This window comes from Dipodomys spectabilis, unplaced genomic scaffold (genome assembly GCF_019054845.1).
Source record: "Dipodomys spectabilis isolate Male_0828 unplaced genomic scaffold, ASM1905484v1 ptg000003l, whole genome shotgun sequence".
Taxonomy (NCBI): Eukaryota; Metazoa; Chordata; class Mammalia; order Rodentia; family Heteromyidae; genus Dipodomys; species Dipodomys spectabilis.
This window is the reverse complement of record NW_024870680.1, coordinates 17,557,808-17,629,896: the sequence shown is the minus strand read 5'-3', so window position 1 is coordinate 17,629,896 and position 72,089 is coordinate 17,557,808. Positions and strand designations below refer to the sequence as shown.

General features: G+C 36.4%; 7 protein-coding genes across 7 annotated transcripts in view; 3 read left to right on the top strand and 4 right to left on the bottom strand.

The window, feature by feature from the left end:
- Window positions 1-4,683: 4,683 nt before the first annotated feature.
- On the top strand, window positions 4,684-5,634 carry LOC122113900 (olfactory receptor 51G2-like). The gene has a single exon (XM_042687062.1). The coding sequence runs from the start codon at window positions 4,684-4,686 to the stop codon at window positions 5,632-5,634; it is 951 nt and encodes a 316-aa protein (XP_042542996.1).
- Window positions 5,635-20,995: 15,361 nt separating this feature from the next.
- Window positions 20,996-21,928, top strand: LOC122113892 (olfactory receptor 51I2-like). Its single transcript, XM_042687051.1, has one exon. The coding sequence runs from the start codon at window positions 20,996-20,998 to the stop codon at window positions 21,926-21,928; it is 933 nt and encodes a 310-aa protein (XP_042542985.1).
- Window positions 21,929-27,841: 5,913 nt separating this feature from the next.
- Window positions 27,842-28,831, top strand: LOC122113885 (olfactory receptor 52Z1-like). Its single transcript, XM_042687040.1, has one exon. It carries the CDS (start codon window positions 27,842-27,844, stop codon window positions 28,829-28,831), a length of 990 nt encoding a protein of 329 aa, XP_042542974.1.
- A 4,269-nt stretch (window positions 28,832-33,100) lies between these two features.
- Window positions 33,101-34,060, bottom strand: LOC122113882 (olfactory receptor 51G2-like). Its single transcript, XM_042687026.1, has one exon. The coding sequence runs from the start codon at window positions 34,058-34,060 to the stop codon at window positions 33,101-33,103; it is 960 nt and encodes a 319-aa protein (XP_042542960.1).
- A 6,254-nt stretch (window positions 34,061-40,314) lies between these two features.
- Window positions 40,315-41,265, bottom strand: LOC122113875 (olfactory receptor 52A1-like). Its single transcript, XM_042687011.1, has one exon. The coding sequence runs from the start codon at window positions 41,263-41,265 to the stop codon at window positions 40,315-40,317; it is 951 nt and encodes a 316-aa protein (XP_042542945.1).
- A 19,485-nt stretch (window positions 41,266-60,750) lies between these two features.
- LOC122113867 (olfactory receptor 52A5-like) lies at window positions 60,751-61,701 on the bottom strand. The gene has a single exon (XM_042686999.1). It carries the CDS (start codon window positions 61,693-61,695, stop codon window positions 60,751-60,753), a length of 945 nt encoding a protein of 314 aa, XP_042542933.1. The 5' UTR covers window positions 61,696-61,701.
- A 9,625-nt stretch (window positions 61,702-71,326) lies between these two features.
- Window positions 71,327-72,089, bottom strand: part of LOC122115697 (olfactory receptor 52E4-like) — a 940-nt gene continuing 177 nt past the window's right edge. Inside the window, 2 exon segments of the mRNA XM_042689119.1 lie at window positions 71,327-71,497; window positions 71,499-72,089. The exon segment at window positions 71,499-72,089 is cut by the window's right edge and continues 177 nt beyond it. Of these exon segments, the coding sequence (XP_042545053.1) occupies window positions 71,327-71,497; window positions 71,499-72,089 (762 nt within the window).

Here is a 72,089-nt window from a genome sequence, read left to right as displayed (position 1 = left end):
CATTCATTTTTTAATTATTCTGCAGAAACTGTGAAAGGAATAAGAAAATATTCAGAAGCAAAACAAGGTAATCAAATACTCAAGAAATATTTCATGATATAGTTGAGATTCAGTCACACAGATAATTACAGGGCCATTCTTTGGTATGTTTTTTACTGTAAAAATACTGTACAGAGGGGTTACAGTTACATGAGCAAGGTAATGAGTATATTTCCTATTGAGCATTGTTGCCTCCTCCTTTGTTTTTCCCCTACCATCCCTTCCCTCCCACCTCCCCAACTCCTCCCGCCCCTGCCAAAGTTGTAAAGTTCGTTTTCAGCGTAGTGTCTTGTACATCTCATTGTTACAATGGGTCAACCTGTATCCCTATTTAAGCATTTTGTTTTTTCCCTTCCCCTCCCAGAATTACAAAAGTTTATATACAAGATGCAGGGCACTGACAAATAATACAGTGAAAATAGGGGTTATACCATAGGGGAGGAACATACAAAGAAACAAGAAAATCACATGGTACATTATAAATCCCTTAGAAAACAATAGCAAGAAAGAAAAAAATTGTGTCCCTATCTTGGGATTCATTCTGTTTAACATCATCTTATATGGTCATATGTACAGAGCTTTTGACCTTTTGTGCTTATCTTACACATGTACAAGTTATTGCAAATAAGGGGAAACCATGGGACCTATGTTTCTTTGGGCCTGGCTTACTTCACTTAATGTAATTTTTTTCCAAGTCTTTCAATTTCCTAACAAATGGGGTGATGTCATTCTTTCTGATGGAGGCATAGAATTCCATTGTTTGTGGATAGATAGATAGATAGATAGATAGATTTTCTTGATCCATTCATCTACTGAGGGGCATCTGGGTTGGTTCTATATCTTAGCTATGGTAAATAATGCTGTGATAAACATAGTTGTGCTGGTAGCCTTAGTATGGCCTTGTTTGTGATCATTTGGGTAAATGCCCAAAAGTGGGATTGCTGGGTCATAGGGAGCTCTATGTGGAGTCTTTTGAGGAACCTCCATACTGCTTTCCAAAGTGGCTGAACAAGTTTACACTCCCATCAACAATGCAGTAGGGCTCCCTTCTGTCCACATCCCCTCCAGCATCTGTTGTTATTAGAGTTCTTGATTATAGCCATTCTAACTGGGGTAACATAGAATCTCAACATTGTCTTGATTTGCATTTCTTTTATGGCTAGGGAGGTTGAGCATTTCATGTGTCTATTGGCCATTCTTATTTCTTCTTCAGAGAAGTTTCTCTTTAAGTCCTTAGCCCACTTATTAATTGGGCAGTTGTTTCTTTGAGGATTTGTTGTTGGGGGACTTAATTTTTTGAGTTCCAAGTATATTTTAGATATGAGACCCTTGTCTGTTGTATGGCTAGTGAAGATCTTCTCCCAATCCGTGGGCTTTCTATTGATCTTGCTAGCTATGTCCTTTACCATGCAGAAGCTCTGCAGCTTCATGCAATCCCATATGTCCAACATTTCTTTGATTTGTTGTGTTTCTGGGTCTCTAGCAAGAAAATTTTGGCCTGTGCCAGATCATTCTTTTAACCATATGTCTATTACCACGCAGTCTGTATTACTGTATTTTAAAGACATGAAAAGAAGCTTAGAGAATTTGAGCAACTTAAATATTTGAAAGCACTGGATATTATCATGCAAGTCTTGAAGACAGGAAGCTTAAACTATCTAACAGGCTAATTGTTTTAAAATCACACTGAGAAGGGGGAAATCGGCAGCTGGAAATCTCAGACTTGTGTACTGCCAAAGGATTTCTAATTATAATTGAATCCCTTTAGAAATTATATAGTTTGTTTAGCAGAGGCATGGTTAAAGTCAGTTGTGACCAAGACTATGGTCCCTGTGGTATTCATCACAGAATGAGATTTAGACATTGGCTAATTTGCCATAAAACCTCTCTGCATTGAAAACTCAATGCTACCAGACATCTGAGGAGTCAGAGGAACTTCCTTACTCTTATCATCGTGTGAGTGAGTCAATAATATGAGGCTGGGAGAAGAAAGACTTAAAGACACCTTCAGGATTAATAGCAATATTAAAATGTTTTGAACTAAAGCCATTAAAAGGAAAGTATATTGCACTATTAGAGGAAGGGAAGGAGTCATTGTCTTCAAGTAATATATTGGAGCTGTTGAATAAGGTATCTACAGAATACTATTTTTGCTACTATAGGAAAATAAAACGGCAATTAATTATACACTTAGGAGACACTAGTTATTCACCAGCAAAATTTTCCTTGTCTTAAACCTATGTGAATTGTGTAGATACTGGGGAAATAGATTCTATGTTTCTTCCTTGAGATAAGCTAAACAGAAAAAAAGATAGATGAATAGAATTCCTAATCAGTGAAATGGTTCAATATTTTTTCTTCTCATAAGATGGAAGTTGAAGAATAAATTATCTAAACCTCAAATACATGTAGATCAAGATTCACTGCAATTCGTTCTAAACCTCTAATTTTTAAAAAATCTTTAGATTATCATCTTTGAAAAAATCTTTGAATCTTACATGGTAAGTACACCTAGAAAAATTGCAAGACAAATGTAATTAATTACTATTTACTTTCTAAATTACTATGGTTTCTCTCAGAGCAAAGTTTTATCTCACAACCGTGCCAGGTTTTAGAACTGCTCTGTATCAAGATCACCTCAAGAGATTTTCTGAAACACCAAGTAATCCTTTGACCCTGGATATTCTCATCAGTGAAAGTATAAATAGGCCCTAAAAATTACATTTTGTGCAAGTTCCCATGGTTAATATGTCACTAATCCTGGGCCAATCAGAGCCAATAGATATATTCAATACAGTAAAGGAGTTGGCACCACAGTACAACACAAAGTGAAGGTTTCCTATGTACAGATTTTCCAGGTGACTGGTGGTCTGCAGTCTCTTGTGTCAGATTTCCTCTCTTCACTAAGCTATTTCCTGAACTTTAACCTCCATCTCTTTAGAAATTATTCTATTTCTCTCAACACATTTAAAACAAAATGACTCTGATTCTTCCTTTATTACTAGGACTTTACTGCTTACTATCTCTGGAATTCCTGTACCAAAACAGCATCTAGAAGAATTTAATTACTGAATTAAATTGTAAGCCTCTAATTTCAAGGTAGTAAAATAGATCACAAAAGGAAAAACAGAAATGCTCATCATTTGGGGAATGAAGAAAATTAAGTTACAGGAGAGTGTTCAGTTGACTTAAGAATAAATTTGGTAAACATCTGGTCATTAGCAGCTGGTGTTTATCTTTAGACTATAATATTTGGAAAGCAAAACTAAGAGGTCAGCCTCAACCTCTCCTCCATCCTCCTTTGATGATGTAGGTGACAAAGTTACCTACTTGATTACTTATCATTAATTTGTCTAGATCTAGAAAAGTGACCTGTCAAGAGCTGAGGGTAGACTTCTTCTAAACCCACACCTAAAACGATTTAATAACGTAAGTGAAATGATACTATAATAGATTACCCTTGTAATCAACATTCTAATCAACAAAAGAAAAAGTGACAGAGTTCATTATGCGACTTAACTTTTCAAGTGGGATGATACTTGACTGAATATCCTAAGACACAGTAGAGAAATGGTGATAGGACTAAGGGAAAGTCAATGTTATCTGAGAACTACATCCAAAGACCTGCTAGCTCTAAACATTTAATAGGTTGTCTTTAAATCTAAGTTGTCTTTGTTTGATTTTCAGTAATGACTTGCACCTCTGAAAAACTCCTCAACGTTACATCCTTCATTTGTGATTAGAAGGAAGGGGAAAAAGGCTCCAAATGGCATTCTCTTTCACTGTATTCTCAAAATATGAAATTCACTATGGATTAAATGTAAGACACTAAAAAAAAATGAAACAAAGTTCAGAAGAGAAGGCAAGAAAGACATAGTCATATACATAGGATATACGTTAGCGCTAGAAATCTTATTAAACATGCTTCTAGTCACTTTTTCCTCAATCACTGTTTTACTTGCTATTTTGTGACTGCTTATGTGTAATATTAAATCATGTCAGATAAGCTTTAAGGTATTGGCCAATATTCTGTGAGTTAAATATTTTTCTGCTAAAGTAGTGATCCACATGAATGTAACCATTTAAGGAACAAATGTATTTGGAGAAAATCTAAAATTGTTGCCAAAATTTGGCATAATATTGAATATGTAATTAGCTTATGTTTATGTACCCATATAAATGTACTGACTGGGTAATGAGAATGAATTTGTTTTCCACCGTTTCAGTTATAAAGAAGTTGTCTTTAAGAAATACATTCACCAAATTTGAGAAGTATGTATTGAAAAGACAGATGAAGAACTTAATAGGGAGGGAAGATGCCAATATTTTTATCCCATATCTAACACAGTAACTCTGATGCAAATTGAATTCATTTCCCAATGTGCATAATCAAGAGTTGGAAACAACACTGCTGAAGGCTGTTACTAGAGTCATATTCCAAATTTTGATTGTGAAATAAATGTAACATGTAACTATTGCAACAATTCATCTTTATTAAATGGCCTTAATTAAAGCCATCCTGTCGAAGGAAAATAGAGGTGATTCATTATAAGATCTCGGTTTACAAATGTTCTGAACCAGCAGCCTATTTGTATCTAAGGCCTGTGGTTATACTCCCTCCAGAACTTCTGCCTCTAGCAGATTATGTCAAACTCCAACCACACCTTTCTGTTCCTGACAGGCCTTCCGGGCCTTGAGGCCGCGCACATATGGCTCTCCATACCTCTGTGTGCCATGTACATCGCCTCTCTGGCTGGGAACAGCCTCATTTTGTGGGTGGTAAAGTCAGAGCCCTCCCTACACCAGCCCATGTACTACTTCCTGTCCATGCTGGCAGTTACTGACCTGGGCCTGTCTGCCTCCACCCTGCCCACCATGTTCACCATCTACATGCTGGGGCTCAGGGAGGTGGCACTGGACATGTGCCTGCTCCAGCTCTTCTTCATCCACACCTTCTCCATCATGGAGTCCTCTGTACTGCTGACCATGGCTTTTGACCGTTTCGTGGCCATCAGCAACCCCCTGCGCTATAGCACCATCCTCACAAATCCTCGGATTGCCAGCTTGGGCCTGGCTATCATTGTGCGCAGTGTTGGTCTCCACATTCCATGCCCCATCATGCTGAAGAATCTACCTTACTGCCAGAAGCGCCTGCTGTCTCATTCCTACTGCCTGCACCCGGATGTCATGAAGCTGGCCTGTGCGGACACTCACATCAACAGTGCCTATGGCCTCTTCATAGTTCTCTCCACTTTGGGTTTGGACTCCGTGCTAATTGTTCTCTCTTATGGGCTAATTTTCCAGACAGTGGTATCCATTGCGTCCAAGGCTGAGCGTCTGAAAGCCCTCAACACCTGTGTGTCCCATATCTGTTCTGTGCTACTCTTTTATACGCCTATGATTGGCTTGTCCATGATCCACCGATTTGGAAAGTTGGCTTCCCCGTGCGGCTGTGTCTTGCTGTCCTACCTGCACTTTCTTACACCGCCGGTGCTCAACCCCGTGGTTTATACCATCAAGACCAAGCAGATTCGTCTGAGGATGTTGCGCATATTCTGGTCAGGTAGAACTAGGGTTGCTGGAGGTCATTCGTAGAGCAATAAAAGGGAAGAGTCAACTTAATTGTAGTGCTTGTTCAGTGAGCTACTAAAAAACTAGTGAGATAGTTTAAAGAAGAATAGAAGGAGATATTTACGTGTCTTTCACATGCATTCTCATGACTGGAGAAAGTAATCCACCTTCCACATAATATAGCTTTTCACAAAACAAGTATGAGTGAGCACTGGTCATCTTAAATATACCGTCATAGTAATTAGTAATAAAATTACAAATCAAAATATAGCCTATATTTTGGAAAAATAGTATCTATTTATTAAGGCCCAGGAAGGGAATTCCTATGGTAAATGGAAAAGTGGCTAAAGAAAATTTTAATTCCACTGATGTGTTAATAATATATACGTAGTGCTTAAGGAAAACATTATCTTCAAAAATAGGATAATGAGCATGTTTCTTATTCAGTGACATTAGAAGAGTTTTGAAAATCTCCTATCAGGATAGTCATGGCTTCCCTCTTATTCACCATTGCATTGCTTTCTATATTTTGCACATAGCGTTGGTATTACTACATGAATGAGAGGACGAATTGCTTCCTTGCTGGAGTAACAGCTCTTAGAAGAAGAAAATGTGTGTGTGTGAGACCGTGGATTCTGTGCCATGTGTCAGAGTCATATCTAAGAATTTCTTTATTCCAACTTTAGAGCCCTACAGAATTTTACTGTTTTCTTCTCCTGTCCAGTAGAATTTTCAATTCTTGAACTGCTTGTTTCTTTATCCTAGTTAGTATTTATTTCTAAACCACAGCAATAAAACATCTTCAAGCATGTTTTCTTTTCCTTCCTTCCTTCCGTCCTTCCTTCCTTCCTTCCTTCCTTCCTTCCTTCCTTCCTTCCTTCCTTCCTTTCCTTCCTTCCTTCCTTGCTTCCTTCCTTCCTTCCTTCCTTCCTTCCTTCCTTCCTTTCTTTCTTTCTTTCTTTCTTTCTTTCTTTCTTTCTTTCTTTCTTTCTTTCTTTCTTTCTTTCTTTCTTTCTTTCTTTCTTTCTTTTTTCCTTCCTTCCTTCCTTGCTTCCTTCCTTCCTTCCTTTCTTTCCTCTTTCTTTCTTCCTTTCTTTCCTCTGTCTTTCTTTCTTTTTTTCTTTCTTTCTTTCCTTTTCCTTCGACTGTCATAGGGCTTGAACTCTGGGCTTGGGCACTGTCCCTCAGCTCTTCAGCTCAAGGAGAGTGCTCTACCACTTAAGCCACAGTGCCACTTCCAGTCTTCTGAGTGGTTTATTGGAGATAAGAGTCTCACGGAGTTTCTTGCCTGTGCTGCTTTGAACCACGATCCTCAGATTTCATCCTCCTGAATAGCTAGGATTACAGGCATGAGCCACCAGCTCCCAGCTTCAAGCATGTTTTCTTACAAGTGAACTTCTGTTTAAATTCTTTCATCAATTTTGAGCATAATAAGGTACTCAATCGATGACTTAAAAATAAACTGCAGGACTGGGAAGGTGGCTGAGTGGTAGAGTGCTTGCCTTGCATGCATGAGGTCCTGGGTTCGATTCCTTAGCACCACATAAGCAGAAAAAGCTGGAAATGGCACTTTGGCTCAAGTGGTAGAGTGTGAACCTTGAGCTGAAGAGCCTGAGGGACAGTGCCCAGGCTCAGAGGTCAGGCTCCATGACCAGCAATAAATAAATAAATAAATAAAAATAAACTGTAAGAACCTGTACCCTTCTTCATACTGGGCAATAAGCTACATAATTTATACGCTTTATTAAATATTCAGATTTTATATGGGCATCTTCAGTGGAGTTACCAAGTAGGGTATAAACAGCAAAGAGAATGATGACCCTCATCACATGAAGCAAAATCATAATGCTGAACGTCTAGTTGAACTAAAGGAAAAAATGATATTAAGTGAAGTAAGCCAGGCCCAAAGAAACATAAGGCCCATGGTTTCCCTTATTTGCAATGTCTAAGACAGCAGAAAAGGTCAAAAGCTCTGAACATATGATCATATAAAATGATACTAAGCAAAATGAACACCAAGATAGGGACACAAGAGGTTTTATCTTTGTTGCTGTTGTTTTTAGTGTACTTATAATGTACTGTGATTTTTTTTGTTTCTTTTGTAAGTTCTTCCTCCATGGTAGAACCCCTGTTTTTACTGTATTTGATTCCAGTGCCCTGCATCTTGTATATACATTTTTCTAATTTGGGGAGGGGAAGGGAAATACCAAAATACTGAAACTAGGATACAGGTTGACTCATTGTAACAATGAGATGTACAAGACACTATGTTGAAAATGAACTTCACAACTTTGGGGGAGGGGAGGGAGAAGTTGAAGGAGGCTGGGAGGAAAGGGAGGGTAGGGGAAAACGAAGGAGGAGGTAACAATGCTCAATAAGAAATACATTCATTTCCTTACTCATGTAACTGTAACCCCTCTGCACAGTATCTTTACAATAAAAAGGAAATCATAAAAAGAAAGAATAAGCAAAACCATAGTCATTTCTTCTTTGTTCATTCCCTGTTAGTAGGCACACCAAAATAAGTATTATAACTGGAGTTGATGATAACAAATCGAATCTTAATGGGGCATAATATGTTCCTTGAGGTCATATTCTAGAAATACATATTAATGTGGCTTTTCTGAAAATAGATTTGTTATTTAAGTATATCCATCCAATTCCTCACATTAATAATCATCAGTAGACTGATAGTGTTTAGTCACTTCTGGGACTACTAGTTATTCATTCACTGTACACATTGCCTCAATTGATTTCAATAGTAAAATTTACTGATACATAATTATACGTATTTAGCAGATATAACTTGAAATCTTAATTTATATATACAATATAATTTTTAAATTTGATAATAACAAAATAATAAAAATGCTAATTAACACATTCTCCTTAAACAAGTAATTTATTTTCATGGTGAGAACATTCCAAATATCCTCTTGTAGGTATTTTGAAACATTATTAAATTATAGTGATATTAATATTATTGTTAATATTAATTGAGAAATAGAATTCCTGAGCTCTTTCTTCTTGACTAAGTTTTACTTTGTGCTCATTGACACATTTGTCTTACCTTTTTCTCTCACTCTCTGAATCTCTAATAACTACTGTTCTCCTCTTACTTGCTTGCTATGAGATCAGCTTCTATGATCTTTTCCTGATTTTAATACATGGGTGTATGGTTGATTGTGGCGTATATTACTGACACTGTTAATAACGATGTTTGAGATGATGGACAAAATTCTAGCTATTTTTATTATAAGATTTCTTTGAACACCTAAATGCTTCAGCACAACTTTCCTAATATATTCTGATGAATATATTAGAAAAAACAGTAAAGTATCAAATACGGACTTACCAATTGTTAGTACATAGATGTTGACTAAAACAATGATATAAATCTTAGTATCCAAAAATTTAAAAACAGGAAAAAATGAGCAGTAGCGTCCCAAAATAAAACTCAGGCTACTCAAGCTTAAGATGTAAAGAGAAATCATTTGGCTTCATACAGTCTCAGAGAGACATTGTACAGTAACTTATTTTTCTTTCAGAAGACTTGATTTTAAATGTTTTAGATATGTTTAATTATTTCAAACATGGATTTTCGTAAAAGTTGTGATGACCTCAACTCTAAATTATAGAATCTCCTTCATAGAATTCCTACTTGTTGCCTTTAGACCATCCTCATTGTTTCCCAATGTATATGTTGTCCCGATATGCAGAAACTCAGAAACTAATTGTCTATTATCAAAAGGCTAAACGATGTCAAGACTATGAAAATAATATTAATGATTGATATTATTAGTAATTTGACAGCACAGCAACTCACCTAAGGGAAAGAACTGAACTTCCATGTTTAAGACTATGTGTTCTGATGGGAAGGGGAAACAAAGGAGAAGACAACAATGCTTGATAAGAAATGTACTCATTACCTTGCCCATGTAATTGTAACCCCTCTGTACAGTATTTTCACAATAAAAAAAGAAAAAGACTATGTGTTCTGAATAATTCATCATTGTTGAAGAAAAAAGAAGCAGATTGGTGAGACCCAGTTAAGAAATGGAATGATTTTAGTATCCTGATAGATGTTCTGTAAAGGAAATCAGAGAATGTCAAAGGCGTAATTCTACTCCAGACCATCAATGGTAAAAAAGAAAAAAAACACTTATATTTTCTTCAGAAATTCTTCTGAAAAAGTTTTTTAATCAATGTTTTATAATCGAAATTAAATTTATTTTGACTGGTGCATAAAAACATAATATAAAAATTTATTTCTCTTCAAGGAGTGCCATATGATGTTTGGTCCTTGTCAAATGTAAGTTAGGTTAAAGTAGTTTCAAGGAGTTAACATTTTTTTCATGATGAAAATATTCAAAATGCTTTCTTCGAATTTTTTGAAATATAGTTATTGTTACATTTTGTCATTTTTCTGTTTACCACTATGTCAGAAACTCTTCTTTGCAATTTTAATTTACTATCAGTTGATCAATCAATTCTATCCAGGACAACTAAGAATGAGCATATACCTTATAAGTTTGAACTTCAGGACAAAAATAGTCAATGAGAAACCAAGAAACATTGAATAGAAATATTGAAAAAATTGCAAAAGTGTATCACAGATCCCTATGTGCAAGAAAGACAGTAGTTGAGAGCATTAAAGAATTATATTATTACAGTATTATTTTTCAAGATGATGAACAACTTTTACTGAACAACTAAAACATGGAGATGGCTAATTATTGATCACACAGTAAGTGCTAGGAAATTACACACTTTAATGACAATAAAACCTTGGTAAACAAGAGCTTAGGGCTAGGTGCTGTGGCTCACTCCTGTTATTCAAGCTGCACAAGAAATGGAAGAAAATCACCTTTCAAGGATAATGTTTGTAAGACCCCCATCTCAACCAATAAACTTGGGCTTGGAGGCATTGATCTGCCATTCCAGCCACACAGGAAGTGTATTCTGGTGTTCGTAACTATTTAAAACTAATTGTGTCCTATTTGTTCATTACATTAATTCTTATATTAATGTCCAGTTTGATCTTGGCCATGAATTGAAGGCTTTCTTCTTTGATTTTTTTTTCATTTAGACATAATAAGGACCTCTCAGAGCATTTCACTTCTCTAAGACAAGCAATCATTTCAAAGTGATTATTGCACTTTTCAACAAAATAGTACACAAGCATTTGAAAATTTGGATTTTATTTATCTATATGGACTAAATGCTGTACTGTTTTATTTTCAATTCCTTTTAAGGAAAGATCTCTTTTACTTTTCACTTCTGTCAGTGTGTATAGTCATGTATCATGCTGTACCAATCTACCTTTTGATGTTCCTAACGTTTAACATCACTGTCATGTGTGCATTGCTGTTCTAATGCCTATCCTTATTGCTTATTTATTTAACAGTGGAAAACTTGGCGGGGTGCACCTGTGAGGCAATTTCCTGATCAACAAATTGATATCTAATTAATTTCTAAAACATTTATTCTCTATATCTTACCTCAATGTTTTTTTAAAATAATTTTTATTGTAAAGATACTGTAGAGAGGGGTTACATTTACGTGAGTAAGGTGATGAGTACATTTCCTATCGAGCATTGTTACCTCCTTTTTTGTTTTGCCCCTACGATCCCTTACCTCCCCATCTCTCTAATTCCTCCCTCCCCCTCCCCAAAGTTGTAAAGTGCATTTTCAACATAGTGTCTTGTACATCTCATTGCTACAATGGGTCAACATGTATCCTTATTTCAGCATTTTGTTATTTCCCTTCCCCTCCACAAATTAGAAAAAAAAATATACATATATACAAAATACAGGGCACTGGAATCAAATACAGTGAAAAACATACCATGGGTGTAGAACATACAAAAAAACCAAGAAAATCACATAGTACATTATAAGTGCATTGAAAGCAACAGCAAGAAAGATACCTCAATGGTTTTTATTAGTACTTTTTTTAGTTCTAATAGACAACATCCTTCATCCAATGAGCATGCATCTCATTTTGGTGCATGCATCTCATTTGTAATAGAGATATGGAAAGAAGGATATGTAAACTTCTCAAAATTTCTCCAACCTACTTAACTATAAATAACACTACCAGCACCATCATCATCATCAACAACAGCATTATGACCCCTACCACCAGATATGAGTGAAACAAAAACTAGTATCTGTAGCAGTCAGCACCATTTTCATCTAAGTGAATATTGTAAACACTGTGTTTCACAGAGACTATAAAAATGTACTTAAGTCTGGATTAATAAACTTTCTTAATAACCACTGATATGTATGACTCAGAAGAGCTGTATTTTTTTAAATGAGCTCATTCTATTACCCATGATGATCTCTAATTCCTGGGCTCACATAATCATCCTGCCTTAGCCTCCTGAGGAACGAGGACTACATGCAGATAGTATCTTGCCAGTGTAAAGGACCTACTTCAGAATGATGAATGATTTTCCAAATTAGGAGGTATGCTTCATGCTACTGTGACTCCACAGAACAACAAATGCCCATCGTCACTGGTTCATTATAGGCTAATCTACAATCTTGCAGAAACTGAGTTTAAGAAAAGCGTTGCTATTCGAAGAGAAATGAACAATGAATTTCATTAGTAGATTAAAGTGAAAGTTAAACTTCATGTGTGCTCAACTTTTTTTAATTTTATGGATTCATGCATTCAATAAATTCAATAAACCTAAACAATGATATAATGGGCAAATACAAACATTATAAGGATTTTAGATATTTTAGAGTATAAAGGAGGAGGCTGCAATGCTTGATAAGAAATGTCTCATTATCTTGCCCATGTAATTGTAACCCCTCTGTACAGTATGTTCACAATAAAAAATAAAAATAATAAAAATAAAAATTATATATATTATATTCCCAAAATGTAGAGCTGAATTTCAACAAAGCTTGATGAAATAAAGTATAATGTTTTATAAGGCAAAATTCACATAGAAGATTAGTTAATACAAGATTACAATGTTTTGATGTCTTAGAGGGAGTAGTAGGTATTCAGGTAGTTTACATATTCTTTTTAAAGAATTTACTATCATAAAGTAACATTTAAATTTTTTCTTGTCTTATGGTTTTGAAATTCTCTTGAAGGTAATTGTTTAGAAGTGTGTGTTTTGGAAGGGCACTGTGTGTATTGATGTATTAATTAATTAGTCAATGGCTCATCATAGCACATTTTTTGTTATAAAGGCAGTTCTCTGATGCACTTGCTCTGCTTTTCCAGTGGTGCCCTCAACCGTCTGACATTGTAGGAAGAAGGGCTTCACCAAATGACTATCATTTGCCAGCCCGGTGTTCTCATTCTCTCTTGCCTCTTTCTCCTGTCCTTATAAATCACCATGTCCTCAGTGGTCAGAGGTAGCAACAGAAAATAGATTAGGACAATGAGAGAGAGGATGGTTTCATAAAAAGAAGTATTTCCCATTGCTTTTTCAGCATTGAGCAAAAGGTCAAGAAGTTCTGAGTTCCTTCCATAGTTTTGTAATTCAGAAATCAAGACTTCCCTTTGTGATTCCAGATCCCATCTTTAACTTGAATTTGTCTTCTGAGAACTCCATTTCCCTCTGTGTTGTGTCAGCATGAAGTTTTTCCCAGCCCTTATTAATTTATGAGGTATTATCTATTTCCTTAGTTTTTGAAAATTCTATGATTTTCATATAATCTCTAACTAGTGTGATTTGTAGTTGCAGAAAAAATCCTATAAAGAGAGTGTACATAGTTGTAAGATAACAGACAAAACCATTGGTGTGAAGCCATATAAGGTAATACACATATCATAAATATATACATACATATGTATACATATATGTATACATTATGGTTTATGGAATTATAAAATAAAAACTAAATATGATGAACGAACTATGTTAAAGTCTTCTAATCAACAGATAAGTGAGCTGAATTGATGGATAATAGATTTGTCAATTCTCTCTAGATTTTTATAGAATAATGATGACACTAATAACTATAAGGTTTGCATAAGAAACCTGATATGTTAATTACATTATTTTTTGACAAAATTATGCTTTAGAAGATAGATACTATTGGAAAAACTTGGAAAAAATTATATTAAGTGAAGTAAGCCAGGCCCAAAGAAACATAGGTCCCATGGTTTCCCTTATTTGCAATATCTAGTATATGTATGAGTCAAGCGGAAAAGGTCAGATAATGTGATGTTAGGAAAATGAATCCTTAGATATGTATTTTAATGTTTTTTTCCTTTCATGCATTTGTTTCTAACGCATTTATAAGATTATCTCTTTGTAGCTTTGTATGTCCCTCCCCCACAGTATAACCCCTGCTTTCACTATATTTGATGTCAGTATAACTTGTAGAGGAGACGGGGAAAAACAAGTCATTTAAGGATACAGGTGGACCTGTTGCAACAATGAGAAGTACAAATTGTCATGTCAAAAACGAGCTTTACAATGTTGGTGGGGCGGGGGAGGCGGGGAGGGTTGGGTGGGGGGGTGGGGAGGAGGCTGGGAAGGGATGTGAAGGGTAAACAAAGGAGGAGGCTGCAATGCTTGATAAGAAATGTACGCATTATCCTGCCCATGTAATTGTAACCCCTCTGTACAGTGTGTTCACAAAAAATAAAAATTAAAAAAAAAGAAAAAAAAAAAGAAGATAGATACCATTAGCCTATCTCAATCTTTAGCATTTCACTCCATGTATATTTTATATGGTATCTTTGAAAATATGATATCTTCTCAAAATTTACAAGAATAATGTTATGCTTGCTTACTATATCAATTAATATTTAAATGTTTGCTCGTATTCATAATGATTAACATTTGGAATCATTCAATCTATCTCAATTAGCATAAATATATTTGGAAAATATCAATGTTATCTTACATTACTATTCATAATGTTAATAGCTTAAAACTCTTATTTTCTATGGACGTTAAAATATATTTTATTATTTTAAGTAGTTGTACAAAGGAGTTGCCATTTAACAAAACTCTTTATTTCTTTCCTATTGGTTTTTAATGAGAGGTGTAAAAACAACCTCTTTCTACTATGAGCACATATAAATGTAAGGAGAGAAAAAAGGCCAAAAACCTTGAAACATAAGCAAAACATTTGCTCCCACATAATCAGTAGTTAACAAAATAGTATAATAAACACAAGACTACATATTTAACAGGATATTATCTGTAGCATTAGGAATTAGTTACATAAAGTTTTTTTTACAGGGGATGTAGATTAAGATCTTAGAGATGAATCCATGGATGGTAGTACAAAGCTAAGATGTATCTAATGTCTTTTAATAGGTAGAAATACACTTGCAAGTGTTTTAAGCACTCTGGGGAAACTTTCATGGTAACACTGAGGGAGCAGATATTATTCTCATGAGGCAGCTTTAAAGGAAATCAGATCTAGGATGATATACACACATGCACACAAACACATACATAAATACCTGCTCCTAAACATCATTTTAGAATCATATGCTGTACCTTTATGCTTCTAATTTTCATCTACTTTCTATACTTGGAAAAAAGGTATCTCTTTTGTTTCTCACTGAAATGCCAAATTCAGGTTAAGTTTTAGGTGTTATTTTGAAAGCTAAAGGATTGTTTTAAATGACACATGAAACAAAAATTTCCATATTTATGGAGTTATGATATTTCTGTACATATATATAGTGCAATGTTTAGTTAGGTTAAATGTGTTAGTCGCCTCCTCTGTTATACCCTTTCTTTCAAACATTTAAAAACAGTCTGATATTTGTAAATATTTGCTCAACTGTTAAATATATTAAAATAGAATTCTAAGGTCTGCATAGAATCTACTAGAAATTCTTTCTCCTATCTGTCTATAAACTAGTACCTACTGATCAACCTTTCTTCCTTCTGCCTGTCCACTCTGAAAACATTACAAACACTCTATTCATAGATTCTGTAAGATCTTTTTTGTTTTTGTTTTTGTTTTTGGATTCCATGTATTTCTGGGATTATATGGTACTTGTCTTTCTGTGTGAGACTAATTTGACTTAATAGTTTCCAGTTGTACTGATGTGTTTACAGATGTGGTTACAGATGACAGAATTTCATTTTTTATTCTTAAACCAATTTTATTAAGTCACAAATTAGTATATGGAAATTTTAAAAGTTCATTATCAACACTCAATAATGCATTGAACATCTTTCATTAGAAGGTCCAATGAGTTGTTTGATAGTCACTGAAGAGGTTAAACACTCTATTATGAATCTTTAAAAAAAATTATTGTATGGTAAGAATGCTGTATAGAGAGGTTACAGTTACATGAGTAAGGTAATGACTACATTTCTTGTCGAGCATTGTTATCCCCTCCTGTGTGGTTTTCCCACTATCCCTTCCCTCTCCCACCTCCCTCACTCCTCCTCTAAGTTGTAAAGTTCATTTCCAATATAGTGTCTTGTGAGTATCATTGCTGCAATGGGTCATCCTGGTCCTTGTTTAAGCGTTTTGTTATTCTTCTTCCCCTCCCCAAATTAGACAAATGTATATACAAGATGCAGGGTACCAAAATCAAGTACAATAACAACAGAGGATATATCATAAGGGGAAGAACATACAAAGAAAACAAAAAACCCACATAGTACATTAAAAACAACAACAAAGAAAGACCTCTTGTGTCCATATCGGGATTGATTTTGCTTAGCATCATCTTATATGGTCATATGTACATAGCTTTTGAGCTTTTCGGCTCATCTGTTAAAATTTATCCTAGATGTGTACTAATGACTGCAAATGAGGAAACCATGGGATCTGTATTTCTTTGGGTCTGGCCTTTTTCATCTAATATGACTTTTTCCAAGTCTTTCCATTTCCTAACAAATGGGGTGGTATCATTCTTTCTGATGGAAGCGTAGAATTTCATTAGGGAGGAATAGGAGAAACTCTAGGGGTTCTTTTATTTTTAAGATGATTTCATTAGCATCAACTAGTTGGACAAGGGGATTTTATTTTCATATGTCCATATGAACATGCAACATACTTTGAACAAACTCATCCTCTTGGTTACTTTCCCTCATCCCCTCTCCCCACTTTTCAAACCAACGTCAGTAATCTTCATTGTTCTATTTTCACACATTAATGTTCTACCCATATTCTCCCTCTCTACCCCCTCTCTGTTCCTCCTCATTCTTCTCACTAGTCCTTACAAATGACATGAAATTTTATTCCTTTTTATGACTGAAAGCTATTCCATTGTCTATAGCCCCAAAATCAATCATTCTCATTCATAAAATCTGTTTACATAATTACACTAAACCTATAGAGGTATGCATCTTTCTTTGACTAGTAAGATTTCTAAATGAGCATTGAAGATAATAAAATGAGAGATATGTAATAAATGGTGTTAAATTTTGAATATTATTTTGCAATAATTATTTATAAAATGTATGCCTTTAAATTTTCTCCTAAATTTTTATTAATCCAGGGCTGGAATGTAGCTCAGTGGAAAAAAAAATGCTTGCCTAGAAAGTGAAATATCATGGATTTGATCCCCAGTACCAAAAAAAGAGAGGTGATACTATTCAAAAAGAAATACACTCATTACCTGGCTCATATAACTGTCTATCACCTTTACAGGAAAAAAAGGACATGAAAGCTCTTAGAAAATAAAGAGAGAAAGAAAAGATGAAAAAAGCTAAAAATGTTATTCACCCAGCAATAATGGTTTTAGGCAATCTGGTTTTTAAGTAAAGCAAAGAAATATTACCTCCTGATAAGTGTTATTAATAGCTGATATTGCATAGGATATGTTATTTTTACTGTCCATAATGTATATGTATACATGTATATATAACAAACAGTAATTATGAGATTTAAATAAATTGCAAGAATCACAGAGCAGCTGAGTCCAAGATGACTCACAACTGTCATTTTTAATGCAATGATATGAACTATTAAGGGAATCAGTATCTAGCGTGCCAACATTTCCATTGAATTACAAACCGTTTTGCTGTCTTAGATGGGTTATTGAGGAAAGACATTATTTCTTAGATATGGTATATTGCCTGTACAAGGGTAGATTACATTTAAGAAATTTAAAGATTTCATACATTTCGTGGAGATGATCATATAAAATGTTGTAATTCCAAACATGGTGCTGCTTTGCCTCTTTTAGTAGAAGTTATTTGTAAGTATAAAGTACAGCTTTCCTGGACAAAGAAATGATCTTACTTTTTGCAGCAAAGTGTTGCTTTCTTTCAGTCAATTCACCAAGTGCAACTAGAAAATGTTTACTTTTATTATTTGAGAACTAAATAGATGCTTGTTAAAATTGCTTAAATTCCCATGATTGGAGATGTATCAGCTCCCCAACATCAACACATGGAATAGGTTCTGCAAATTACTAGAGCTCCCAACACTTTCCAGACTCTCTTTGCCTTATAGCTTTTACATCAGCTCTTCTCCTTTCCTGGCACTCACTGCACAGCTCTGTGGCTACATTTACTTGCCCTAGTATCTCAGCTTAATTACCATCTCCCTGTGAACTTTCATTGGAATATAATGTCACAACTGATCCATAGTGTTAATCAGCAATTTGTTCTGGCTTATATTTTAACCACAAAAGACATTAGAATGTGAAAAATCCTTGGCACAGGACATTTTAAATATATATGTACTTCTATGTATGCATATGTTTACATATATTGGGTTAAAATGAACAGTTTAACCTCTTATTTCTGCATGGCAATAAGCTTTAAAAGATCATTTAATTCAGTCCAGCATTTTTAAAATATGCTATTTTAATTATATGTTCTCCTCTTTAAAACTGTAAAGGAGATGTACAGAGGGATTATAGTTATATAAGTCAGGTAATGAGTACATTTCTTTTTAATCTATCACCTCTCCCTCCTTTTCTTCCAGGTTTCTCCATACAGGCACCCCTCTATCCCAAGTTGCAAAGTTCATTTCCAACATAGTGTCTAGTGAGTTTCATTCATTGCTGAATTGGTTCACCCTTTGTCACACTATTTCTGTGCTAAACAACTTGACTCTAGTGTTTAAAATAATAAATGCTATTTAAGCCAGGTGCTGGTAGCTCATTCCTGTAATCCTACCTACTCAAGAGACTGAGAGCTGAGGATCACAGTTTGAAGCCATCCCAGGCAGGAAAGTTCACAAGACTCTTATCCATAATTAATCACAGAAAAAGCTGGAAGTGGTGCTGTGGCACAAGTGTTAGGGTGCTAGCCGTGAGAAAAAGGAGCTCGGGGACAGTGCTCAGGCCAAGTTCAAACCCCAGGACATAAGGAGGAGGGAAACTATTTTAAATAACTTAATTGACTCTAGTATTTAAAGACTATCCTGATCTTGAGCCAGGATAGGATAAGGACACCTGCACATCTATGTTCATTGCCTCACTATTCACAGTAGCCAAGATAGGGAAATAGTCCAGATGCCCCACAATAGATGAGTGGATCCTATATACAGTGGAATTTTACATGGCCATTAGAAAGAATAAGATAATGTCATTTGCAGGGAAATGAATGGAACTAAAACAAATCAAATTAAATGAGGTAAGCCAAGCTCAGGGAGACAAATGGCACATGTTCTCCCTGATATACAGAAATTAGATATAAAATACACTAGGATATGATAAATTATACAGGATTCTCCATGCTCACACACAGTGAGGTCAAAGAGGATAGATACTCAGGAAAGAAACACAAAGGAGCAATGCCTAAATGCCACTTCATATTTATATAATATTTATGTGCATGTATACTGAAATGAACAAGAGACCTCTTTTTTTCCTCTTTTTAATTTCAGTTTTTGATGATTCTGTCTTCTTTAACTTATGTAGGGTATATTCAAGTGTATCTCTTCTGAAGGTTTAGGGGTAGGGTACAAAATTTAAGGGAACAGGGCAAAAAAGTGCAACAGTGGGTCTCACTGGACACTGAAGAAAGTGAACTACCAACTCGTGAGTGGAGATAGGAAGGAGAGACTGGGAGAGAGGGAATAGAAGACACTACATGAAAGGAAATGTACTCATTACCTGGCTCATGTAATTGTAATTCCTCTGGACATTACCTCTATAATAATAATAAAGTAAATTAATAGTAAACAAAAATCTGGCCTTTGGTATAACCAATAAATATGTAGTAGAGGCTGATATGTGCATATATATGCAAGCTAATATATATACATATATGTGTTCTATTTATACAGTTTAACTCAGAAGAGTAGCAGTATATCAGTCAGCACCATATATAAGTGAATGTAAAGATTTGAGAATGTACTCCATCAAATGTTGGTTATATATTGGCCTGGGAAGGTGGCTCAGTGGTAGAGCGCTTGCCTTGCATGCATGAGGCCCTGGGTTTGATTCCTCAGCACCACATAAACAGAAAAAGTCAGAAGTAGCACTGTGGCTCAAGTGGTAGAGCGCTTGCCTTGAGCTGAAGAGCTGAGAGACAGTGCCCAGGCCCAGAGTTCAAGCCCCACACCTGTCAAAAAAATGTTGGTTGTATAGTCTACATTTTTAAGGCAAGTATAGGAGCTAGACAAAATAGCTGTAATCCTAGCTATCTAGGAGGCTGTGATATCTAGAGGCTCTTGGTGCACTGCCATCCCAGGCAGAAAAAAATCTGTGCAACTCCATCTCTAGTTAACCAACCAAAAGCCTGGATGGAGATGTAGCTTGAGTGGGAAAGGAGTATCATAATCAAACAACTGAGGGAACTCATAGCTCTGAATTTAAACTCTGACTTAAAAAAAGGTAAGTAGAGGAAATCAAAATTAAAAGAAGTAGTCATGCTTTATCTTATATGAACCTGGAATTTTATTGTTAGGAAAATTCTAATTTAATCAGTGCCATGGGGTTGTTCTATGTTCAGCAAGATCTGAACCTGGTTGATAGAAGACATCCATATTTCCCTATGTTTCTATCAATTCCATGAGAGAGAGAGAGAGAGAGAGAGAGAGAGAGAGAGAGAGAGAGAGAGAGAGAGAGAGAGAAAAGACAGGTTCTCTGCTAGCTAGCTATTTCTGTAGCTTAACAAGTCAAAATCTCCCTGTGATGACAACCATAATCCCATTTTATATTGAAAAACGTGAGTGAAGTTTAGAGGTATTAGTGTATTTCATGATTCAGTTTAAAACACCTTCTAATGAGAAAATAAATTATAGACCTGATTCTAGGTAATTCGAGGTAGATACGTAAATATGCTAAGTAGCTAGCACCTCCAAGCTTCTCCTCTATAGCTTTAAAACATGGTGCTGAGTAATCAAAGCACAGCCAAGAGCATACCGTACACATAGTGAAAGGTCAGTGGAGATGATTCCTACTAAACTAGTCTCTTTTACTCTAGGAAGAAAACACTAGTGATCCCAGAAACACAAATTATACAAGATGGACTTTTTCAACACCAGTACCTACCAATACTTTCTTCTGTCTGGCTTTTCAGGTTTGGAAAGCTCACACAAAGTGATCTCCATTTTGTTCTGTGCCCTATACATTATTGCCCTGGTGGGTAACAGCATCATCATAGTGGTTATCAGGGTAGAGCCATCCCTTCATACTCCCATGTACTTTTTTCTCTCCATGCTGGCTGCCAGTGACCTGGGTCTCTGTGCTACCACTCTGCCCACTTTGCTTGGGCTCTTTTGGTTCAATGTGCGTGAAATCAACTTTGATGGCTGCCTTGTCCAGATGTTCTTCATCCATGTTTTCTCACTAATGGAATCAGGCATCCTGCTCAGCATGGCTTTTGATCGTTACATGGCCATCTCCAATCCACTCAGGTATAGTGCTATTTTGACGAATACAGCTATTGCCAAGATCGGGGTTGGGCTGTTGCTAAGGGCCGTGGCTGTTATATTGCCAGGCCCCTTTCTCATTAAGAGACTGAAGTTTTGTGAGGCCAATGTGCTCTCCCACTCCTACTGCCTACATCCAGACATCATCAAGCTCTCCTGTTCTGACCATCGCATCAATAGCATTTACGGCCTCATCATCATTCTCATCACCTTTGGTGTGGATTCTGCCCTTATCCTGCTGTCTTATTTGAAGATCTTGATCACTGTACTAGGCATTGCCTCCCGTGTTGAACAGCACAAGGCGCTCAACACTTGTGTCTCCCACATCTGTGCTGTGCTGTTGGTCTATGTCCCTATGCTGGGGGTGTCTATTATCCATCGCTTTGGGAAACATGTTCCCTCGGTAGTGCACATTATCATGGGCTATGTATACCTGTTGGTCCCTCCTGTCCTCAACCCTGTAGTATACTGCATTAAAACCCAGGAAATACGTACCCGCATTCTGGGCAATCTAATGAAATCATAGCAGAGAGGACTTTGGGGCCTTGTGCAGATTTTTGGAATAATCCTTGTAAAATCAAATTCTTATGCATGAATGAAAAGTTTAATCGACCATTTTTTTAATATATTCAAATCCTGCATGGCATGGACTTTTCTTCTAGTTTTTAAAGGTTTTTGGGGGCAGTAGTAAGGCTTTGAACTCAGGACCTCACACTTCCTAAGCTGATGTGATACCACTGAGCTACGCCACCTGCCTTGCTTTTCTCTGGCTATTTTTGGATAGGGTCTTGCTTGGTGACTAGAAAAGTAAGCTACTTTTAGGCTTCCCATGACTATTGATTTCCCAAACCCTCAGCACCAAGTCCAGCTTCCTTTCTGTGGAGATCAGGTCAAGATTTTTCCATCTTACAACACCATCTTCCCTCTTAGGTAGTTTGGATGATAGACAAGGCATGGGCCACTATGTGTATATGCATAGTGAGGTGGAGCTATCTAATATATATATAGTATATATTACAAAGTACATTTATGCCTCCCCTAATAAAATGTTTTAACTTATGATAATATGCAAGCCAAATAAAATATAGGCTTAAAACATTTCTAACTAGAAGGGTGATATAGATCAAAATGCATTTTACTCATGACTTGATTTATGAAATTTTAACCTCTTTGTAAAACTACCTAATAAAAGTTTTGACTAGTTTTATCTTCCAAAATTAAGTTTATTAACAAATTTAAACATTTAACTTGATAATTTTCTCAATAAGATTAAATAATTCTCACATCTATCAGTTATATTTATGAATACGTCCATAAACAATAAATTCTTTTTTAGGTCAAGGCACATTAATATGAAAATTAGTGTGAAATATCTAAATGTAATCATAATTAATATATTAGAATATGTCCATGTTGTTAAAAAGAGAATGATTGTATGTGTGAAGTGACAGAATAGAATTTAATTATATTTTTTATTTGTGAATTTCCAACTACATTTGTCTGTTTTTTCCATGTCACTTCTCCTTATTGTTTGCTTGATTTTCTGTAAATATAGAACTGTTCAATAATGTAAAAAAATCTATTAATTTAAAAATAAAAACTACATTTCAAAAAAAAATGTGAGAAGTTTGTAAGAACTCTATTATACTGTTCCCTCTTCAAAACCTCCAAATGTTGCACTAAATATCAGCTTTTGATTTATTTAAATAAATTTAAGTAGTCTCAACAGTTGTCATAGGAAATGTTGTCTCAGAAAAGACAAGCCATATAAAATCTCCCTATTTTTATGCTCTGTAAGTAATGAATATTGAGTTTCAGATATGTGCAGATACATTACTTAGAGACTCTTGCTTCAGAAGGAACTGAAGAAAATATCATTTGAGCTTTATGTGGAGTCTTTTGAGGAACCTCCATACTGCTTTCCAAAGTGGTTGAACAAGTTTACACTAGAGCTCCCCTATGACCCAGCAATCCCACTTTTGGGCATTTACCCAAATGATCACAAACAAGGCCATACTAAGGCTACCAGCACAGTTATGTTTATCACAGCATTATTTACCATAGCTAAGATATGGAACCAACCCAGATGCCCCTCAGTAGATGAATGGATCAAGAAATGTGAGATAGATAGATAGATAGATAGATAGACAGACAGACAGACAATGGAATTCTATGCCTCCATCAGAAAGAATGACATTGCCTCATTTGTTAAAGAAATGGAAAGACTTGGAAAAAATTATATTAAGTGAAGTAAGCCAGGCCCAAAGAAACATAGGCCCCATGGTTTCCCTTATTTGAAATACCTAGTACATGTGTAGGACAGGCAGAAAAGGCCAAAAGCTATGTACATATGACCATATGTACAGATGATGTTAAGTGAAGTGAACCCCAAGATAGGGACACAAGAGGTTTCTTCTTTCTTGCTACTGTTTCTAATGTATTTATAAGGTACCATGTGATTTTCTTGTTTCTTTGTATGTTCCTCCCCCATGATATAACCCCTGTTTTCACTGTATTTGATGTCAGTGCCCTGCATCTTATATATACACTTCTCTAATTCAAGGAGAGGAAGGGAAAAAACAAAATGCTTAAATAAAGGTTGACACATTGTAACAATGAGATGTACAAAACACTATGTTGAAAAGGAACTTTACAACTTCGGCAGAGTGGGGGTTAGTTGTGGAGTTAATTGGGAGAGGAGGGATAGTAGGGGGAAAACAAAGGAGGAGGCAACAATGCTCAATAGGAAATGTACTCATTACCTTGCTCATGTAACAGTAATCCCTCTGTACAGCATTTTTACAATAAAATATACAAAAACAATGAAAAAAAAGAAAATATCATTTGAAAGTTTGAAAGCCATTTGAATCAGCTAATCCAAGTCATGCTGTAGGACCACTTGCTGTGAAAAGAGTCACTAAGCACATAAAATTCTCAAAAGACCTACCTCCTTAGGGTAATTCCCTGGCTTGTTGTTATAAATATCAATGTACAATACAGATGGGTCTATAGATCTGTCTCCTCTGAGCTCTGGAGCAAGGAATGATTCTCTCAATTAAGTGTTATGAATATCACAGTAGACGGCGCTAAGGAAAAATTTAAAATCTACCTTTTTATGTTAATTTTGATTTAGAAAGGCCATGCATCCACCAGGTAAATCAGAACTTTTAAGTAATTGAAACCGTGGGCATTGTAGTTCACATTTCTGGACTAAAAAGTGATTTATCTTACATCCTGGAAGAACAGTAAATGTGCCAATGTTCTTCATGCTGTAGCTGCCATCCTTTCATTGTGTTAAACATGTGAAGTTCTAAAAGCAGTATGTTGTTGCTACTGTTGTTGTTGTTGTTGTTGTTAGTTGTGGGGCCTGAACTCTGGGCCTGGGCACTGTCCCTCAGCTCTTCAGCTCAAGGCTAGCGCTCTACCACTTGAGCCACAGCACCACTTCCAGCTTTTTCTGCTTATGTGGTGCTGAGGAATCAAACCCAGGGCCTCATGCATGTAAGGCAACCACTCTACCACTGAGCTACCTTCATAGCCCCTTAAAAGAAGTTTGAAAGAGTAAATTTGCTACATTGTAAACAACTTGATAAGTATTTGCAGTTATTATTATTGATATTTTGATTGTATTGTCAGTTTCTGTACTGATATTTGATTGTTCTATTTAAAAATGCTGTTAATTATCTGACATTGCTCTACAGCAAAGCCAGGCACTGCCAAGGAGATAAATGAACAAGGCAAATTTTTAGTCAAGGGGCTAATACAATTGTGATTATACCTCTTTCTTGCACTGTTTCAAATATTTCATTTTTTAATTATTTTTATTATCCTTAAGTAGTTATCAAAGAGTTTCAATTCTAGCATCAGGTTTTGAGCACAATGCATCTTCATAAGTAATCACAACTTTTATCATTCTCCCTCATCTCTCCCAAACTCACCTCTCCCCTCAGTTAACTGGGTCCATTTTCACTTGTGTACATTGAATATTATGATTGCTTTTGCCACCCTCTTTTCTCCATTCATCTACATCCCTTCCTTGACCTTCTCTCCCCAACCTGACATGTTCCATCTACTAGCGTTCATTTTTTAACTGTAGATTTGTTGTTTGAAGGAGTTATACCATCGCAATACTCTAGTGCATACTTTAGTTAATATGTTTGTTCATATATGCATATGACACTATGTATTTACATATATATTTATAATTAGATCTCCTTTATATATTTTTATGCATGCTATCTCTGCTCTTGGACCAGAAATTTTACACCTTCTTCCTCATCTGAACATAGAAAGGGAGAAAAAAAGTGGTAGAGGAGAATGAATACAGTGTGAGGGTAATAGGATAAATAGAATATGTGCTGCTGATGTGATCGTGTGCCTCACTTCTTGGTTAAAAGTTTATACTATCTGAAAATAATTTCACTTAATGCAGGGGCTGAGCGATATCTTTACTTGTGATTGTGCATCCACATGGTGGTGGTAGTATGACAGCCCCATAGCCAGATGGTAGAACCTGTGCAGATCTGATTTTGGCAACGATTTCTGCATTGAATAACATTTGTTATCCATGATTAATACTCCTGGGTTACAACCAAAACATATGAGTAAACATATACATCATTTTGCTAACATTGCTGTTTTTAATTACCAACATGACAAACTGAAATAATGATTTATAGAATGGAAAAAGAATAATTTGTACTTGAAACATTTTACAGAAAATCCATATTTACTTTTAAATAATTATTGATGTCCTAAAAATAAGAACTATTCCTATAAAAAAACAATTGGTAAAATTTGATCTTATTCTCTTGCTAGATCTGAAGATGCCCATCATGCTATGCCATAAAAAGCTCATTCATATTGGATAGGCATTGGATGGATAGTAATATGGATAGACTATTTACTGTGTATAGGTATTAGTGTGAGTGGTTATATATCTTCCTTTGAATGTTTGTCTGCTTGGCTGTTCAATGAGTTACAAGACAGAGGTGAGATAGTTGTTAGGCAATGGATTTTTATTTAACTAAAGGTTAAGTAATACAACTTTTGCAGCACTTTAAATTTCATGTAAATTCATCTATTCAAGTATTGTCTTCAAAGGCTTACATGTGACACAAATGAAAAGATATTTTCTCTTGTGGTAGAAAATTTAGGCTAACAGCTATACTGGAAGTGGCCCTGGTTCAGAGGTAAAAGAATATAAATTATACTCATACTGCTGCTAACAAGCTAGGTGACCTTTTGATTTATTTGCATCAATATATTTCTAACCAAATAAAAAATGGATTATTTAATTGTAATGATTTCTCTTATCTCTTTACACTTTTGAATTTCTCAGGGTTAGGAAAGAAAAGTTTTAATGCATACTGTAAGCATGTTCTTTATGTTTGTTGTATTTTAATGAACTTATTAATTAAAAACTCTTTTAACATTTTGAAAAAAAAAAAGAAAATTTAGGCCAACAGAGAAAAGCTTACAAATTTAGAGAAGGACACAAGAATAGACATCTTCATGCTGTTTCCACCTACATTGTTACCCCATAACACTTCTTTCATCCATTTGTCTACAGAAAAATGGAATTTTCCCTTCTGTCTTCTAATGCTTACATATGGACAAAATAAAGGGGAAAAAGTGCCTTTGTCATTCATTATTTATTACTCAGTCATCAAATGCAAAGTCTATATTATAGTTCAAAAAACATACACATAATATCTTTTTTAAATACATAGCATCACATAAAATAAAGAATCTGACCTAGTTTTCTTTTTTTAAATATATATTTTATTGTAAAGATACTGTATAGATTGGTTATACCACTATATGAGTTAAGTCATGAGTGCATTTCCTATTGAGCATTGTTACCCCTCTGAGAAAGACTTTACTACTATGTATGTACTGCAATAAGGACTAATATCTTCCATTAGATCTTCCATTCAAAAACTGAACTGGAATAAGTAAGTCATTTGTACTATAAGGCATGGACCACACATACAGAGGGAGACTTAAGGAAGCAGTAGAAAAATGGTTGTTCTCGCCGGGCGCCGGTGGCTCACGCCAGTAATCCTAGCTATTGAGGAGGCTGAGAGCTGAGGATGGCCGTTCAAAGCCAGCCTGGGTAGGAAAGACAGTGAAACTCACGGACTGACCTAGTTTTCTGATGTACACATTTTCAAACAAAAACCAAATGCCCTACAGGACTTAAGGGATGTGCCACAAATCACTCAGTCATTTGAAAACTTAGAACAATGTCACTGATCAAGATTCACTGCACTCATAAACTGACATGAAGAAATGAAACTTCTCTGTAGAACTACTTAAAGAGAACAGTAAAATATACAAATAAATACTTATCTCTACATTATTCATGACTCAATCCTACTTCATCCTACCCTAAGTAATAATTGAGACATGATTAATTTGGAGGAAATTTCTACTAATGTGTATTCGGTATTTTTTTCCTGCAGTACATTCTAATCACTTGTCTGTTGCAGTACTCAACTATACAGCTACTCAGCTCACTTCCTTTCTCCTAACCGGTGTTCCAGGATTAGAAGATGTCCAAGTTTGGATCTCCATCCCTTTCAGCTTCATGTACCTCTTGGCTGTAATTGGCAATGGCCTTGTTACAGCTGTGGTAGCCTGTGACAGACATCTCCATCAACCCATGTATCTCTTCTTGGCCATGCTGGCACTCAATGATGTCCTCCTGTGTACCGTCACAGTGCCCCAAATGCTTCTTATCTTCTGGAAGGGGCCTTCCCTGACTCCGTTTGCTGCCTGCCTCACACAGATGTTTCTCGTTCATGCTCTGTTCCTCTCCGAATCTGCTGTCCTGCTGGCCATGGCTTTTGATCGCTATGTGGCTATCTGTACACCACTGCACTATGCAACCCTGCTCACAGGCTCTCTCATTGGTAAAGTGGGCCTCATTCTGGTAGCTCGGAGTATAATTGTTGTCATCCCTGGTGTCCTTCTCATTCTTCGGCTACACTTCTGCCGAAGCAACATCATCCACCACACCTACTGTGAGAACATGGGCATTGCCAAGTTGGCCTGCAATAGCATTGCCCTTAATAGTATTTATGGACTCAGTGCCGCTCTCCTCACCACAGGGCTGGACTTTGTTCTCATCTCTCTTTCCTACTGGTTGATCTTGAGAACAGTCCTGCAATTGCCGTCAAGGGAGGCACGGACAAAGGCCTTTGGAACCTGTGGAGCTCACATATGTGTCATCTTGGTATTCTACACTCTGGCTTTCTTTTCTTTTTTTACTCATCGTTTCGGGCATCGTGTGCCCAGGCATACCCTTATCCTCCTGGCAAACCTCTATTTACTGGTGCCACCTACTCTGAACCCGATTGTTTATGGAATAAAGACCAAAGAGATAAGGGCGAGGGTACTAGGACTCTATTGTCAAACCAGATGATCTAAATGCGGATGCCTTTTAAATGGCCTTAAAAATGGAATGAACAAGGCAAGCAACTCCCTTCCCCCCCCTCCTCCAAAGTTGTAAAGTTCGTTTTTCGACATATAGTCTTGTACATCTCATTGTTGCAATGGGTCCACCAGTATCCCTATTTAAACAATTTGTTTTTTCCCTTCCCCTCCACAAATTATACCAACATCAAATACAGTGAAAACAGGGTTTTTCCGTGGGAGAGGGACATAAAGATCAACAAAGAAATCACATGGTACCTTATAAATATGTTAGAAACATATATACAGAATGGAATTCTATGCATCCATCAGAAAGAATGACATTGCCCCATTTGTTAGGAAATGGAAAGACTTGGAAAAAAATTATATTAAGTGAAGTAAGCCAGGCCCAAAGAAACATAGGCCCCATGGTTTCCCTTATTTGCAAAAACTAATATATGTCTGAGACAAGCAGAAATGGTCAGATAAGTTGGTGTTAGGCAAAATGAAACCCAACATAAGTACTCAAATGTTTTTTTCTTGCTTTTTATGGTTTAAAAAAATTTTTTTAAAGAAATGAAATGAACAGGAAGTCAACAGAAAATTTAGGTTACCAAGAAGGATTGTGCTAACATTTATCCATGTAAATCAGCAAGGACAGGAGAAAAATGAAATTTCTCTGAAGTCAGGGATTACTTCTAAGTTCAAGTTCACTATTACATCAACAAGATCCCAGAATATAAAGAATTTCATAAATAATTGTTGAATAAATGAACTCCTAATTAATCAAATAACTACTAATCATTTTTCTTGAAATAGCCCTTATGTTATAATTTGAATATCCCTTATGATATATCTGTATGATTCTTTTCTTTCCTCTCATAAAGTTTCCCCTAATTTCCAGAAATCATCTTATGTTTTTCAATACCTTGTATAATAAAGATTCTTTTTCATTCCCTCTGCTGTAATTAACTTTCCTTACTTTAAATAAATTAACAAAACACAAGCTATTTCATGGAGCTAATCTGAATTACAACATGACCTTGAAGGGTAAAGATAACTAAAATTCCAAATAGGAAAATACACAAGCTGCCAACTACAGGAGAACATTGCTGAATTGGTGACACTGTTGTATCTTAAAGGCAGTAATGTCAGGAAAATAGCATAATTCCCTTGAATTAGACAATATCACAATTATAGATCAGTTCATGATCTATAGACTCCCTTAAAATTCTGAATTATTATGGGTGCAATTACTTTGGTATTATTTTGAATAATAGGAAATGTTGATCTGGAAATGTTCACTGGAAATATGAGATTATACACTAGATTCATTTGGTTTATGGACTGATTGATTGGCAGATCTTAGTAGCTAACCCAGGATGGCCTTGATTTCATAATCCTCTCTCCTCAATATCTCAAGTGCTAGGATCTTGAGATGAACACCAACACATCAGTTTGGGGGTAGCTCTTTTTTTAGATTTTGTTTTGTATATAGTTTCCTAGTTTTCCTCTTCCCACATTCAGCAGTTTTTCGGATTGCATCGTACCTGGCATATAATCTATCATCTGAAAAGCTATCTGCATTAATTTCTGAAATATAATTCATTTTCCTTACTATAAAACATTCATTTCCAGATTAATAAAAAAGCTAAAGTGTTTCCCTTCTACAAAGACTACAAATATATAACATAAACATAATAATTTAGAAAAAACCCTACCCACAATCCAGTAACTGAATTAGTTGGATTAAGTGTCTTGAATGAAATCTATTGGCATCATTTTGCTTATAAAAGCATAGGCTGTTTCTGGATTCTGTGTATAATTAGGCGATCATCCATACTGTGTTTAAAAATGTTCTTATTGTTTAATTAGATTGAATAATTAAATGATGAAATGGAATAATAAGATGCTTTGCCACAACTATGTGAATAAAAGAAAATCATAACCACTTAGAGATGATAAAAATAAATTACTATTCAGTCACATAATTGCTCATCTCTTCAGCAAATATACCTTTCTGGAAAGAAGTATCCTAATTTGGAGAAAAAAAATCATTCTTTCTCTTGTAAAATTTTTAATTGTTCTTGTAAAGGTGATGTACAGAGTTTACAGTTGTATAAGATGGGTAATTAGTACATTTCTTTTTGGACAATGCCACCCCTTCTCTCCCAATTGTTCCCTCAGGTCCTCACCCAGAAGTTATATAGTTCATTTTCAACAAAGTATCTAATGAGAACCACTGCTATAGTTGTTAACCCCTTATCCCTCAATGTCTATGGAGACTAAGTGTTTCTAAGTGTCTTTGTTGAGATATATTTTATGAATATAAAGTAATTATAGCTATGCTTTACTGATAATAGCTCATAAGTTTAATAATCAAAGTGTATATGATCATTTGAAGTGCTTTTACTGGCAAATAAAAATTTTAAATCTAGAATCTCATAGTTTCAGTGTGCTTTTATTAACAGCCACTAAAATATGTTAAAAATCTATGGCTTTAAAATATATTCTGGATCTAAAAGTCATATTTGAAAGATACTCATATATAATTAAGTGATACTTATGCAACATATAATTGATGGCAAAGTTCATATTCTCAAGGTGCTGTTTTATATTCAAAGTTATTCTAATTATGAATTATATGAAGAGTGATGTCTTATTTTGATGTTCATATTTCTCCCCTTACTTTCATCTCCACTGCCTGAAATTTATAATCCTACTTATGTGTTTGTGTGGTTTATTTTATTGTGTCAAGTGTGACTTGATGATCACAGGATTTTTACAAAGTATATCTAAACTTGTCATTCTTTATTTTATGAATGGATTTGTATAATCAGTAATTATATATTTGTATAATCAGTAATTATAAAGAGCTGCTTTTAGAGTAAATAAATTACAATTCTTTTATAGCCTGCAAAATAGTAATTAGTAACATATGAGAAAACAGATTACCTGTTGTTAAGTCCTATACAATAACAAGGACCATAAAGCATTCCTAAACATTTTTCTTTCTTGATGTACTTTTCAATTACACACAGTGTCAAAGTATGAATTTAGAACAATCATACATTAGAAAATTTGAAAACAGGGGCTGGGAATGTGGCTTAGTGGTAGAGTGCTTACTTAGCATGAATGGAACCCTGGGTTTGATTCCTCAGTACCACATACACAGAAAAAGCCAGAAGTGGTGCTGTGGCTCATGTCGTAGAACACTAGCCTTGAGCACAGAGAGGCTCAGAGACAGAGCCCAGGTCCTGAGTTCAAGCCTCAGGACTGGCAAAGAAAAAAGAAAAAAATTGAAGACATGTTTATATCTGTATATTGATAAAAGTTGTAACACAAATTATCTATAATTTCATATTTCCAACTACTATTAACTTGTAAGTACTTGCACCTCAGTTACATCACAGTTTGCCCTAAGTTATTATTAAAAAAAGTTAATATAATATCTGAAAGTTTCCAAAATTTTCAGACTCAAGTTTCTATAAAGTTAAAAATATTTCCAAAACTTATGTATGGCTGGGTGCCGGTCGCTCACACCTGTTATCCTAGCTACTCAGGAGGCTGAGACCTGAGGATTGTGGTTCAAAGCCAGCCAGAGCAGGAAACTGTGAGACTCTTATCTCCAATAAACCACTCAGAAATCTGGAAGTAGCTCTGTGGCCCAAGTGGTAGAGTGCTAGCCTTGAGCTGAAGAGCTGAGGGACAGTCACAGGTCCAGAGTTCAAGCCCCATGACCAACTGACAAAACAAAACAAATCAAAAAACTTATGTATGAAGGTTGCTGCTGTCTATTCTTGAAGAAGCTAAGCTTCTCCAGAGGAGAGGGGAACATGGTATATAAAAGTTGAAAAGCTTGTTCTCATGCAGCATGACAGTTTATAAATTTATGAACCATATGATTTTCTATCAAGATAAGATATTAGCATTTATAAGATAGAGTATGCATATATTAAAACCCAGTCATAATACAATAAAAGAGAGTATATGTTCCTATGACAATTATTACAGAATATCAAAGATTGAAGTTGTAATTTCCAAACTTGATGGAGAGTACTGTGAATAAAGGTTAAAACACTCCTCTGAATTTATGAAGCCTATATTGGGTCAAGCTCTCTTATCTCAATAGGCACCAACACTATTAATTACAGCCTCTTTTTGATGCTTGGTGGGCTCTATTTCTACTTTTAGACTAGTCTTTTGTTGATGACTCTGTAGAATAGTTAGAGCAGACAGAATTACCACTGGTGCCATCCATTGCTTTCTTGAGATGTGATTACCACAAAGTGGAACCCATTTTCCGGGATGAAATCAGATGAAGGACTCCTTGACGGATCTGCTTGTTCTTCACACTGTAAATAATTGGGTTGAGCACTGGTGAAACCATTAAGTAGCTATGAGCCATAAAGATGTGAACAAAGGGAGATGAGTGTTTGGCAAAGCGATGGACAATAGATAACCCAATCATGGGCACATACAGAATGAGCACAGCACAGATGTGGGATGCACATGTGTTAAGTGCCTTAAGCCTCCCCTCTCGGGATGTGATTCTTAACACAGAGTGGAGAATGAAAATGTAAGATACTAAAATGCCCAGAGCGTCCATACCCCACAGCATAGTAATCACGATCATCCCATAAATGACATTAAATCTGATGTCAGCACAGGCCAGGCGGATTATGTCCTGATGCAGACAGTAGGAATGAGAAAGGACATGGGAGTGACAGAAGGGAAAGAAAGCCAGACGAACAAGAAGTGGAATTAGTGGAATAGCACTCCTGAGCAGGGCTGCAATTCCAATCTTGGCAATCAGTTTTGGGGTGAGAATGGTAGCATATCGCAGGGGGTGGCAGATAGCCACATACCTGTCAAGGGCCATGGCCAGGAGCACAGATGATTCAGTGAAGGACAAAGTGTGAATCACAAACATTTGGACCACACAGACACTGAAGGGGATCTCCCTAGAAATGGACCACAGCACCCTAAAAAGGGATATCATTGGAGTCAGAGACATGGCCATGTCTGTGAGGGAGAGCATAGCAAGGAAGTAGTACATGGGTTCGTGGAGCCTGGAGTCTGTCCGGACAATATGTAGGATGGAGCAATTGCCTGTTATCCCAACCAGGTAGAGGAAGCAGAATGGGATGGAAATCCAGGGGTGATATTCTTCATAGCCAGGGATTCCGGTGAGATAGAAGGTGGAGGACAGTGCACGGCTAGAGTTTAAGGCTGCCATAGAGTGGATGGTTTGACCACAGTCCAGCTCCACAGACATACTCTAGTGAGACACTGTCTGCTTCATGGTGGGGAAGGGGTAAGAGAAAAAAAGGAAACAACAATTTCATTGGCTTAGCTCAAATCACTCCTTAATCTACCCCCCTCATTCCTGCTTCATCTTCTCCTTTTCATTGCTGGTGTTTGTCAATTTGGTAACCAGGATCAGATTTTTATATTTTTTATTATAAAGATACTGTAGAGAAGGGTTACAGTTACATGAGTAAGGTAATGAGTACATTTGCACGATGTGATTTTTTTTTTTTGTTTTTCTTGTTTGTTCTTCCCCCATGGTATAACCCCTGTTTTCACTCTATTTGATCAGTGCCCTGCATTTTGCATATACATTTTTCTAATTTGGGGAGGGGAAGGGAAATAACAAAAATCAGGATCATAACTTTTCACTCCCAATTCAAATTCATTCCTCTTTGGTCAAGAGAAATGTCCTGTATTAAGAAAGATGAGCTGCTCTTCACCATACCACTTATACATCATTTGCTAAGGAACTGCTAACGTAAGAATTAGCAACCTATGGAATGGATTATTTCCCACAATAAGAAAATACATTAGCATCTTCTTGTAAGATTTTCATTGTTGGAGAATGTCAATTCCCTTTTAATCTCCTTAAGCCTCGAGTGAATAAACTCTAGGTATTTGTTTCATAGTTATAATTTTCCAGGAAATTAAACCAGAATTTGAACATGCAACTTCCAAGCTATATCCAGTCTTTCTGATTCCTTATATTACCAGATTCGATCCATATATTCTGTAAGTCAACATTCTCTTTCCGTGCTATCTTCCTCCCTCTGACAACCTCATAATAATCCCAAATCCCGCTTACTATTTCTCATACCTCTTATGTGGATTCCTTTGCAGTGTCATTCATCATCAAAATACAGAAATCTGCTTCTTTTACACTTCACTGCCTAATTAGCTCTGATCACTTCTCTGACTTTGTATATTTTGTCCTTCATGTCTAAAAAGGTATAAACATGAGGTCTAATTGAGATGTGTGACCTTGCAGTCAGTGTGAACCATACTCATGTCAATACATTTATTTCAAAGTTTAAGGACTAATTTGCTCACTATCTCCTTCTTAGTGGTGTTTCTCTGGCTCTGCAGTCACATCAGCCTACGTTATAGTCTGATTCCAATGTTGCACACTTTGTTTTTGTTTTGTTGTTTTTGTTTTTTTGGTACCAGTATTGGAGGTTGAACTCAGAGCCTGTGCTGCTGCCCTTTAGCTTTTCATTGAAGGCTAGAATTCTACTACTTGAGCCAAAGCTCCACTTCTGGCTTTTTAGTGATTAATTGGAGATAAGAGTCTCACTGAAAAGGAGGAAGTAACAATACTTGATAGGAAATGTACTCATTACCTTGCTCATGTAACTGTAACCCTTCTATGCAGTATTTTTACAATAAAAAAATATTAAGAGAAAAGAGTCTTTTTCTGCCTAGGCTGGCTTCAATCCACAATCCTCAAATCTCAACTTCCTGAGTAGCTGGGATTTATAGGCATGAGTCAACAACACCCAGTGTATGCTTTTTGATTATGGAAAAAATGTTTTGTTTTCTATGTGCACAAAAGATGCTTCCTGTGGTAATTGAAAAAAAAAACCCACAATTTGACAATATTTAAGAATTAAAACAGATTTTGTGTAATGACCAAATCAGGACTATTATCATATGAAGATGAATAGATCCTCATACATAGTGCTCAAAAAAGCTACAACACTGTCTGCTGTCAGCATCTGCTACTAATGACAATGGTAACAGTGATAACAAAGAAGACAACAGCAATCTAATATATAATAGGGTATAGAAGAAATGGAGGACTCTTCATTGTCCTTTTATGTAAAAAAACAGCATGGATTGGCCTTTCACAAAGTAATCTAAGTTTGATTCTTGCTCAGAATCATCAGTTTTAAATCAATTTCATTCAGGGAAGATTCAACATAGCCAGAGAAAACATTCCCTTCTTAATCTTTTTCTCTATCCAAAGCTTTCACTGATGATTACAATAAGCCTCCCTAGATGGTGTTCAGTCTATTCCAGTGTCAATTTTCAAAGAAAATATTTTCAAGTTAGATCAAGAAGTTCGAGAGAAAGAATGAGATCTTCAGTGGGCTGTGAATCTTAGCAACTACCTTAGTGTGCTGGGATCCCACAACAGACCCATTCACTTTAAAACATACACATTCAATACTGACTGTGAACCCTTATTCAGTACTGATGGAACCCTTATTACTTAACTTCCCTTTCTATGGAAACGCTGCTGCTAGAGTCTCACATTCATCAATGTGGCCATATGATATCATTTACCTCCAAAGTGGAGGATGGAATTTGTCAGGTTAGTTTATAAACTTGACAGTCTAAAGGACTTAGTACATGAGATTAAAAACTTTTTTTTTTTTGTCAGTCATGGGCTTTGAACTCTGGGCCTGAGCGCTGTCCCTGCGCTCTTCAGCTCAAGGCTAGCGCTCTACCCCTTGAGCTACAGCACCACTTCCGCTTTTCTAGTGGTTTATTGGAGATAAGAGTTTCATGGACTTTCCTGCCCGGGCTGGCTTTGAACCGCGATCCTCACATCTCAGCCTCTTGAGTAGCTAGGATTACAGGCGTGAGCCACCAGCGCCCGGCTGAGAGATTAAAAAACTTTGGAGCTGTAATTCTGGAGTCATTTTAAAACAACAAAACAAGGAATTGGAAGGGATCTTCTAAGTTTTCTAGTGAAATGTCAGTCTCATTCTGAAACTTCTCAAATAGCCCTTGAGCCTATGTAAACAATAGATACAAAGAACCTCCCATGGAATCTAGAACATCTTAAATAAGCCTGTCTGCCTGAAAAATATGAGTCTAACTTGCAAGCTACAAACATGAACATGAACAACAATAACATTTCGGTAAAAAATTATGTCATTAAAGGAGCTGAGTACCTCACCTTTCTTGAAGCCGACTCTGGCTTTCCTCAAACATTTACTATCTCCTTTCCTCTCTTTTGCTTTCTCATGTTCCTCTCTGTGTTTTCTTATTTCTTCTCATTTTTATTATTTCCAGATCTCACATACTTGATACAAGAGTTTTCCTTACTGTGAGTAGCCATTCTACTTGTGGGGATTAGAGTCAAGATGAATTAATAAGGCTGATTCTAATCCTTAGAGACCTGAGGCCCAGGGATGAATGGGAGACAGTGGCTATAACCCTGTCAGTGCCAAAAGTTCCATTTATGGCTTTCCAAAAGCCCTCGCTCCACTATTATCAGCTTGCAGAGTGATGCTACAATTTAGCAATAAGTGGGAAATAATAATTTTTAAGATTCTCAGATATTTTTTGCATCAAATTCTGAAACAAATGACATAATGCAACCTGATATGAGATAATAGTTTACAACTAGAATATGAGAGAATAAAGAAGAATTTGGGGCTTATCACAGCATTATTCACCACAGCTAAGATATGGAACCAACCCAGATGCACCTCAATAGATGAATGGATCAAGAAAATGTGATATCTATATCTATATCTATCTATCTATCTATCTATCTATCTATCTATCTATCTATCTATCTATCTATATGTAATGGAATTCTATGCTTCCATCAGAAAGAATGACACCATTTGTTAGAAAATGGAAAGACTTGGAAAGAATCATATTAAGTGAAGAAAGCCAGACCCAAAGAAATATAGGTCCCATGGTTTCCCTTATTTGCAATAATTAGCATAGATCTAGGATAATCTTATCAGATGAGCAAAAAGCTCAAAAGCTATGTACATATGACCATGTAAGGTGATGCTAAGCTAAATGAACCCCAAGATCTGGACACAAGAGGTTTTTCTTTATTGTTGTTTTTTTTTAATGTACTCTGTGATTTTTTTATTTCTATTGTATGTTCTTCCCCCTATGGTATATCCCTGTTGTCATTGTATTTGATTTTGGCACCTTACATCTTTTTAAAAAATTTTGTTTTATTGAAAGATTCTTTACAGAGGAGTTACAGTAAGGTAATGAGTACATTTCTTGTCCAGCATTGTTACCTCCTCCTTTGTTGTTCTCCCACTATCATCTTCCCTTCCCCACTTCTCTCCCCTCCCCCGCCGCCCATGAAGTTGTAAAGTTCATATCCAATATAGTATCTTGTGGGTACCTGCTTCTTGTGTATATATATATTTATCTAATTTGAGGAAGGGAAGGGGAAACAAAATGCTGAAACAAGGACACAGGATGACCCATTGCAACAATGAAACTCACAAGAAATGAACTTTACAACTTGGGGGGTAGGAAGGAGTGGGGGAGGGAGGGATAGTAGGAGAAAGGAATGGGTAACAATGCTCAACAAGAAATGTATTCATTACCTTACTTATGTAGCTGTAACCCCTCTGTACAGCCTCTTTACAATAAAATAAAATTAAAAAAATAATTTTGGATAGCTGTACCTAATAAGAGGGATTTAGGGACATAAACTCTAGAAGAGCACAGAATGTACATTCTAAGATCTGGCAATGTCTGAGCTTATTTCTATACGTTATAATATAAAATGAGATCCAATTATTTTAGTTTCTTGCCTCAATATCACAAAATAAACAATAAATCCAAGGTTGTTACTCAGATCTTTTGCTTTTCCATTATGAACTTGAAACTGTGCCACAAAGTTCTTCCAAGCCAAAAAATGAAGGATGCATTGTAGACATAAACTGCTTTATTAAATGGCAAAATATGCAATGTATATCCTCAAAAAATTAAGAAAGTGAGGGATGAGTGGATTGAGAAGAGTGAGAAAATGTTGTAAACAGGGACAATGATCAAGATGCGCTGCATTTATAAGCTGCTTTGCTGGCAACTCCTTTGTACAACTACCTAAAAATAAAAACATTCCAAAAATTATTTGGAGAACTTCATCTGATTATAATAGACACTTTTTCTCAACAAATAAAGTCTTCTATACACTTATCAGCAATATTGACTTTCTAAATATCTTCCCTTTTTTGCAATTAATGACTTCAGAAGAAGTAACAGTAATTGCAAATAAAATTTAGCTAATTCACTAGTGAAATCCCTCACCCACTAAATATCTACGAAAACTAAAATTTATTTATACCTTATCATAAGAATAAGCTTTGTATCTCCACCTTTACACCTTCTCCTTTTTGTGAAAGTACCAAAAATAATTTTTATTTATTTCCCTCATTGGTGAAGAATGTCTTTGATGCCCTCCGCTGTACAATTTTCTGTTAATTTTAAGTCATAAACTCAATCTTGAAATCACAACAGATGATTAGAATGTGATAACAATGACCCCTGATATGCTCAATAGTTAGACCACCCATACAGAGATGTGAAGGCCAGGCTAGTGTCTGGTAAAACAGCAAGCTTGAATTATTTTTCAGAGCTAGTGTGTTATATCTAACCACCAGGGACTGCATATGCAGGCTCTCTTTTTCTCTGGTTTCTGGTTTGAATCAGTCACAATGGGAACTGAAAGGAAATTGTGATACAGCAGATCATGCAGCTAGATTAGTCATTCTCCTGACTCCTTACTTTGGCTCCTCTTGGAAGCTTCATCTCCATATGCAAAGGGAAAGCACAGGCCAGCTGCTCCCCTCACATGCTCCTTTTTCTGAGTTCTGGTAAACTTCTCTCCCTTGTCACAGCAAGTCTAGGGATGGCCAGAAAGAACCTACCTGAAACACAGTGTACATTTTCATCACTTTGACCATGTTTATAAGGACCCATCAACAGCCTCTTCTGAGTTTGACTTTTTTTGAGTATGAAATCTTTTTCCTAAAAGAAAGTCAATATAATTGGAAACTGTATACCTCTCTGGAACTTATTTTCCATCTGTTTCTGTTTATCATTAACACTGTCTCCAATCATATCATGTGTTAAAACTGAAAGATATATAACTTTTGCCTTCATGGGTTCCTTGTAAGAAGTCTGAGATCCTTTTACTTTGGGGTAGAGGATTGAACATCTGTTTTCCCCACAATGAAGTAAGATACTTTTTTTTTTTTTTTTTTTTTTTTGCGTATGTGGTGCTGAGAAATCGAACCCAGGGCCTCATGCATGCAAGGTAAGCGCTCTACCACTGAGCCACCTTCCCAGCCCTGATGGTTCTTTCTATGAGAACTATTACTGTGGTACAAAATATTGCAATAGCCACAACGTGTAAGACTGTTCATTTTAAACAGGCAAATGGATATTTCTTCGATCTTTGTTGGATCATTTCTGTATGTCTCGCTGTGGGATGAAAATTTGAACAACCCGTTTGCGAATCTCTTTGGTCTTCACACCATAGACAATAGGGTTCAGGGCGGGAGGTACAAGGAGATAGATGGTAGACAAGAGGATATGGGCGTAGGGTGATACATGGCCAAAACGGTGACTGAAAAATGAAAAGAAAGCAAGGATATAAAATTCCAGGAAGACAACGATGTGAGCTGTGCACGTGTTGAATGCTTTGATCCGTGCCTCTTTCTGGGGCAGACGAAAAACAGCTCGAAAAATCAGCACGTAAGAGATGAAAACAAAGATCATGTCAAAACCTAAAATTGCAAAAGCCACAAAGAGGCCATATGATTTATTCATGTGGACATCTTCCGCAGCCAGCTTGACTACAGCCATGTGCTCACAGTAAGAGTGGACAATGACCACGGAATGGAAACGGTGAAGTTGTTTGAGTAGAATAGGCAAAACCCCAACCAGTGTTGTTGCCCGAAATGCCACCATCAGCACCACTCGAAGGAGAAAAAGAGAGGTGAGGATAGACGTGTGCCTCAAAGGATTACAAATAGCAACATAGCGGTCGAAGGTCATGGCCAACAGGATGCCAGATTCCATGCCCTGTAAGGCGTGAATGAAGAAGAGCTGGGTGAGGCAAGCATCAAAAGCCATGGAGCGTGAACCAAACCAGAAAATGGCCAACATCTTAGGCGCGATGGCCACACAGAGACCCAGGTCAGTAGCTGCCAATACTGCCAGGAAGATATACATGGGTTGGTGTAGACTGCGTTCTGTTGGAATAATGATAAGCAACAAGATGTTGCCTAGAAGGGCCACCAGGCACAAGCTGAAGAAAGGAAATCCAATCCAAAATTGCACGTGCTCTAGTCCAGGTATGCCAATCAGGATCACCGTCTTGGGGGTCAGATAGGACATGTTGGTGTAGCTCATGGTGCCGGCAAATCCTAAAGTCATCGGTGATTTATGGCCTATTCAGAGAAAAATCATAGGAAGGAGAAGGGACACTCTCCTCGATTTTCTTCTCAGAACCCCAGAAAGATGGATGGAATGAAATCATATGACTTTAGATCTCTGGACATCGCTGCAATCAGCTTCTGAACTGACCTCTTAGATACATGGGTCTTTGTGATCCAGTGTTCATCCCCAAGACATTATATAAATGAAAACTTTGTTTTGGGAAGCATCAATTCTGCTGTCTCTGGAGTTTTCTCTGCTTGTGTCATAGATTGCAACTTTAACTCCTTTTCATATTTGTGTCAAAACTCCACATACACTTCATATTGAGTTAAATATCCCTGTGATCAAGTCACAATCACATAACCCTGTACTATTAGCTCAAGTCTCAGGATATTCAGGTATGAACAGCCCTATGCTGAATTTCTCCACTTTTGTGTGAAATACCTTTCCCCACTTGCTAGGAATTGACTTTCTATAGAGCAGTGAGGTTTCTTTGTTTTTCCACTACTTTGGAAGGACTTTTCATAATGATAATTCCATAGGTGTGCAGTATACTTGGAACAACTTCACACCCTACTCTGCATTTCCTTATTCCTTCTCCTTCCTCCTCTTCCTTTACAAACAGTGGTCAATGGATTTTGTTGTGGTATCAGTGTAGAAGTTATAGCAGCAGTGTCTGAGCATAGTTGATTGCGTTAATTCTGGTTCATTACTGTAAGAAAAGTCAGTGGAAGATTATAAAGGTATTCTTGGATCTTAAGGGAAGCAGAAAAATCAAGTAAAGAGAGAACATAAATAGGACATTATGTACACCACAAGTATTAGTTTACTGAATAACCTGTATAACTTAAATATTTTTGTTATGTTTACATGCCTCAGATTTAAAAACAGCAGAAAGGCTTTGGTCCTTATTATAGAGTTTAACTCAACTTATTTTATATTTACTTTATTAAAGTTTACTTTTATTGTCAAGATGATGTACAGAGGGGTTATAGTTACATACATAAGGTAATAAGTACATTTCTTGTTTAGCATTGTTAGCCCCTCCCTCATTTTCCCCCCACTTTCCTTCCCCCACAATGTCCCCTACTAAAGTGGTAAAGTTCATTTCCCAAATATTGTCTTGTGAGCATCACTGTTGCATTGGTTCACCTTTTGTCCTTTATCTTACCATTTTCTTGTTTACTTCCCATTCCCTAATTCAGATAAGCATATATACAATACACAGGGTACCAAGATCAAATACAGTGACAACAAGGAATAAACTATAGGGAAAAAGTAACAAATGAAAGAAAAAAGTAATAACTTCACATAGTACATTAAAAAGCAACAACAACAAAGAAAAACTTCCTGTTTCCGTATCTTGCAGTTCACATCACTTAGCATTATCTTACATGGTCATATATACATAGCTATTAAGCTATTGTCATCCTAGACATATACTATTATTACAAATGAGGGAAACCATAGAGTCTATGTTTCTTTGGGTCTGTTTTGCTACCAATTACCATTGGAAAAAAATTTGCCATGGTTGTATTATCACACTTCACATCTATCCCTTCATCTCTTAATCTATTTTTAATTTTTCTCATTCTCTTTCTTCGTCATATCAGTAAGTAAAGCCTATAACATTATTTACTCTCATCTTTTAACATATTTTGCTAACCAATTTGTATGCCTAAATTATATCAAAGTTTTTCCATCTTTTCATAACTGTGTCAAAGCCAAATAGGCTAACTAAATAGCATAATTCTTAATGCTTATTTTTATGTATTTTGCCTTGAAATGAAAATAAAAGGGTTACTTTGGCAAATTTATAGAAAAAGAGTATATTGGCTTGCAATCAAAAGGAATACATATGTGGGCATAATGGGAAATTACTCCGGTAATAATAAATAACATACTTTTGTAACTAACTTCCTATATGAACATCAGAGGCCACGAAAACCAGGGGGCCATGGTCAGTGAAATAAAGAGCTATATTATTTTAACTAATTTTGAAAGTAAAAACTGTCAACATTTTAAAAATAATTTTAATGTCAAAATTTTTGATACTCATATCAAATGAGGTTTGGTGGAGGAAGTAGAGAATCCCTAGAAATGATGACTGATAAGTGACACAAATTGTTCATATAAAACCTAATGGAGCTGAAAACAAAAGTAATCCTGTCTGAGGTTGTTATTTATAAGATGCTTAATAAATTTAAGAATAAAAGGAAAAATTAGTTTCCAGATCACCATGATAATAACATAATAATCCCATTAATTTTGTTCTCCATATTATAGTATATAAAACAATAGGATATTTATTTTGAAATGTAGGATGTTATCTAAAGCTGCATTTACTACTTGTTTCACTCTAAATGAGGAGAAAGTGTCATGGAACTCATTGGATAATTGGGAGGAATAAATATTATATAGGAAATGCTCAGCCTAAACTTTTCTATAGTTTTTTATAACTTTGCAGTGACCGGTAGGTGATACTTGTCAGAGCTGGTGAAGAACTCTGAAGATGAGAAGTGCTACTGCCTTATTGAGAAAATGTACACATTAAAGACAGTTCACTTTCATATTCTTTTGGCTATTTCTTATGTAAATGAGTCACTTAAATTTCAGATAAAAAAATGAAAATATCCCTTCCTTATTGTCCCAATTCTGGCGCATATAAGCTGCATTTTACTCATTTCTCCTGTTTTATTCTTCCACCTCTCTTCCCTTACCTCCCCTTTCCTGTGGGTTGAAATGGGATGAAAGTGTCGAAGGGATGACATGGATCAAGATAATTTATGTAGGGATGGGAAGGTGGTTCAGTGGTAGAGTGCTTGCCTTGCATGCCTGAGGCCCTGAGTTCCATTCCTCAGCACCACATAAGCAAAAAAGAAAAAAGCCGGAAGTGGCGCTATGGCTCAAGTGGTAGAGCGCTAGTCTTGAGCTGAAGAGCTAAGGGACAGCGTCCAGGCCCAGAGTTCAGGCCCCACAACAGGACCCCCCCCCCCAAAAAAAAGGATAATTTATGTACACATAAATTGCTTTGTTAAATTCCAAAAACAGCAACACATTACCTAAAAATCAAGAAAATTGAGAGAAAGAGCAGGATGGAAGGGGTGGTAAGAATGTGAAAAGTGGTGGTGCGGATCAAGAGGCACCAGATTCATAAACTCTCCTGTCAAAGGGAAACTCCTTTACGCAATTACCTAAAGAAAATAAAAATACTCAAAAAATGAAAACACTAAAAAAAAGAAATAATTGCCTCAAAATGTTCTTTAAGGATAGAATTTCTATAGTTGAGAGATGTTGCTCAGCTAGATCTGTAGCACTGGAAATTAGTGTAAGTAGATCACTCAACAAAACTCCACATCCAAGCATGTACTCCTCGGTGAAGTAAGTAAATTCCACCTCTTTAAAGTAGTTTAATGCAGACAAAGCATATATATATATACAGTATCTTTATCTGAGAGCAAAACATTTTCTCCTTTAAAGTCTTTCTAATTTAAATGGAAAAAAACATGAACAGGAGTGACAATTTTCTCAGAAAGCAATTTGAAATTGCATCTGTGGAAGGAAGGACATCCTGGCTTTCTATTACGATCATATCAGAAGAAAATCTTCAATGACTGGTTTCTGAATAGAAGAAAATGAGAAAAGAATAGGAAGATGTCATAAATAAAGATGGGACAAAGAGTAGGAGATAGTAAAGGCTGTGTCTCTGATGTAGCGGACACAGAAAAGCACTGGATGTCAGGAATTAGGATCTGAGCTGTATCCATTGTATTCACAGACTTACTCTTACTGATTTAATTTCTTTTAAAAAGCAATATTAGGTAAAGATCCTGAATACTTGATCCTCATTTGCTCCTATTACTAACTAATGATCTTGTGTCAATTAAGCTGATGGTACTAAATCACCTTTTCATTTCTTCCAGTTTTATATCATGAATTTAGTCCATTTCATATCCTGTTCATTAAAAAAAACCACCAACTTGGATCTGATAGAGAATAAAGTTGTGAGATGGAAAATTTCTTATTGAGTTTCTCAGATTTCTTCTAGTCTTTTCTCTTCCTCTTAAAAACTTGTTAAAATTAAAAATCCTAAGGTATTTATTGGTATCAACACACAAGGAAGAAACTCACCCAGGTGAACAGCTATCTGCAGCAGATCTTTTCTGGCTGATTTTGGAATTTGAAAGGCATTAATACCTAAGTGCCTTGCATCATCTTCCTTTCTTTTATTTATTTATTTTTTTAGGCTCCAAGCTTATCCCAGGTTAATGACCTGATCTCTAGAGAGGTTATTACAATTCTGAGGATTCTTTCTGTTTGGAGACAAAAAAAAATTCTTTCTTTGAGGATATATTGCTAGACGACACACCTTACCTCTTACCAACTATGTTTCCAAAGTAATGAGAATAGGGAAATACTGAATCACAGGCCCCTTGCAGAGAATGATGTGCCTGCAAACAAGGGAACTTTAGAAAAAAAAATCTGCAATAGGGAGAAGTCTTAGAATGGAAACTAAACATTCATTTCTAAATTTTAAACTTTGACCTATTGTAGCTATAAATCACATGCTATGCAAAGAACTACATTGTTGTTTCTAAAATTCTTTGAAAAGCTTGTAGCACTTTCCAGCTTTTGAGGGAACAGTGGTATTTTTTTCTTTTTTGTTCCTCACTAGCAAGATACTAAAGATCTTCACTGTTCAGGCTTGTTGAGAATGTACCATTGTCTCCTTTGCTGTTTTACTTGTTTATTTATTTTTAGAAGTAGTGGAATTGAATTCTAGGCCTCATGCTGACTAGTCAGGTGTTTTACCACTTGCATGACACTTCCCTCCCCCACCCCAACTCTTTTTTTTTTTTTTGCTATAGTTACTTTTAAATTTTAATGTTTTTGCTATCTTTTAGAAGTTGCAAATCAGTCTATAAGCACACTGCATCTTGATGGAAGCCATAACCATGATTCTCTGCTGCCCCTCTTCTCAATTTTCTTACTTCCATAGGATATGCTATGCATTGAATATTATGAGTCCATTTTCCCTGTCTTCCTGTTACTTTTGGAGGATTGTCTTGATTTTTGTCTCCCACTATTTTCAGACCAGTATCTTCTGATCTAAAGCTTCTGTGATAGCTGGTATCACAGTCTCATGCCAACACACCTGGCAAATTAACTGAGAGGGTCTTGCTACCTTCTTTTCACTGGCTGGTCTTAAACCACACTCTTATTGATCTCTATCTCCGGAGACTTTAGGATTACAGGTGTGAGCCACAACTTTCATTGCATTATTAAGGTCTCTAGTCCATTTTCAATTAATTTTTATACAAAATGAGAAATTGATATCTAATTTGAATTTTTGACACTATATTTTATTGTGAAAATACCATACAGAGGGGTTACAATTAGATGGACAAGATAATGAGTACATTTCTTATCAAGCATTGTAGCCTCCTCTTTGTTTCCCCTTCCCATCCCTTCCCATACTCCCCCAGGCACCCTCGACCTGATCCCCCCCCCCCACTAAAGTTGTAAAGTTCGTTTTTCGACATAACATCTTATACAGCTCATTGTTGCAATGGGGCCACCTGTAACCCTATTCAAACAATTTGTTTATTCCCTTCCCCTTCTCAAATTACACCAACATCAAACACAGTGAAAGAAGAGGTTATACCATGGTGGAGGGACATACAAAGCAACAAAGAAATAATCTTATAAATGTGTTAGAAACAATCGCATGAAAGAAAAAAAAAACATTTGAATACATATCTTAGGGTACATTTCCCTAACATCAACTTATCTGACCTTTTCTGCTTGACTCAGACATATACTAGAAATTGCAAATAAGGGAAACCATGGGACCTATGTTTCTTTGGGCCTGGCTTACTTCACTTAATATTATTTTTTCCAAGTTTTTCCATTTCCTAACAAATGGGGCAATGTCATTCTTTCTGATGGAGGCATAGAATTCCATTGTGTATATATACCACATTTTCTTGATCCATTCATCTACTGAGGGCCATCTGGTTTGGTTCCATATTGTAGCTATAGTAAATAGTGCTGCAGTAAACATAGTCATGCTGTTAGCTTTAGTGTAGTCTTGTTTGTGAACATTTGGATAAATGCCCAAAAGTGGGATTGCTGGGTCATAGAGGAGCTCTATGTGGAGTCTTTTGAGGAACCTCCATACTACTTTCCAAAGTGGTTGAACAAGTTTACACTCCCACCAACAATGCAGTAAGGTTCCCTTCTGTCCACATCCCCTCCAGCTCTGTTGTTATTAGAGTTCTTGATTTTTGCCATTCTAACTGGGGTGAGGTGGTATTTCAATGTTGTTTTCATTTGCATTTCTTTATGGCTAGGAAGGTTGAGCATTTCTTCATGTGTCTATTAATCATCCTTCTTTCCTCTTCAGAGAAGTTTCTCTTTAAGTCTTCAGCCCACTTATTTGTTGGGCAGTTGTTTCTTTGAAGATTTGTTGTTGGGGGATTTAAGTTTTTGAGTTCCAGGTATATTTTAGATATGAGACCCTTGTCCGTTGTATGGCTAGTGAAGATCTTCTCCCAATCCGTGGGCTTTCTATTGATCTTGCTAGGTATGTCCTTTGCCATGCAGAAGCTCTGCAATTTCATGCAATCCCAATTGTCTAACCTTTCTTTGATTGTTGTGTTTCTGGGTCTCTATTAAGAAAATTTCGGCCTGCGCCAAGGAGACCTAGGGTTTCTCCTATTCCATCTTGTAATGTTTTCAGTATCCTCTTTGACTCCGAGGTCTTTGATCCATTTGGAGTTGATTCTGGTGGAAGGTGATATAGAAGGATGTAGCTTTAGTTATCTACAAGTAGTCAACCAATTTTGCCAGCACCATTTACTGAAGAGGCTGTCTTACTTCCATTCTATTTTTTAGCTCCCTTATTGAAGATTAGATGGCTATAGGTCTGTAGGTTCATTTCTGGGTTTTCAATTCTATTCCATTGGTCCTGAGGTCTGTTCTTGTGCCAATACCAAGCTGTTTTGATTACTATGGCTTTGTAGTAGAGTTTAAAATTTGGTATTGATATTCCTCTAGCAGTGTTCTTTCTGTTGAGGATCATTTTTGCTATCCAGGGTCTTTTATTGTTCCATATGAATTTTTGGATTGCCTCCTTTATTTCCTTGAAGAATGAGGTTGGAATATTGATAGGTAATGCGTTGAATTTGTAGATAGTCTTGGGAAGTATTGCCATTTTCACAATGTTGATCTTTCCAATTCAGGAGCATGGGAGTTTTTGCCACTTTCTAAGTTCTGTTTTGATTTCCTTTTCCAAGATTTTAGAGTTTTCATCATAGAGGTCCTCCACTTCTTTGGTTAAGTTAATTCTTAGATATTTTATTTTTTGTGGGGCTATTACGAAAGGAGTTTCTTTCCTAATTTCAGCCACACTCTTCTCATTGTTGGCATACAGAAAAGCCATTGATTTTTGAGGGTTAATTTTATACCCTGCTACTTTGCCAAAGTTTTGAATCAGCTTGAGTCATTTCGGAGTGGAGTCTATGGGATTCTTTAAATACAGATCATGTCATCTGTAAAGAGGGAGAGGCTTACTTCTTCTTTCCCTATTTGGATCCCCTTTATGCTTGCATCTTGTCTTATTGCTGTAGCTAGGCATTCTAATACTAGATTGAAGAGAAGTGGAGAGAGTGAGCATCCTTGTCTTGTTCCTGAGATAAGAGGAAATGGCTTTAGTTTTTCACCATTGAGTATAATGCTGGCTGTAGGTTTGTCATATACAGCCTTTATTGTATTGAGGAATGTTCCATGGATTCCTAATTTTTCCAGAACCTTCATCATAAAGGGGTGTTGGATCTTGTCGAATGCTTTTTCTGCATCTATTGAGATAACCATGTGGTTCTTATCCTTGCTCCCATTGATGTGATGAATTATTTTAATTGGTTTGCGTATATTGAACCAGCTTTGCATCCCTGAAATGAATCCTGTTTGATCGTGGTGTATGATTTTTTGGATGAATTGTTGAAGTCGATTGGCCAAAATTTTGTTCAGAAGTTTTGCATCAATGTTCATCAAAGAAATGGGTCTATAGTTCTCTTTCTTTGATGAGTCCCTGCCTGGTTTGTGGATGAGGGTTATGATGGCTTCATAGAATGTGTTCAGTAGTGAACTTTCTCTTTCAATTTCATTGAAGAGTTGGAGGATTATTGATGTGAGCTCTGCTTTGAAGGCCTTGTAGAATTCTGCTGTAAAACCGTCTGGTCCTGGACTTTTCTTAGCTGGGAGGTCTCTTATTGCTGTTTCTATTTCAATGTTTGATATAGGCTGTTAAGATGGCTTAACTCAATAGTTGCTAGGAAAAGGTCCATTTCTGCCAAGTTCTCAAACTTATTAGCATAAAGTTTTGAGAAGTATTCCCTTATAATGTTCTGAATCTTGGTTGTTTCATGGTGATGTTTCCATTCTTATCTCTGAGTTTATTTATTTGAGTGTGTTCTCTTTCTTTTTCTGGTAAGATTTACTAAGGGTCTGTCAATTTTGTTAATTTTTTCGAAGAACCAACTGTTTGTTTTGTTGCTTCTTTCTATAGTTTTTTTATTCTAATTCATTTAATTCTGATTTAATTTTAATTATTTCTTTCTATCTACTGGATTGGGATTTATCTTGCTGCTCTTTTTCAAGGAGGTTCAGATGTCTCATTAAATTGTTGGTTTCAGGTCTCTCCAATTTGTTGATGTAGGAATTCAGAGCTATAAACTTGCCCCTGAGTACGACCTTTGCTGTGTCCCAGAGGAACTGGTAATTTGTGTGCTCATTTTTGCTGAATGTCATGAACATTTGAATTTCCTTTCTAATCTCTTCCATGACCCACTCATGATTCAGCAGTGTGTTGTTCAGCCTCCATGTGTTAAAGGACTTTCTTTGGTGGCCTTTGGTGTTGAGTTCTAATTTTATTCCCTTGTGGTCAGAGAGGATGCAAGGTATAACTTCAATGTTTCTGAATTTGGAAAATTATAACTCCTCTGTACAGTATTCTCACAATAAAAAATTAACAATTAAAAAAATAAATGTACTCATTACCTTCCATGTAATTGTAACTCCTCAGTATTTTTACAATAAAAATAAATTTAAAAAAAGAATTATACTATTTGGATTTTCCATAGATTCTATTTGCAGTGGTACTGGAATTTATCTTAGGGGTCTGTGCTTACTAGGCCAGTTTTGACCACTAAGTCCCACCTCCTGTCCTGGTTGATGGTGGACAGGGTAGGATAGGGCCTCCTATTTTGCAAAGATATGAGCCTGGACTGTGATCTACCTGTTTTAGGCTTTCACTCATTTTTTAGATGACAAGCATGTGCTATTGTGTCCATGCCTCCCTCCATTTAGATAGAGTCTTAGAGACTTTTCTGCCTAGGCCAACATGCAAAAACTATGCTTCAACTCTCTGCCTCCCAAGTAGCTAGGATTACAGGTATGAGCCACAAGACAGCTTGTTTGTTTGGGGCACCTTTTTTTTTTAATTTAATTTAATTTTATTTGTGAACATACTGTACAGAGGGGTTACAATTACATGGGCAGGATAATGCATACATTTCTTACCAAACATTGCAGCCTCCTCCTTTGGTTTACCCTTCACCTCCCTTCCCAGCCTCCCCCCTCCCCCCCAATCCCAATCCTTCTCCTTCCCTCCCATTCCCCCCCAACCAAAGCTCGTTTTGGACATGACAACTTGTACTTCTCATTGTTGCAACAGGTCCACCTGTATCCTTAAACAACTGGATTTTCCCCATCTCCTCCACAAGTTATACTGACATCAAATATAGTGAAAGCAGGGGTTATAGTGTGGAGGAGGGACATACAAAGCAACAAAGAGATAATCTTATAAATGCGTTAGAAACACATGCATGAAAGAAAAAAACATTAAAATACGTATCTAAGGGTTCATTTTCCTGACATCACATTATCTGACCTTTTCCGCTTGACTCATACATATACTAGATATTGCAAATAAGGGAAACCATGGGACCTATGTTTCTTTGGGCCTGGCTTACTTCACTTAATATAATTTTTTCCAAGCCTTTCCATTTCCTAACAAATGGGGCAATGTCATTCTTTCTGATGGAGGCATAGAATTCCATTGTGTATATATACCACATTTTCTTGATCCATTCATCTACTGAGGGGCATCTGGGTTGGTTCCATATCTTAGCTATGGTAAATAATGCTGCAATAAACATTGTTGTGCTGGTAGCTTTAGTGTGGTCTTGTTTGAAAACATTTGGGTAAATGCCCAAAAGTGGGATTGCTGGGTCATAGGGGAGTTCTATGTGAAGTCTTTTGAGGAACCTCCATACTGCTTTCCAAAGTGGTTGAACAAGTTTACATTCCCACCAACAATGAAGTAAGGTTCCTTTCTGTCCACATCCCCTCCAGCATCTGTTGTTGTTAGAGTTCTTGATTTTTGCCGTTCTAACTGGGGTGAGGTGATATCTCAATGTTGTTTTGATTTGCATTTCTTTTATGGCTAGGGATGTTGAACATTTCTTCATGTGTCTATTAGCCATCCTTCTTTCTTCTTCAGAGAAGTTTCTCTTTAAGTCTTTCGCCCACTTGTTTATTGGGCAGTTGTTTCTTTGAGGATTTGTTGTTGGGGGGTTTAATTTTTTGAGTTCCAAGTATATTTTAGATATGAGACCCTTGTCCGTTGTATGGCTAGTAAAGATCTTCTCCCAATCCGTGAGCTTTCTATTGATCTTGCTAGCTATGTCATTTGCCCTGCAGAAGCTCTGCAACTTTTTGCAATCCCATTTGTCCAACCTTTCTTTGATTTGTTGTGTTTCCGGGTCTCTATTCAAAAAATTTCGGCCTGAGCCAAGGAGACCTAGGGTTTCTCCTATTCCATCCTGTAATATTTTCAGAGTGTCTGCTTTGACTCCAAGGTCTTTGATCCATTTGGAGTTGATTCTGGTGCAGGGTGATATATAAGGATTTAGCTTTAGTTTTCTACATGTAGTTAACCAATTTTGCCAGCACTATCTACATTTACTGAAGAGGCTGTCTTTCTTCCATTCTATTGTTGTAGCTCCCTTATCGAAGATTAGATGGCTATAGGTCTGTAGGTTCATTTCTGGGTTTTCAATTCTATTCCATTGGTCCTGAGGTCTGTTCTTATGCCAATACCAAGCTGTTTTGATTACTATGGCTTTATAGTAGAGTTTGAAATTTGGTATTGATATTTCTCCAGCAGTGTTCTTTCCGTTGAGGAGCGTTTTTGCTATTCGGGGTCTTTTATTGTTCCATATGAATTTTTGGATTGCCTCTTCTATTTCCTTGAAGAATGAGCTTGGAATTTTGATAGGTATTGCGTTGAATTTGTAGATAGCCTTGGGAAGTATTGCCATTTTCACGATGTTAATCTTTCCAATCCAGGAGCATGGGAGGCTTTGCCATTTTTTTAGTTCTGTGTTGATCTCCTTTTTCAAGATTTTAAAGTTTTCATCATAGAGGTCCTTCACTTCTTTAGTTAAGTTAATTCCTAGGTATTTTATTATTTGTGGGGCTATTACAAATGGAGTTTCTTTCCTAATTTCAGCCACACTTTTCTCATTGTTGGCATACAGAAAAGCCATTGATTTTTGGGGGTTAATTTTATAATCTGCTACTTTGCCAAAGTTTTGAATCAGCTTGAGTAATTTGGGAATGGAGTCTATGGGATTCTTTAAATACAAGATCATGTCATCTGCAAAGAGGGAGAGTTTTATTTCTTCTTTCCCTATTTGGATCCCCTTTATGTCTGCAGCTTGTCTTATTGCTGTAGCTAGGCATTCTAATACTAGATTGAAGAGAAGTGGAGAGAGTGAGCATCCTTGTCTTGTTCCTGAGTTAAGAGGAAATGGCTTTAGTTTTTCACCATTGAGTATAATGCTGGCTGTAGGTTTGTCATATACAGCCTTTATTGTATTGAGGAATGTTCCATGGATTCCTAATTTTTCCAAAACCTTCATCATGAAGGGGTGTTGGATCTTGTCAGATGCTTTTTCTGCATCTATTGAGATAACCATGTGGTTCTTATTCTTGCTCCCGTTGATGTGATGAATAATATTAATTGATTTGCATATATTGAACCAGCTTTGCATCCCTGAAATGAATCCTGTTTGATCATGGTGTATGATTTTTTGGATGAATTGTTGAAGTCGATTGGCCAAAATTTTGTTCAGAAGTTTTGCATCAATGTTCATCAAAGAAATGGGTCTATAGTTCTCTATCTTTGATGAGTCCCTGCCTGGTTTTGGGATGAGGGTTATGATGGCTTCATAGAATGTGTTCGGTTGTGAACTTTCTCTTTCAATTTCATTGAAGAGTTGGAGGAGAATTGGTGTGAGCTCTGCTTTGAAGGCCTTGTAGAATTCTGCTGTGAAACCGTCTGGTCCTGGACTTTTCTTAGCTGGGAGGTCTCTTATTGCTGTTTCTATTTCAGTGCTTGATATGGGTCTGTTAAGATAGTTTAACTCATCTTGGTTTAGTTTTGGCATGTCAATATTTGCTAGAAAAAGGTCCGTTTCTGTCAAGTTCTCAAACTTATTAGCATAAAGTTTTGAGAAGTATTCCCTTATAATGTTCTGAATCTTGGTGGTTTCCGTGGTGATGTTTCCATTCTCATCTCTGAGTTTATTAATTTGGGTGTGTTCTCTTCTTTTTCTGATAAGATTTGCTAAGGGTCTGTCAATTTTGTTAAGTTTTTCAAAGAACCAACTCTTTGTTTTGTTGCTTCTTTCTATAGTTTTTTTGGATTCTAATTCATTTAATTCTGATTTAATTTTGATTATTTCTTTCCGTCTACTGGATTGGGGTTTATCTTGCTGCTCTTTTTCAAGGAGGTTTAGATGTGTCATTAAATTGTTAGTTTCAGATCTCTCCAATTTGTTGATGTAGGAGCTCAGAGCTATAAACTTGCCTCTGAGTACTGCCTTTGCTGTGTCCCAGAGGTGCTGGTAATTTGTGTGTTCATTTTTGTTGAATAGCATGAACATTTGAATTTCCTTTCTAATCTCTTCCATAACCCATTCATGATTCAGCAATGTGTTGTTCAGCCTCCATGTGATGCCGGACTTTCTTTGGTGGCTTTTGGTGTTGAGTTCTAATTTTATTCCCTTGTGGTCAGAGAGGATGCAAGGTATAACTTCAATGTTTCTGAATTTAGACAAGTTTGCTTTGTGGCCTAAAATGTGGTCTATTTTAGAAAACGTTCCATGTGCTGCTGAGAAAAACGTGTATTCTGATGCTGCTGGGTGAAATGTTCGGTAAATGTCTGTTAAGTCTAGTTGATCTATGCAGCTGTTTAGATCTGCGGTTTCTCTGTTGAGTTTTTGCCGAGTTGATCTATCTAGTGGGGAGAGTGGTGTGTTAAAATCCCCAACGATTAATGTCTTTGGATCTATATGGGATTTGAGGGAAAGTAGATTTCTTTGATAAATTTGGTTGCTCCATTGTTTGGCGAATAGATATTTAGAATTGTAATATCCTCCTGAAGGAGAGATCCTTTAATTAGTATGTAGCGACCTTCTTTATCTCTTTTCATGAATTTTAATTTGAAGTCTATTTTATCTGATATTAGGATTGCAACTCCCGCCTGTTTATGCGGTCCGTTTGCTTGGTAGATTTTGTTCCAGCCTTTAACATTGAAAATGTGTTTGTTTTTATGGGCAAGATGTGACTCCTGCAGGCAGCAGATAGAAGGGTCTTGTTTTTTAATCCAACTAGACAGTCTATGTCGCTTAATTGGAGAGTTCAGTCCGTTAACATTAAGAGATAGGACTGAGAGGTATTTGGGAGTTCCTGCCATGTTATCTACCTTCTTGGGGGCTGTGAAAACTGGGTTCTTCCTATGGTTCTTGGATTCTCAGTTTGGGTGCAGTTTCTTGACCTTTATTGCGGTCTTGTTGGTTTTCTATGTGTAGGACATCTTTAAGAATCTTTTGTAGGGCTGGTTTGGTGGAGATGTATTGTTTCAATTTTTCTTTGCTATGGAAGGTTTTTATTTGGCCTTCAGTTATGAAGGAGAGTTTAGCTGGGTACAGTATTCTTGGTTGATAGTTGTTTGTTTTTAGGGCATGGCATACATCATTCCAGGCTCTTCTTGCTTTGATTGTCTCTGCTGAGAAATCTGAGGTGATTCTAATTGGTTTCCCTTTATAAGTGATTACCCTTTTCTCCCTGACAGCTTTAAGGATCTTTTCCTTGTTCTGAGTTGATCCTGTGTGGATTATAATGTGACGGTGGGATGTCCTATTCTGGTCTGGTCTATTTGGGGTTCTAAAGGCTTCTTGTATCTGGACAGGCCTATCTTTTTGCATGTTTGGGAAGTTCTCTGCTAGGATCCTGTTAAACAGATTTCCTAGACCATTAACTTCTGTTTCTAGGTGTTCCTCTACACCCATTATCCTTAGATTAGGCCTTCTGATGGTGTCTTCCAGGTGTTGGATAGATCTATCATATTTCTTGGACTTGTCTTGGATGGTTGTATGTTCTTTCTCTATAATATCTAGGCTGTCTTCAATCCCTGAGATTCGATCTTCTGCATGGTCTAACCTGCTGTCAAGACTCTCTACTTTGTTTTTTATCTCTTTTCCTTCTAGTTGGTCAGCTTTGATGGCTTCAAGTTCTTTGTTGAAGCTCTGTTTTAGGTCTTGTATGAATTTCTTTACTTCCTTAATTTGGTGTTCAGTGTTTGTCCTCAAATCACTTAGTTGATTGGTTATGGTTTCTTTGGACTCCCATTCCTTCTGTTGGGTTCCATTCAGCATTCCCTTTGTGGTCTCCCTGACTTCCTTCAGCTCTTTGTTAATGGATTCGATGAATGCCTTTAGTGATCTTTGTGTGTTCTCTACCTGGTCTCTCAATTCCTGTATTACTCTTTGATTAGCTTCCTCCCGTTCGTGGGATTCCTGCAGATCTCTTTGAGTGTTCTCAGCCTGCTCACGCCATTCCTCCCTTTCTCTTTGAGTATTCTCAAGTTGTTCACGCAAATCCTGTATCAGTTTTTGAGTAGCTTCCTCACGCTTATGATATTCCTGTATAAACTTCTGGGATGCCTCCTCTCTCTCCCTATCACGCTCATACAGAGTCCTTTGTACGTTGTCAAACTTTTCATTTATCATGTTTGCCACCAGTGTTTGTAGAGCTGTTTGGGAACTCTCCTCTGGATTATTCATTATCTGTTCTAACCCCTGATTATCAGGATTGGGAATTGAGATACCCGAATTTGCCATTTTTCTTGTGTTTTTCCGGCTTACTCTGCCCATTTGAGATGAAGATAGCACCAGTTTTGTGCTAGAACACTATCTTAAGGCAACCATCAACCAAAGTTTGCATTTGTACAGTCAATAGTCTACAGATACAATCTAGTTCAACAGATACATCTATTCGACATCAAACAACTATATGTTAAAGAACTTCGAACCTCAGAGAAGAATTTGGAAAGCCAGAAATTATTAGGGTTAGGGAGAGATGTGGGTAAAAAATAGGAATAGATTGGTGTGGGGAGGCACAGGGAGAGTTAACTATGTCCTAATCACAATGCAGGAAATAGGTTGGGTAGGATGTAAGTAGAGAGAGAGAGAAAAAGAAGAAAGGGAAAGGGGAATGAAAAGAGACCAGAAAAAAAATAGAAACGTAAAAATTAATGTTATTTTAGAGATTAAAAGACCATCTATTTATAGAGGAATATGAATATGTTGAGAGAAAGGGAGGGACATAAAGGAGATGAGAAAAACTTTAAAAAAATGCTTAAAATATTGTATAGGTATAAAGTACTGCTATTAGTGAATTTAAGTCTCAGAGGTTTTGAATTGAGTAATAAGTTTGTGGATTAAGTGTGTACACAATGGGGGTTAGGGTCTACTGGTTAACTACGAGTTTATCTGAGGATGTGCAGGACAAGAGTTAAGTCACATAAAGATGAACAAAGAGGAAAAGATGGAAAGGATAGGAAAGTGAGAAGAAAAGATCAGAAGTTCAGTAGAGCTAGAAAAAAAAACAAAAAGATAATTAAGAATGAAAGAAAAAGAGAAAGAAGACAAGAAAAGAAAAGAAAACACACATTCACGTATTCCTAAAATAAAAATTATTAGAGGAGAAAAAAAAAAAGTTAATGGAAAACAATTATTTTTTCAGAAGAGGCAAAAATTAAAGATTAATAAAAGTTTTAGAAAAGCAAAAAAAATTTTTTATATATATATAAGGTAACAAAAAACGAAAAAAAACAAAACAAGAAAAAGAAAAAAAGAAAAGAAGAAGAAGAAAAAAAAAAAAAGGTCTTTGATTTTTTTTTTTTTGGGGGGGGAGGGGTGGGAAGAGTCCTGTATCTCCCTTTTGTCTGTAACCAGAGTGTGGTCGGAGTCTCTGGTCAGCTTGAGGTCCTGTGGCTTGATTGGTTTCTTAAGTCAGTTTGTTGGAACAGGCAGGAAAATGCTCTGCTTTGCCCAAGATTTTGAGATCCCCCTCCCAGGTTAGTTTACTGGGAGGGTGATCTGCTTTGAGAATCACAAAAGAGGGGGATGCAGTGATGAGGCTAGGTTCTGGGTAGAGTTGAGGCCTTTCAATGAACAGTAGCTTTTCCCTGGGGCTATTTTGTGAAAAAAAAAACTCACAGCACCCAGCCTGGAGCCATTCTCAGGGTTTCTGTTTTTCAATTGATTGTGGTGGCTGCTAGAGGGAGGGGCAGCCTCTGGCTCTGGCCACCCAGCGAGGAGAGCCACTCCAGTGGCTGGTGCCTGAGCTGGGCGACCCCTCCCTGGATGGAACTGAGTCTGTGAGGTCACCTCGCCGCCAAGTTCCTGTGACCTGCCAAATGACTAGCTCTATTCCAAGGCCTGAGCTGGAGCTAGCCGCTCCTCCGAGCTTTGTCGGTATCCAAGATGGAGATCACCGGTGCTGGGGGGGGAGGGGTGGCCTTCCCTCCTCTGCTCCCAGAGGAGTGAGGAAGTGGGGCTTCTACTCACGCGGAGTCTTGGATCTCGGGTCGTCTCTGGTCTGCAAAGTGCAGGATGAAGTTGTCCGCTCCTTGTCGGTTCTTGCTGGTGTTGAGTAGAATCCGCTCGTCCGCTGCGTCTGGCTCCTTCGTCCCGGACTGCGTCTCAGGTATGCCTCCGCGGCGGTGGTCGCCGCTGCGACCCTGCCGCCGCAGCGGCAGCTGCTCAGATGTGTCTGCTTGGCTTCCCCTCTCTTGACTAACTCTCTGTCCTGTGATGGCACACTTGGTGTGATTCTCTGGCTTGGGACTGTTCACTGGAACTCTGAAACTGTTTTCTATGCAAGAGCTTGTTCAGATTCCAGCTTCTCCTCCGCCATCTTCCCCAGTGGGGCACCTTTTTAACAAATTATATGGCTACAACTGCACAGGTTATATTCTAGGTCCTCTAGTCTAGAGTTGGGCCATGCGTCTGTTTTTTTTTTTAATAGAAAATTTTTTTATTGTCAAGGTGATGTACAGAGGTGTTACAGTTATGTAAATAAGGCGATAAACACATTACTTGTCAAACTTTTGGTGCCATTATCATGCTGGTTTCTTTTCTATTTTTTTGGGGGGGGTCTGGTCGTGGGGCCTGAACTCTGGGCCTGGGCGCTGTCCCTCAGCTCTTCAGCTCAAGGCTAGTGCTCTACCACTTGAGCCACAGCACCACTTCCGGCTTATTTTCTTTTTGCTTATGTGGTGCTGAGGAATCGAACCCAGGGCCTCGAGCATGCAAGGCAAGTGCTCTACCGCTGAGCCACCTTTCCAGCCCGATCTTTTCTATTTTTTTAAGCTTGGCTTTGCAGTGTAATGTAGGTATTACAATATCTCTAATATTACTTGGCTATTGTAGAACTTCAATGCTTTCAAATAAAGGAACATACCTCAATATAATAAATGATGTATATGATAAATCTATAGCTTACATTGTAGCAAATAAAGAAAAATTGAAAACATTCCCTTAAAATCAAAAGGTATAAAGAAGGCTGTCTACTTTCTCCACTCTTATTCTCTAAATGCTTGAAGCCTTAGATCAAAGCAAAGTCAGAAAAGTGGTGCAAACAGAAATTGAAGACATTAACTTATCTCTATGTGGAAAAGATCTGAACTTGTACTTTTAAAAAAGTCATTAAACCAAGAATCAAGATAAAAAGGTGAACATAAAAATGAGTAGCTTCTCTATATATCAAATATACTAAGAAGGATAAAAGAGAACATGGTCCCAAGGACAGTAGCACCTAAAAAATACTAACCTATGAATAAATCTAACAGAAGGCATGTAAAACCAATTAAATGAAAACTAAAATACTGGAGAAAGAAGTTGTAAAAGGCATTAGAATGATAGCAAGCACTCCTCTGTTCATGGAGAATCAGAGTTAATACTGTGAACATGGCTGTTTTACTAAAACTGCTTACATGTTCAACACAATCTACAATAAAATTTCAATTACATTGAAATGACACAAATTGAAAAATAGTAATCCTTTTTACTTTATATCAGCTAAGTTTCTTCTTTTTATGTTTTCTCCCTCTTGGTTTATACTTTTTCCTCTATAATTTGTTTTATAATTGAATGATTCCAGTTATGTCACTTTGTTTCATATTTCAATTTATTTTTTTTAACTTTCTTATTCCTTTAGGTACAACTAGAAAATAGGCTTATATTAGTACATATGTATGTACAAGTATCTATACATGTAGATGTACAAGTATCTATTTCCATGCATAAACATGGAAATAAAAAGAGCAACACAACAGTCCAATAAAGAACTTGCCTTACTTTCAAAGGTACAAAGCATTTAGGTATACAGAGTTAAATATAATAATACATTTCAAATATTTGAAATCTTGAAAAGATTCTCCAGGAGTAAAAAAAATTAACTTAGAAGTCACAAAAATTTCATTAAAATTCTTAAATCTCTTGATATAAAGCAATGTATGTCTCCGTGTCTTCAGTTACCCAAGAAATTCCAATTTATAGTGGTCTTATTTTTTAATTGAGTGAGAAATATAGAAATTATAATATAAACACATGTATTATGGCAGAATCCATCCTTAAAATAAATCAATTGAAGAAAGATACCTATTCTGAACAATTGGCAGAAAATCGGCAACAAAGTTTATTTAAGGAGTCAAAAACAATTACAAATAAATTGCGAAGAGAAGCTTAACAATGCTAAAAATTAGATTAACAGTCAAAGTCACCAAAAGTAGAAATGATGTTAGTCCTTAGTTGAATACTTTGTTTTTCAATGAACCTATAATTTTTCACTGCTGTTGCTTTTGATGGTATCAAACCTAGAGCCACATGTGTCTAAGCATGTGCTCTATCACAGGCTACACTTTTAGTCCTAAAATCTTTAATTAAATGATTTTAGGATCCAGAATTATGATCTGAAACACAATGCACACAGAGTGTAAACTGTGTGTATAAATTTTCTCTAGGAAAAAAGAAATAGCAATTGCTAGGATCCATGATTTATAAGAAAAATCTGTGCCACACGCTTACGAATCACCATGTTTTTTACACCATAGACTATAGGATTGAGTGCAGGTGGAAGAAGGAGGTAAATAGTAGACAGCAGAATGTGGGTTGAGGGGGGAACGTGTCCAAAACGGTGACTGAAGAAGGAGAAAAAAGCAAGAACATAAAACTCAAGGAAAACAAAAATGTGAGCTGTGCAGGTGTTAAATGCTTTGAGCCGGGCCTCTTTTTGTTGTAGTCGAAAGACAGCCTGAAAAATTAGGACATAGGATATGAGAATAAAAATCATATCAAATCCTAGTATGCTAAAACCCACAAAAAGACCACATACTTTGTTGACTTTGACATCTTCTGCAGCCAACTTAACCACAGCCATGTGCTCACAGTAAGAGTGGGCAATAAGAATAGAATGGAAAGCATGCAATCTTTTAATCAGAATGGGTAACAGACCAACCAGTACTACAGCTCGAATTGCCACCACCACTATCATATGAAACAGGATGGAAGGTGTGAGGATCGAAGTGTGCCTCAGAGGGTCACAAATGGCGATGTAACGGTCATAGGCCATTGCTAACAAAATGCCAGACTCTATGCACTGCAATGTGTGAATGAAGAAAAGTTGGGTAAGGCAGGCATCAAAAGCCATGGAGTAAGATCTGAACCAAAAGATGGCTAACATCTTGGGAGCAATGGCCGCACAGAGTCCTATATCCGTGGCTGCCAGTACAGCCAGGAAGATGTACATGGGCTGGTGCAAACTCCGCTCTGCAGGGATGATGATCAGTAAAGTGATATTTCCCAAAAGAGCCACAAGGCACATGGCAAAGAAAGGAAACCCAATCCAAAACTGAACATGCTCAAGTCCTGGAATGCCAATCAAAATGACAGTTCTAGGGTTCAAATATGATAAGTTGTTAGGTTTCATCGTAGTTTTTATTCAGTCTCCTCCCCACAGAGTGTGATACCTGTGGAAGAGAATTTGGATGGCCTCAGTCATTAATGTCATTCCACTGTGGATCATGCAGTTACTGTTATTCAACCATATTGAATACCAAGCAAAGTTTAGTGTGTTGTGTAAGAATTTGTCCATAATATTCCAAATAACATAGAAGACTGTTTTCTCAGAGCCAGCCAGGGAAAGTTAGCTGTCTAAGTGAACATTGACTCAGAGAAGATTGGATGAATGGAAAAGAAAGGCTACTCCTACTGGAAAGTAATATAATGTAGAAAAAGAACCATAAAGGTATCAAATTCAAGAAACATTATTGCATTATTAAAATTTCATAGATTCATGTTCATTTCTCTCATTCTCTACCCTAGGCCCCATATTGTTAATGAAGGAAATTATTCTTCAAAATAATGTTTATTATTTAGCCCATGTAATCAGCAACATAAATAGAATAAGATCCCAAGATAAATATCAAAACAAAACCTGGTTAATCTTAGACTTATTTTGAAGGTGAATGTGTGTGTGTGTGTGTGTGTGTGTGTGTGTGTGTGTATCCTCAGATGTTAAAAATCAATGGGGTAGATGAATGAAGAGGAAAAGAAGGGAAAATGCAGACAAGGATCCAGTAGATAGTGTACAAAATTAAAAAGAATGATGTAAGGAGTGGGAGAGGCGGGTTGGGAGAGATGGCTGCAAATGTTGAAAGGAATGACATTTATCAAGATATATTGTATTCATAAACTGCTTTGGTAAACATCAATTCCTCTGTACAAAAAGATAATACTTTAAGATAATAATAAAAATAAGTAAAACAAGACGTTATGTCGAAAAACAAACTTTACAACTTTGGCGGGGAAGGGGGTCGGGGGGTGGGAAATGGGGGGGCTGGGATGGTAAGGGGAAACAAAGGAGGAGGCAACAATGCTTGATAAGAAATGTACTCATTACCTTGCTCATGTAATTGTAACCCCTCTGTATGGTATTTTCACAATAAAAACCCTGTAAAAATAAATTTTAAAAAATCAACTGGTCATCAGATTCCTTGCGATTAGGGGAAACCTGTGTGTGCTAACTTCCATCATGGACAATCTATTTGTTTCTTCTTAATAACTTTACACCATATATTAATAATTAGCTGCATATTGAGTTTTGAAGATCCTTGCAGTATAATGCCCATGTCCTTTTCATAGCGATATAAGTTTCCAGTTTTTCCCCAAACTCCTGATGTAATAGCAGAGCCCAGTCTCTTCCATGGAGATTTTCTCTTACCTGGTCATATTAGTACACCTGGCATAGGAACACCCTTTGTGAATAATAATAGAAATCTCTGTCTCAATTTCTCTGTGAATGACAGTTTTGTGAAAAATATCAGTTAGATGCTTCTTTCACTCAACATACACATTGTGATAATATAAAATAATTTTCTTCGACTAATACTTACACATAACAAAAATAAGAACATTGAAATCTCTTCGCCTATTACTTGGCAACAATACTAATGAACCAGGTGGGGGAGAATGAGAAATAGTGATTAAAGCAATGAATCTTATTTTTGAAAAATAATTTCATTTGTTACCAACATAGTGTCTTTGGGACAGAGGTTGGGAGAAATGATCGTATAGATGTGCAACTTTTTATTAGTTATGAGTGGGAATTTTCCAGAAATCATAACAACCAAAAATGAAAAAGACATTTTAAGCTAAAATAAATTCATAATAAGTGAAGTAAGTCAGACCTAAAGAAACATAGGCTCCATGGTTTGCCTCATTTGTAATAATTAGTATATGCCTAGGATACTCACAATAGAGGTTGAAAATAGCCCAATAGCTATGAACATATGACCATATAAAATGATGCCAATCAAAATGATCTCCACAATAAGAAAACAAGAGGTTTTGTTGTTGTTGTGTTTGTTGTTTTGTTTTTCTTCCTTTTTTAGGGTACTGTTTGCAGTTATTTTCTTTGTCTTTTGTTTTTTTTTTTCCACTTTGGCTTATTCCCTGTGGTCACAGTTTCTGATTTCAATACCCTTTGTCTGATTTTTGGAAGGGAAGAGAGATCACAGAAATGGGTGGATAAAGGGTGAACCAATCCAACAGTGATACTCATGGGACAGTGTGTTTGAAATGAGAGGGGAGGCAGGGAGGAGAGAAAGCAGGAGAAAGTAGGGAGGGAATAACACTGTTTGAAATGAACCCCAAGGTATGGACATGAGAGGTTTTTTTCTTTGTTGCTGTTGTTTTTAAGGTACTATGTGATTTTTTTGTTTCTTTTGTATGTTCTTCTCCATATGGTATAACCCCTGTTGTCACTGTATTTGATTCTGGTGCCCTGCATCTTGTAAATACATTTTTCTAAATTGGGGAGTAGAAGGGAAACAACAAAATGCTGAAACAAGGATACAGGTTAATCTATTGTAACAATGAGATGTACAAGACACTGTATTAAAAAAGAACTTTACAACTGGGGGGGTGGTGAGGGAGGAGTTGGGGAAGTTGGGAGGGAAGGGCTAGTAGGGGAAAACAAAGGAGGGGGTAACAATGCTTGATAGGAAATATACTCATACCTTACTCATGTAACTGTAACCCCTCTGTACAGTATCTTTACAACAAAATAATTTTTAAAAATTTTAAAAGAAATGTACTCATTACCTTATTTATGTAACTGTAACTCCTCCATACACCAACTTTACAATAAAAAAATAAAATTTAAAAAAGATCAGCATTTTTGTAATTTTAATTAATTTTAATCATTCAGTATTCTTTAGCAGTTTAAAGGCATAAATATTTATTATATTCACTCTAGTCCACTTGATGATAAGATCTTTAACAAGGTCACATATTTATATAGTTTTCAGCAAATGGCTAATATGCAAAATTCGGAAAGATGCATTTGCTGTTATATTTGATACCAACTTACCATTTATTTATTTTACTCACAATCTATTCAACTGTAAATTGAGAACACCACTCTCATTTAGTGTTGTATAGTTGCCATAATTCACAGAATAGATCCTGTCTGAAAATTCACATAACATACATTCAAAAGACGTTAGCATATAAAGACCCTGGCATTTTTCTCAAAATATAAATTATGAAATAAGCTGAGTGGGGAAAGAGAACCACAGAAAAATTACACTGTATTCTTTTTATAAAAATAAACAAACCATGGACAAAGAAACATCACAGACAAATATTAACTTTATTTTCCCCTGAAAATAAGCTGTCATGATTTCTAGCTGTAAATTTGTAGAACAAGAAATTTACCGTGAGAGCTGAGGACAGGTCTTGCAGGTAAGGATGCTGATGGGCCAACTCATTTGCACTCAAATTTCCCTCACAGATAGACACTGCTGAGACAGCCAGCTTAAAGCTTGAGCTGATCTCAGAGCATCATTATCCTCCTGATGCCCTAGAGACTCCCAGTAAGCTCCCCCAGCCCCAGGCTTCTCTACCAAGACTAAGCAGGACTTGCCTGGTACCAAGGGGCAGCAAAATCTCTGATTTCTAGGGAAAAAAGAATCTACCAGGAATAAAAACTAGCAAATAAACTGCCTTTGTTTTACATTCAGAACAAGGTGACCCTGAGCTACCTGTAGGAGGAAGATGAAGAACTGGAGATTTCCTAAGCTATAGAAATAGAGATTAAGTTGTAAAGTTCGTTTTTCAGACATATGTCTTGTACATCTCATTGGCGTGGGGCACGGGGGGGGGGGGGGGAAGGGAGAGGGGGGGGACAGGGGAGATGGGAAGGGATGGGAAGGGGAAACAAAGGAGGAGGCAACAATGCTTGATAAGAAATGTAACCCCTCTGTACGGTATTTTCACAATTAAAAAAAAGAAATAGAGAGTAAAAGAAAAACAAAGGAGGGGTAACAATGCTCGACAATACTCATTACCTTACTCATATAACTGTAAACCCTCTGTACAGCATCTTTACAATAAAATAAAATTTTTTTAAAAAAAGAGAGCAAGAATCACTTTTTATACTCTCATCTGTCAAGGTTCTCTAACAGAAGTAGACGAGAAAGTTGTTCTAATGAATTCACTCCTGTGACTACTGTTACTAAAACTATTTAATGAATGTCATTCCTACAGCCCAATGTACTTTTTAAGAAAGCGGTTTTTAAAGTATTGTTAATTGCACAAAGGAATTTCCTTGTGGTATTTCATGCTTCCATTTACTGTATGTTAACCAGATCACCATTCTATTGCTCTGTCTTCCTTGTGTTCCTTACCATCTATTATTTCTGTTTTCAGTAAATTTATAATGTCAGCTTCATCCATAGATGTTAGTACATTTCAATATTATTTGCCCAGGTGTGTGTTTTTCAGTAATCATGTAAATATGCCTGAATTTACATATTTTATTTGTTGAACTTGGCAGAACGCCTAAGTACATACTTATTTCCATACACCATTTTGCTTGAAATTCAATATCATCTCCCCCTCAAAAAATAAAATTTCAGATGAGCTCCATTATAAAATGACTATGCCAGAAAATTGAGAACAAATATCCAACACAGAGTTGAATAGTTCATTGATAAATTTTAATTTTGGCACAGCTCATAAAAAAGTCACACTACAAGCTGTAAAGCTACCTGTTCGACCAAATGTCATTTTATGAAAAGAAAATGAGGATTAGAAAAATGCAAATCAGAAATACTCTTTTTGAGCCAAGAATGATCACTTGTATCTTAAAAACAAGATGAGAAACTTTCTAAAATCTGAATATAGGGAATCTTTTGTATGTATTTTAGGTAGTCAGTATTTTTTTCCAATTTAATTTAGCAATTAACACTGTTACCAAGTTTGGGATTCCCTACAGCCCAGTATTTTTAGGTTCTGTATTTTCTTTTTGGTGCTAAGGATCAAACTCAGGGCTTTGCATTTGTTAAGCATTCTACCCTTGAGTTTAACCTGCAAGCACTAATGTTTACTTTGAATTAAATTTCAACATATTTTTTCCCATGGACAGCATGTCCCCTGTTAACTGTGAACTGAACTGTGAAGCATCACATACTTCAGTATAATCTCATTTATCTTGTAATGAGGTGGCACAGGACTTCAGGGAAAGTGTGTAAATAGTTCCATTAATGACTTACATCAAACCCTCAGATAACAAGAATTATAATTTATTATCCACTCTATGCTTTCTAGTCCAGCAACTGGAGGCTATTCTTAAATAGCTCTTGTTTTATTTACCTTCATTTACTTATTAACAGCAAAGATCAACAATTGACTGACTACAATCTGCAACTACCACACTACCTCCCCCTAGCTGACTCCCAGGTGATAATAGCATTTTGGATCATGATCATCAAAAAAAAGTCATGTACACAAAAATCCACACAAAAATATTTTCACAGAAACTTCATTTTTTTCACAAAGTGTGGTTGAGTTGCCTTGTGAAATACCATCATTGATTAGTTTGTATTCAGTTTCTCAGTGTTCTGAGCTCTGTTTAGCTTCATAACCAATTGTCCAGACTCATGATCTACACCAAGTTGACTTGACATATAGCAAGAGAATATTTTCAGTGGTCATCTTTTCATTTTTTTCGTTTAATTCAGAAATGTGTTATTACTTGTGAGTTTCCCAGTTTCTCAAGATCTGTGAGGTAAACTTCCCCCTCTCCACCTGCATAATTCAAGTGTCATCATTAAGACAGTATTATCTCCTTTTTCCATAGATTTTTTTTCTGTTGCACTTAATAGGGAGCTTAGGACTTGAGAGTAAAGTTTGTTTTTCTCACAAGACATATTAATATAGTTTCATGTTTGTATCTATATTGAAAGCTTCCATGCAAAGAAACAAGAGTCTATTTCCCAGCAATTCTGTTATTTGATATTTCCTGAGAGACACAAGCATGTAATTCTACAATGAGAATTTTACATTAATATTCGTAACAGATCTTTGCATACCAGCACTTAAATGAAAACAACTCAAATTCCCCTGAAAAAGGTAATGAAGTATTAAGTATGTTGAGATTTGATGTGAAAATACTACTGGGAAATCATCATTCAAAATAAGATATTAAAAATTTCCAGAACCCAGGAACATCCCTTCAAGCCAATTCTAGTTAATTTTCTGACTTCTAAGCCATGTGATATTTATTTGTTTATTTATTTATTTTGTGTGTGTGTGTGTGTGTGTGTGTGTGTGTGTGTGTGTGTGTGTGTGTGTGTGTGTGTGCTGGTCCTGAGGTTTGAAATAAAAGCCTAGGCATGGTCCCTGAGCTGTTCATTTTCTAAAGGTTAGAGTTCTATCACTTGAGCTACAGCTCCACTTTCAGCTTTTCTTGAGTAATTAACTGGAGATAGGAGTCTTATGACAGTTCTTACGCTGGCTGGCTTTGAACAATGATCGTAGGATCTTAGCCTCTTGAGTACCTAGGGTTATAGGCATGAGCCACCTTCGAATGAACTGAATGAAAACTTCAAAGAGGGAGAGGAAAATTGGAGGAGAACAAAGGAAGTCCAAAAGAAATGTACTCATTACTTGACTTATGAACCTGCCACCCAATGTATAACACCTTCATAATAAAAATAAATTATATTTAAACAAAAAGAAAATTCCAATGAATATTTCAAAGAGAAGGATTATATTAATAAAAGATGCTAAAATACCAGTTAAAGTGATGTATGAGGGAAGAGGTGGCATTGTTGAAAAAGAAATGTACTTTTTTCTTTTCTTAAATTTTATGTTATTGTAAAGATGCTTTACAGAGGAGTTACAGTTATAATAGTAAGGTAATGAGTACACTTCTTTTCAAGCATTGTTAACCCTCTCCTTTGTTGAAATGAACTCTTTATCAAACATATAACCATAACCTCTCTGTACATGACCTCTACAATAAAAATAAAAATGTACTAAAATAAAGTAATATTATGGTTGGAATACATTTAGAATATTCTAGATGTATTCTAAGAATCAGGTTTGTGTCAGAATGAAATTTATGTCTCTGCACACATATGGTTTTAACATTATTCTTTTTGTAGGAGATGTTGGCTATTAGGAGAGAGTCAAGATACAATTACATTTGCAATTGCATTTTGGAAATGTCCATCTGAAGGTTTCTTAAGTATAAATTGTAAAATGAAAATATATTTTAAAGTGCTACAATATTTAAAGCAATAGATAACTCACACACTTCCTTGGATCAATGCATGAATCAAACTGTGCTCTTATTTCCTTTTAAATCATTGTTTTGACTTTTTTTTTCAAATACATAGAATACTCTTGACACAGACCACATAATGATCTCCAAAATTCTCTCTCTACAGATGAAGCTGTAAGGTGTTCCGACCACTGACATCACCTGAGTCAGAGGTACTGTCACTAAAACAGGAGTGTCTTTTACATGAGCAGGAAAACATAAGCTATCAAGAACTCACCATTTTTAACACATATGCAAAGTTCAACATTTATGGCACAAGCAGGTGCTTCATGATGCTGTGCTTTCAGCTACACTCTGAAGGGATATTTCACTGAAGCATTCTCCCTCATATTGTGGGTCCATTTCTTTAACCTTCATAGTTGAAAAGGACCTTCTCCAGAATTTTCTTCAGAGTAAGAGCTCTTGCATACTCTCTCTGTCTCTCTCTCTCTTTGCATCTCTCTCTCTCCTATCTCTCTCTCTCACATACACACACACTCACACAAATACACATGTGTGTGTTCTACCTCTTATTTTGTCTTTGTCCCCCTCCCATGGGAGTGAAATGAGTCTTGATTATAAACTTACCAGCATTTGAAAAATATGTAATAAAAATATGAGGAAATGAAGGATAAAATTTTATACTAGTTTGTAAAGAAGTGAGTTTGTTATCTCCGAAAGAAAGCCTATTGACAATGTAAATGGAAAGATTCTATACTGGAAACAATGACTATTTCTGTTACTAATTAATGAATAATTCAGTTTTTTATTTTATGAGATCTTAGAAATCTCCAAAAATGATCTTGTAGAAAACAAAATACCTTCTGAAACAGAGATATTTGGTCAAACTATAGAGATCTGTTTTTTTTTTATTTCATCATTACTGTCCTATCATTCGGTCATCTATATCCACATGACATGTTACTTGTCTTTGCCAGATATCCTGAAATACTATAAAAGGACCAGAATGCTTTGGATACGATAATTTTGATTTTAGAGCCAAGTAGATGCTTCAGGTAGTTGTATTTGAAATACAATCCTGGGTACCATTATAAAAAGTTGGGAATAGAACAGAAAGGTAAGAAAGCCAATAAAACTTTCATTAATGTGATGAAACATGATCTGATATTAAATTTGGGCCATGGTTACTAAACTTTGTAGATACATTAAGTACAATGAAAGCTATCTGGTTTTGAAACAGGCATTATATCTGGTTGAGGTAGTTCTCCTGTGTTCTTTCGGCTTTTTGTTCTCTTATCTCTTTGTGGTTTCATTATTTTTAATGAGACTATATGAATTTTTTCACACATTTACTGACACGATCTTTATAATGTGGTGAAATACATTGATTTTTGTGAGGCAATGTCTGCCGTTTAGATAAATGCTAGTTGGTTATGATAGATGGTCATGTTTCATAATTATTGAATTCAATAAACCTAAAATGTATTAATCATTTTAGAGCTAAGTATAGAAATTTTTATTTTCATATAATACTCTCATCTTGTTTTGATACCAATGTAGAACTAGAAATCAATCATGAGTTTGTTTCAGAAACAGATGAAGTAGGTATTCCATTAGCAGGCAGATTGCCATAACTGTGTGAAATTGAGATAGAACACTTAAATGATAATAGTACTAACAGACAAATAGCTGGTTGAAAGTTGAATTAGAAAATATCAGATCATGGGTCAACGCCTGAAGGAAAAAATACCATTCAAATCTTCCTTTAAAATGGAAAGACATGGAAAAAATTATATTAAGTGAAGTAAGCCAGGCCCAAAGAAACATAGGCCCCATGGTTTCCCTTATTTGCAATAACTAGTATATGTCGGAGACAAGCAGAAAAGGTCAGATAAGTTGATGTTAGGTGAGACGAACCCCAAGATAAGGATTCAGATGTTATTTCTTTCATGTGATTGTTTCAAACATTTTAATAAGATGATTTTTTTTGTTGCTTTGTATGTCCCTCCCCCACGGTATAACCCCTGCTTTCACTGTATTTGATGTTGGTATAATTTGTGGAGGGGAAGGGGAAAAACACATCGTTTAACTGGGGATACAAGTGGACCCATTGCAACAATGAGATGTACAACTCGCTATGTCGAAAAAACGAACTTTACAACTTTGGTGGGGGCGGGGAGGATTGGGTAGGGGCGGGTAGGGGGTATGGGAAGGGATAGGAAGGGGAAACAAAGGAGGAGGCAACAATGCTTGATAAGAAATGTACTCGTTATCTTGCCCATGTAAGCATTGTTGCCTGACACATTGAAGAATCTTGAGATTCAAATCACATTATATAAAGGAGAGACTAATAGTGAGTTAGTAGATGCTATTAGTGGCCAGAGTAACATCTAAGTGACCCTTTACCTGATGTCAATTATAAAAACTCTGAGAAACAAACTGGAGAATGGCCGGAGAAAAAGTTGACAAACTTCTCAATAAATCTGAGTTACTTTTTCTTTACAAATATTCTCAGAACTCCTTCTCGAATTTGTTTTGTCCTGACCCCATAAATGACTGGATTTAAACAGGGAGGAACCACCACATACAGATTAGCCAGAAGGATGTGGATATAGTGAGGAATATTTCTACCAAACCGGTGAGTCATGAAGGAGAAAAAATGCTGGTGTGTAAAAAGCTAAGATGACACAGACGTGGGAACCACAGGTGCTGAGTGCCTTGCGTCTGGCATCCCTGGAAGGAAGGCGGAAGACAGCTTGTAGGATCTGAACGTAAGAGAGCGCAATGAGAATCAAATCAAAGATCAGGGCAGCGATGGTAAACAAGCCGTAGATGATATTGATTCTTATGCTGGCACAGGCCAGGCGAGCAATTCCCATGTGTTCACAGTAAGTATGAGGGATTATATAGTGTCCGCAGAAAGGCAATCGCTTAAGAAGAGGGCAGAAGGGGATGACCAGGAGCACTGGTCTCCCCACCACCACAGAAGCCATGATGGCTACCACTCTGTTGGTGAGGATGGTGGTATACCTCAGCGGGTAACAGATGGCCACAAAGCGGTCAATTGCCATGGCCAAGAGTACAACAGATTCCATACCAGTGTAGGTGTGGATAAAGAACATTTGGATGAGACAGCCTTCAAAGCTTATCTCCCTAAGGTTGAGCCAGAAGATTCCCAGCATCTTGGGAATGGTAGAAGTAGAGAGGCCTAGGTCAATAAAAGAGAGGAGCGCAAGAAAGTAGAACATGGG

Excerpts from the sequence above, each read along its gene's own strand:
- LOC122113882 (XM_042687026.1), bottom strand. The coding sequence starts at position 34,060 with ATGGCAGCCTTAAACTCTAGCCGTGCACTGTCCTCCACCTTCTATCTC.
- LOC122113900 (XM_042687062.1), top strand. The coding sequence starts at position 4,684 with ATGTCAAACTCCAACCACACCTTTCTGTTCCTGACAGGCCTTCCGGGC.
- LOC122113892 (XM_042687051.1), top strand. The coding sequence starts at position 20,996 with ATGGACTTTTTCAACACCAGTACCTACCAATACTTTCTTCTGTCTGGC.
- LOC122113867 (XM_042686999.1), bottom strand. The coding sequence starts at position 61,695 with ATGAAACCTAACAACTTATCATATTTGAACCCTAGAACTGTCATTTTG.
- LOC122113885 (XM_042687040.1), top strand. The coding sequence starts at position 27,842 with ATGTGTATTCGGTATTTTTTTCCTGCAGTACATTCTAATCACTTGTCT.
- LOC122113875 (XM_042687011.1), bottom strand. The coding sequence starts at position 41,265 with ATGAGCTACACCAACATGTCCTATCTGACCCCCAAGACGGTGATCCTG.